General features: G+C 42.7%; 1 protein-coding gene across 2 annotated transcripts; it reads right to left on the reverse strand.

Annotated features, from left to right (window-relative positions):
* Window positions 1–20,341: 20,341 nt before the first annotated feature.
* LOC125510491 (protein YABBY 2) lies at window positions 20,342–27,632 on the reverse strand. Of its 2 annotated transcripts, none has more exons than XM_048675690.1 (6): window positions 27,392–27,632; window positions 24,139–24,261; window positions 23,288–23,414; window positions 21,571–21,619; window positions 21,401–21,476; window positions 20,342–20,702 (listed from the first exon to the last, which is right to left on the reverse strand). In XM_048675690.1, the coding sequence occupies exons 1-6, from the start codon at window positions 27,461–27,463 to the stop codon at window positions 20,592–20,594; spliced, it is 558 nt and encodes a 185-aa protein (XP_048531647.1). In that variant the 5' UTR covers window positions 27,464–27,632; the 3' UTR covers window positions 20,342–20,591. The 2 variants fall into 2 exon arrangements, with proteins under 2 accessions (XP_048531647.1, XP_048531646.1); XM_048675689.1 differs by having other exon boundaries at window positions 21,571–21,622.
* Window positions 27,633–72,089: the final 44,457 nt, after the last annotated feature.

Below are 72,089 nucleotides of genomic sequence, written 5' to 3' on the forward strand. Positions count from 1 at the left end.
ACAGCGGTCAAGAACATCCTGAAATACCTGAAAAGGACTAAGGATATGTTTCTCATATATGGAGGTGACAAAGAGCTCATCGTAAATGGTTATGTTGATGCAAGTTTTGACACTGATCCGGATGATTCTAAATCGCAAACCGGATACGTGTTTACATTAAACGGTGGAGCTGTCAGTTGGTGCAGTTCTAAACAAAGCATTGTGGCGGGATCTACATGTGAAGCGGAGTACATAGCTGCTTCGGAAGCAGCAAACGAAGGAGTCTGGATGAAGGAGTTCATATCCGATTTAGGTGCCATACCAAGTGCATCAGGCCCAATGAAAATCCTTTGTGACAATACTGGTGCAATTGCCTTAGCAAAGGAATCCAGATTTCACAAGAGAACCAAGCACATCAAGAGACGCTTCAATTCCATCCGGGGTCTAGTCCAGGTGGGAGACATAGAGATTTGCAAGATACATACGGATCTAAATGTTGCAGACCCGTTGACTAAGCCTCTTCCACGAGCAAAACATGATCAGCAGCAAAGCTCCATGGGTGTTAGAATCATTACTGTGTAATCTAGATTATTGACTCTAGTGCAAGTGCGAGACTGAAGGAAATATGCCCTAGAGGCAATAATAATGTTATTATTTTATTTCCTTATATCATGATAAATGTTTATTATTCATGCTAGAATTGTATTATCCGGAAACATAATACTTGTGTGAATACATAGACAAACTAAAACGTCACTAGTATGCCTCTACTTGACTAGCTTGTTAATCAAAGATGGTTATGTTTCCTAACCATAGACATGTGTTGTCATTTCATTAACGGGATCACATTATTAGGAGAATGATGTGATTGACATGACCCATTCCATTAGCTTAGCACCCGATCGTTTAGTATGTTGCTATTGCTTTCTTCATGACTTATACATGTTCCTATGACTATGAGATTATACAACTCCCGTTTGCTAGAGGAACACTTTGTGTGCTACCAAACGTCACAACGTAACTGGGTGATTATAAAGGAGCTCTACAGGTGTCTCCAAAGGTAAATGTTGGGTTGGCGTATTTCAAGATTAGGATTTGTCACTCCGATTGTCGGAGAGGTATCTATGGGCCCTCTCGGTAATGCACATCACATAAGCCTTGCAAGCATTGCAACTAATGAGTCAGTTGCGAGATGATGTATTACGAAACGAGTAAAGAGACTTGCCGGTAACGAAATTGAACTAGGTATTGAGATACCGACGATCGAATCTCGGGCAAGTAACATACCGATGACAAAGGGAACAACGTATGTTGTTATGCGGTCTGACCGATAAAGATCTTCGTAGAATATGTGGGAGCCAATATGAGCATCCAGGTTCCGCTATTGGTTATTGACCAGAGACATGTCTCGGTCATGTCTACATTGTTCTCAAACCCGTAGGGTCCGCACGCTTAAGGTTTCGATGACAGTTATATTATGAGTTTTGATGTACCGAAGTTAGTTCGGAGTCCAGGATGTGATCACGGACATAACGAGGAGTCTCGAAATGGTCGAGACATAAAGATTGATATATTGGACGGCTATATTCGGACACCGGAAGTGTTCCTGATGATTTCGGAGAAAACCGGAGTGCCGGAGGGTTACCGGAACCCCCCGGGAGAAGTAATGGGCCATATGGGCCTTAGTGGAGAGAGAGAAGGGCAGCCAGGGTGGGCCGTGCGCCTCCTCCCCCTTGGTCCGAATTGGACTAGGAGAGGGGGGCGGCGCCCCCCTTTCCTTCTCCCTCCCCACTTCCTTTCCCCCTCCTAGTAGGAGTCCTACTCCTACTAGGAGGAGGACTCCTTGGCGCGCCAATAGGGCCGGCCGGCCTCCTCCCCTTGCTCCTTTATATATGGGGGCAGGGGGCACCCCTAGACACACAAGTTGATCCACGTGATCGTTTTCTTAGCCGTGTGCGGTGCCCCCATAATCCTCGATAATATTGTAGTGGTGCTTAGGCGAAGCCCTGCGACGGTAGAACATCAAGATCGTCACCACGCCGTCGTGCTGACGGAACTCTTCCCCGACACTTTGCTGGATCGCAGTCCGGGGATCGTCATCGAGCTGAACGTGTGCTAAAACTCGGAGGTGCCGTAGTTTCGGTGCTTGATCGGTCGGGCCGTGAAGACGTACGACTACATCAACTGCGTTGTGCTAACGCTTCCGCTGTCGGTCTACAAGGGTACGTAGATCACACTCTCCCCTCTCGTTGCTATGCATCACCATGATCTTGTGTGTGCGTAGGAATTTTTTTTGAAATTACTACGTCCCCCAAAAATAGGTTTCACTAGTGGCTTCTCTCAAGAGCATAAGTATTCTACGGTGGGTGAACAAATTACTGTTGAGCAATTGACAGAATTGAGCATAGTTATGAGAATATCTAGGTATGATCATGTATATAGGCATCATGTCCGAGACAAGTAGACCGACTCCTGCCTGCATCTACTACTATTACTCCACTCATTGACCGATATCCAGCATGCATCTAGAGTATTAAGTTAGAAACAGAGTAACGCCTTAAGCAAGATGACATGATGTAGAGGGATAGACTCATGCAATATGAAGAAAACCCCATCTTGTTATCCTCGATGGCAACAACACAATACGTGCCTTGCTGCCCTTACTGTCACCGGGAAAGGACACCGCAAGATTGAACCCAAAGCTAAGCACTTCTCCTATTGCAAGAAAGATCAATCTAGTAGGCCAAACCAAACTGATAATTCGAAGAGACTTGCAAAGATAACCAATCATACATAAAAGAATTCAGAGAAGATTCAAATATTATTCATAGATAGACTTGATCATAAACCCACAATTCATCGGTCTCAACAAACACACCGCAAAAAGAAGATTACATCAAATAGATCTCCACAAGAGAGGGGGAGAACATTGTATTGAGACCCAAAAAGAGAGAAGAAGCCATCTAGCTACTAACTATGGACCCGTAGGTCTGAGGTGAACTACTCACACTTCATCGGAGGGGCTATGGTGTTGATGTAGAAGCCCTCCGTGATCGGTGCCCCCTCCGGCGGAGCTCCGGAACAGGCCCCAGGATGGGATCTCGTGGATACAGAAAGTTACAGCGGTGGAATTAGGGTTTTGGCTCCGTATCTGATCGTTTGGGGGTACGTGGATATATATAGGAGGAAGGAGTATGTCGGTGGAGCAACAGGGGGCCCACGAGGGTGGAGGGCGCGCCTGGTGGGGGTGGGCGCGCCCCCGTACCTCGTGGCCTCCTGTTTCCTTTCTTGACGTAGGGTCCAAGTCTCTCTGGTCTTATTCGTTGAGAATATTACGTTCCTGAAGGTTTCATTCCGTTTGGACTCCGTTTGATATTCCTTTTCTTCGAAACCCTAAAACAGGCAAAAAACAGCAATTCTGGGCTGGGCCTCCGGTTAATAGCTTAGTCCCAAAAATAATATAAAAGTGGATAATAGAGCCCAATAATGTCCAAAACTGTAGATAATATAGCATTGAGCAATCAAAAATTATAGATACGTTGGAGACGTATCAGGCGTGCCCCCTACCTCGTGGCATCCTCTTTTGTGTCTTGACGTAGGGTCCAAGTCTCCTGGGTCTTGTTCGTTGAGAAAATCACGTCCCCGAAGGTTTTATTCCGTTTGGACTCCGTTTGATATTCCTTTTCTTCGAAACCCTAAAATAGGCAAAAAACAGCAATTCTGGGCTGGGCCTCTGGTTAATAGGTTAGTCCCAAAAATAATATAAAAGTGGATAATAAAGCCAATAATGTCCAAAATAGTAGATAATATAGCATGGAGCAATCAAAAATTATAGATACGTTGGAGACGTATCAAGCATCCCCAAGCTTAATTCCTACTCGTCCTCGAGTAGGTAAATGATAAAAACAGAATTTTTGATGCGGAGTGCTACTTGGCATAATTTTAATGTAATTCTTCTTAATTGTGGCATGAATATTCGGAACCGAAAGATTCAAGACAAAAGTTCATATTGACATAAAAATAATAATACTTCAAGCATACTAACTAAGCAATTATGTCTTCTCAAAATAACATGGCTAAAGAAAGTTATCCCTACAAAATCATATAGTCTGGCTATGCTCTATCTTCACCACACAAAGTATTTAAATCATGCACAACCACGATGACAAGCCAAACAATTGTTTCATACTTTTGACATTCTCAAAACTTTTTCAATCTTCACGCAATACATGAGCATGAGCCATGGATATAGCACTATAGGTGGAATAGAATGGTGGTTGTGGAGAAGAAAAAAAGGGAGAAGATAGTCTCACATCAACGAGGCGTATCAACGGGCTATGGAGGTGCTCATCAATAGATATCAATGTGAGTGAGTAGGGATTGCCATGCAACGGATGCATTAGAGCTATAAGTATGTGAAAGCTCAAAAAGCAACTAAGTGGGTGTGCATCCAACTTGCTTGCTCATGAAGACCTAGGGCATTTTTAGGAAGCCCATCATTGGAATATACAAGCCAAGTTCTATAATGAAAAAAAATTCCCACTAGTATATGAAAGTGATAACATAGGAGACTCTCTAGCATGAATATCATGGTGCTACTTGATACGTCTCCAACGTATCTATAATTTTTGATTGCTCCATGCTATATTATCTACTGTTTTGGACTATATTGGGCTTTATTTTCCACTTTTATATTATTTTTGGGACTAAACTATTAACCGGAGGCCCAGCCCAGAATTGTTGTTTTTTTTGCCTATTTCAGTATTTCGGAGAAACAGAATATCAAACGGAGTCCAAATGGAATAAAACCTTCGGGAACGTGATTTTCTCACCGAACATGATCCAGGAGACTTGGACCCTACTCCAAGGAGTCAAACAGGCGGTCACGAGGGTCCGAATGTGATCCAGGAGACATGGACCCTACTCCAAGGAGTCAAAGAGGCGGTCACGAGGGTGGGGGCGCGCCCACCCCCCTAGGGCGCGCCCCTGCCTCGTGGGCCCCTTGGTGCTCCACCGACGTACTCCTTCCTCCTATATATACCTATGTACCCCCAAACGATCAGAACAGGAGCCAAAAACCTAATTCCACCGCTGCAACTTTCTGTAACCACGAGATCCCATCTTGGGGCCTGTTCCGGAGCTCCGCCGGAGAGGGTCGTCATCACGGAGGGCTTCTACATCATCATAGCCCCTCCGATGAAGTGTGAATAGTTTACCTCAGACCTTCGGGTCCATAGTTAGTAGCTAGATGGCTTCTTCTCTCTTTTTGGATCTCAATACAAAGTTCTCCCCCTCTCTTGCGGAGATCTATTCGATGTAATCTTCTTTTTGCGGTGTGTTTATTGAGACCGATGAATTGTGGGTTTATGATAAAGTCTATCTATGAATAATATTTGAATCTTCTCTGAATTCTTTTATGTATGATTGGTTATCTTTGCAAGTCTCTTTGAATTATTCGTTTGGTTTGGCCAACTAGATTGGTAGTTCTTGCCATGGGAGAAGTGCTTAGCTTTGGGTTCAATCTTGCGGTGTCCTTTCCCAGTGACAGAAGGGGCAACCTTATAGATTGGGATGAACACTTATAGATTTGAGATCCGCCGTTTCCTTACTAGAGGATTCACCCTTATTCTTAGGAACATACATAAGCTTGGAAATTTTAGCGGGAGGACCTGGAGTGTTCTTTACGGAAGAAAAAGCGGTTGCCAAGTTGGTAATAATATCCTCAAGTTTATCAATTCTAGTGGAATCGTGATTTATTTTCTCATTAACTATGGGTTCCTTCTCTTTAATATTTTTCAAAGTGACTCCTACTTTAGATCCATATTGAGAGATTCGGTTGTGGATCTTTTTATCCAAATTTTCAATTATCTCTACGGTAGCAACCTTATTTTCAATAATTTCAAGCCTTTGCATTACATGCTCCAAAGTTAATACAGTTCCATTAACCAAAAGAGGGGGTGAGCCAAACAAATCTATCATAGCATTATAAGAATCAAAAGTATGGCTACCTAAGACGTTCCCTCCGGTAATAGTATCAAGGATATATCTGTGCCAAGGAGTTATGCCTACATAAAAATTGCGAAGAAGAACGGAAATAGATTGCTTCCTGGTAGATCTATTTTGAGCATTACAATTTCTATACCAAGCATCTTTTAGATTTTCTCCCTCCCTTTGCTTAAAATTTAGAATTTCACTCTCGGGAGACAACGGAGAAGATAAGGGACTAGCCATAACGACAAGCAAACGAACTAACGCACAAGCAAAAAGCAAGCAGGCAAAAAGAGGTAACTAGAGAAAGAGATGGAGGGTAGAGAGAGGGCGAATAAAAAGGCAAGGGTGAAGTGGGGGAGAGGAAAACGAGAGGCAAATGGCAAATAATGTAATGCGGGAGATAAGGGTATGTGATGGGTACTTGGTATGTTGACTTTTGCGTAGACCTCCCCGGCAACGGCGCCAGAAATCCTTCTTGCTACCTCTTGAGCACTGCGTTGGTTTTCCCCGAAGAGGAAGGGATGATGCAGCAAAGTAGCGTAAGTATTTCCCTCAGTTTTTGAGAACCAAGGTATCAATCTAGTAGGAGGCTACGCGCGAGTCCCTCGTATCTCCACAAAACAAATAAATCCTCGCAACCAACGCGAATAGGGGTTGTCAATCCCTACACGGCCACTTACAAGAGTGAGATCTGATAGATATGATAAGATAATATTTTTGGTATTTTTGTGATAAAGATGCAAAGTAAAATAAAGGCAAAGTAAAAAAGCAAAGGAAATAACTAAGTAGTAGGAGATTAATATGACAAAGATAGACCGGGGGCCATAGGTTTCACTAGTGTCTTCTCTCGAGAGCATAAGTATTCTACGGTGGGTGAACAAATTACTATTGAGCAATTGACAGAATTGAGCATAGTTATGAGAATATCTAGGTATGATCATGTATATAGGCATCACGTCCAAGACAAGTAGACCAACTCCTGCCTGCATCTACTACTATTACTCCACTCATCGACCGCTATCCAGCATGCATCTAGAGTATTAAGTTAAAAACGGAGTAACACCTTAAGCAAGATGACATGATGTAGAGGGATAAACTCATGCAATATGATGAAAACCCCATCTTGTTATACTCGATGGCAACAATACAATACGTGCCTTGCTGCCCCTACTGTCACTGGGAAAGGACACCGCAAGATTGAACCCAAAGCTAAGCACTTCTCCCATTGCAAGAAATATCAATCTAGTAGGCCAAAACAAACTGATAATTCAAAGAGACTTGCAAAGATAACCAATCATACATAAAAGAATTCAGAGAAGATTCAAATATTATTCATAGATAGACTTGATCATAAACCCACAATTCATCGGTCTCAACAAACACACCGCAAAAAGAAGATTACATCGAATAGTTCTCCAAAAGAGAGGGGGGGACATTGTATTGAGATCCAAAAAGAGAGAATAAGCCATCTAGCTACTAACTATGGACCCATAGGTCTGAGGTAAACTACTCACACTTCATCGGAAGGGCTATGGTGTTGATGTAGAAGCCCTCCGTGATCGATGCCCCCTCCGGTGGAGCTCCGGAACAAGCCCCAAGATAGGATCTCGTGGATACAGAAAGTTGCGGTGGTGGAATTAGGTTTTTGGCTCCATATCTGATCGTTTGGGGGTACGTAGGTATATATAGGAGGAAGGAGTACGTTGGTGGAGCAACCGGGGGCCCACGAAAGTGGAGGGCGCGCCCCCTACCTCGTGGCCTCCTCTTTTGTGTCTTGATGTAGGGTCCAAGTCTCCTGGGTCTTGTTCGGTTAGAAAATCACGTTCCCGAAGGTTTTATTCCGTTTGGACTCCGTTTGATATTCCTTTTCGTCGAAACCCTAAAATAGGCAAAAACAACAACAATTCTGGGATGGGCCTCCGGTTAATAGGTTAGTCCCAAAAATAATATAAAAGTGGATAATAAAGCCCAATAATGTCCAAAACAGTAGATAATATAGCATGGAGCAATAAAAAATTATAGATACGTTGGAGACGTATCAATCCGCAAGGTGCAAGTTTAGAGAGCAATCATCAAAATCACGGAAACCTAACAAATCACACAAAGTCTTTGGAATCGTGGAATCACTAGTGCCCAAATCACACAAAGCATAGCATTCATGATTTTTACTTTTAATTTTAATAGTTGGTTCCCACTCATCATAAAGTTTTCTAGGGATAGAAACTTCCAACTCAAGTTTTTCTTCATAAGATTGCATCAAAGCATCAACGATATGTTTGGTAAAAGCTTTATTTTGGCTATAAACATGAGGAGAATTTAGTACGGATTACAACAAGGAAATATAATCTATCAAAGAGCAGCTAATATAATTAAATTCCTTGAAATCCAAAATAGTAGGTTCATTAACATCTAGAGTTTTGATCTCTTCAATACCACTTTTATCAATTTTAGCATCAAGATCTAAAAACTCCGAATTTTTGGAATGCCTTCTAGGTAAAGGTGGATCATATTCAGTCCCATCATTCTCAAGATTCATATTGCAAAACAAAGATTTAATAGGGGCCACATCAATAAATTTTAGATCTTCATCTTTATTATCATGGAAACTAGAATAACACGCTCTTATAAAGGAATCTTTCTAAGCACGTATCGTAGGGTTCTTTCTTTGCACTCATCAATGGAAATTCGCATGGCTTTGAGAGACTCATTGATATCATGCTTAGGAGGAATAGATCTAAGTTTTAAAGAATCAACATCAAGAGAAATTCTATCAACGTTCCTAGCCAACTCATCAATCTTAAGCATTTTTTCTTCAATCAAAGCATTGAAATTCTTTTGCGAAGTAATAAATTCTTTAATATTAGATTCAAAATCAGAGGGCGTCTTATTATAATTTCCATAAGAATTGTTGTAGGAATTACCATAATAATTAGAGGAATTACTAGGCTAAGGCCTAGGATTAAAGTTTCCTCTATACGCATTGTTACCAAAATTGTTCCTACCAACAAAATTCACATCCATAGATTCATTATTATTCTTAATCAAAGTAGACAAAGGCATATCATTAGGATCAGAAGAAACACTTTTATTAGCAAATAATTTCATAAGTTCATCCATCTTTCCACTCAAAACATTTAATTTCTTCTATCGCATGCACTTTTTTATTAGTAGATCTTTTAGTGTGCCATTGAGAATAATTAACCATAATATTATCTAGGAGTTTAGTAGCTTCTCCTAAAGTGATTTCCATAAAAGTGCCTTCCGCTGCCGAATCTAAAAGATTTCTAGAAGCAAAATTCAATCCGGCATAAAAAATTTGTATAATCATCCACAAATTCAAGCCATGTGTTGGGCAATTACGTATCATTAATTTCATCCTCTCCCAAGCTTGTGCAACATGTTCATGATCAAGTTGCTTAAAATTCATAATATCGTTTCTAAGAGAGATGATCTTAGCGGGAGGAAAATACTTAGAGATAAAAGCATCTTTGCACTTATTCCAAGAATCAATACTATTTTTAGGCAAAGACGAAAACCAAGCTTTAGCACGATCTCTAAGCAAAAAAGGAAATAGCTTCAATTTGAAAATATCATTGTCCACATCTTTCTTCTTTTGCATATCACACAAATCAATGAAGCTATTTATATGGGTAGCGGCATCTTCACTAGGAAGGCCGGAAAATGGATCTTTCATGACAAGATTCAGCAAGGCAGCATTAATTTCACAAGATTCAGCATCGGTAAGAGGAGCAATCGGAGTGCTAATAAAATCATTGTTGTTGGTATTGGTAAAGTCACACAATTTAGTGTTATCTTGAGCCATCGTGACAAGCAAGCAATCCAACACACAAGCAAACGAGAAATGGGCAAAAAGAGGCAAACGGGAAAGAGAGGGAGGATAGAGAGAGGGCGAATAAAATGGCAAGGGTGAAGTGGGGGAGAGGAAAACGAGAGGAAAATGGCAAATAATATAATGCGGGAGATAAGGGTTTGTGATGGGTACTTGGTATGTTGACTTCTGCGTAGACCTCCCCGACAACGGCGCCAGAAATCCTTCTTGCTACCTCTTGAGCACTTGCGTTGGTTTTCCCTTGAAGAGGAAAGGGTGGTGCAGCAAAGTAGCATAAGTATTTCCCTCAGTTTTTGAGAACCAAGGTATCAATCCAGAAGGAGGCTACGCGCGAGTCCCTCGCACCTACACAAAACAAATAAATCCTCGCAACCAACGTGATAAGGGGTTGTCAATCCCTACACGGTCACTTACGAGAGTGAGATCTGATAGATATGATTAGATAATATTTTTTGTATTTTTATGATAGAGATGCAAAGTAAAATAGAAGCAATGAAAATAACTAAGTATTGGAAGATTTAATATGATGAAGATAGACCTGGGGCCATAGGTTTCACTAGTGGCTTCTCTCAAGAGCATAGGTATTTTACGGTGGGTGAACAAATTACTGTTGAGCAATTGACAGAATTGAGCATAGTTATGAGAATATCTAGGTATGATCATGTATATAGGCATCACGTCCGAGACAAGTAGACTGACTCCTGCCTGCATCTACTACTATTACTCCACACATCGACTGCTATCCAGCATGCATCTAGAGTATTAAGTTCATAAGAACAGAGTAACGCCTTAAGCAAGATGACATGATGTAGAGGGATAAACTCATGCAATATGATGAAAACCCCATCTTGTTATCCTTGATGGCAACAATACAATACGTGCCTTGCTGCCCCTACTGTCACTGGGAAAGTACACCGCAAGATTGAACCCAAAGCTAAGCACTTCTCCCATTGCAAGAAAGATCAATCTAGTAGGCCAAACCAAACTGATAATTCGAAGAGACTTGCAAAGATAACCAATCATACATAAAAGAATTCAGAGAAGATTCAAATATTGTTCATAGATAAACTTGATCATAAACCCACAATTCATCGGTCTCAACAAACACACCGCAAAGAAAACACACCGCAAAAAGAAGATTACATCGAATAGATCTCCACAAGAGAGGGGGAGAACTTTGTATTGGGATCCAAAAAGAGAGAAGAAGCCATCTAGCTAATAACTATGGACCCGAAGGTCTGAGGTAAACTACTCACACTTCATCGGAGAGGCTATGGTGTTGATGTAGAAGCCCTCCGTGATCGATGCCCCCTCCGGCGGAGCTCCGGAACAGGCCCCGAGATGGGATCTCGTGGATACAGAAAGTTACGGCGGTGGAATTAGGGTTTTGGCTCTATATCTGATCGTTTGGGGTACGTAGGTATATATACGAAGAAGAAGTACGTCGGTGGAGCAACAGGGGGCCCACGAGGGTGGAGGGCATGCCTAGGAGGGGGGGGTAGGCGCGCCCCCTACCTCGTGGCCTCCCTGTTGATTGCTTGACGTAGGGTCCAAGTCTCCTGGATCTTGTTCGTTCCAAAAATCACGTTCCCGAAGGTTTCATTCCGTTTGGACTCCGTTTGATATTCCTTTTTCTTCGAAACCCTAAAATAGGCAAAAAAAAACAACAATTCTGGGATGGGCCTCCGGTTAATAGGTTAGTCCCAAAAATAATATAAAAGTGGAAAATAAAGCCCAATAATGTCCAAAACAGTAGATAATATAGCATGGAGCAATCAAAAATTATAGATATGTTGGAGACGTATCAGTACACGTCCAATTTCCCTTGGATCACCAAAATTATTGACAATGTATAGTATTAGAAATGCTATTGCACTCCCATTTATTTTATTCTAAACACAAGCCTCTTTGTTGTTCTTTGTGGTTTTTCTGGTGGTGTAAGTTGTGAAACAATTCCACGACTCTTCAGATGCTCACTAAACTCGTAACTCAAATACTATTGTAAAACACTAGGAAACACACATATTTGACGAAGATTTTTTGTTGCTGCCGGAATAAGAATAAGGCATGTGCTTCAATTTTTGCCTCGCCTCACTCTTTCCACACCATCAATTCTAACTGGCGTTGCTCTTCCCAAACACTACTTGCTCTAGATGGAAAAGAAGGACACATATTGCCTAGTTAAGCAAGGTGCAGAGCAATCTCTTTCTGAAATACATTCCCATCTCATCCCACAAGGAGTTACCTACGAAGAAGAAGAAAAGTGATGTGACACAAGAATAGATCACATCCGCCAGCCAGCAATGCCATTAGATATATTTGCTCTAAGTCTTCTGCATAATGAGATCTGCTTGATCTCGTGATATGGGAGTACAGATTATGCAGCGGGGTGCTATTTTCAGTGGGCATGAGGTAGAGGAAAGGGGAAGGAGAGGAGATGGGCCGCATGGGAGGCGGAGGAAGGAGGTGAAACTTCCCTCCCACGGGAGCGGTTGGCGGATGAAGTTCCAAACCAACGACCGCAACCTCTAGATATGGAGGCTCACGGGCTTGGTATGGAGCCCTCCATAAATTATGACAATATGGAACCGGATGGCGGCTTTGTTAGAGCAGCCTTTTCGGCTAAAATCACCATATTAGTGGTTATTATGTCGATCGGGCTGATTTGGCGACTCTGCTAGAATTGATCTAAGTTTTCCTATAGTGTAATATGTGGGGCCTACAAAAGAAACATCATGGTACGTACAGTCCTAGACAGACAAAGCTAACACAACACCCAAACATAAACTCTTCTTCATTCTTAATTCACACTAAATCCAGTTGACAAAAAATGAACAACCTTTTCTTCATCATCAAGTTTGGATTATTTACAAAGTGTGCCATAGTAAGAACATGCTTTTTTTGTTACAACATGGTTCCTTAAGTCTAACCAGTACGACCACTCATTATATATGTTCAACTCAACAATAATTTGTGTCGATCACAATCTACTGAATCTGGTCCTTTTCCCTTTAACAGTTACCACGAGCTAATTTTCCATACTTGCTTAGAATGGGACAGATAATGTGCATTGGAGGTCGGGCTCTAGGAGGCTCTTTATTTTTTTCCTGAAAAAATATTTCCACTTCACAAAAAAGTCTAAAAAAGTTTGCTTATACATAGACATGTATCATTCATACGTATCAACCATACAAATACATTTTTATGTTCCCGCAAAAATGTATATTTTCATGTATGGTGTACATAGAAGGTAATTACGTGTATAAAAATGAGCCTTTCGATTGCTGTTTTTGGGCCAAAATTTTGTCCCTTTTGTGTAGGTTAGAAACCAACGTATTACTAAATGAAACTTTACAAACGTGCAAGGAATATCTATGTTCGTGCTAAAAAATCAGGTATTTCTGAAACTTATAAATAGTACTTTCAAAAATTTCAAAAACAATTCTGAGCAATTTTTTCAAAATAACTGGAGCACGGTTATCAAACGCGTTAGAGGTCACGGTCATGGATAGGTTACCCCAAAGCCTATCTTTGAGCACACTTTATGGCAGCAAGGGCTCTCAGATTACCCATAGTGGGAGTAACTTCTAGAGTAATATAAGGTACAACTCAGCAAATTTGCTTATGTGAAAATAATAAAATGAGAAGAGATATGATTTAAGTAACATAGCTAATTACCCATACTATGAGTAACATAACACATACCAAGACAAAATAAGTATACAAGATAATAAATGAAGTGTTGAATGACACCACACATATCTTACTCCCCATTATAGAGGTAGTAAGATAGACTAGTAACATATGCATGTTACTAGTCTAAGTTACTCCCCACTATATAGTCTGAATGATTTACGTCAGGAGTTATGTTGCTATTAGGGATGGCTCTAATTCAGTGCTTCAAGTGCTAAATTTTTGCTAAAATGCACACTGGGACGCGCCCATTTAACACTTCATGTGCTGCACATTTTCATTTTTTTTGTAGGTTTTTCAGACTTTTGTTTTTGGTTGCTTTCTTATTTTAATCGGCTTTTTCATGAAATCCAGTATTTAAAAATGATATCATTTTTACAAATTGCCCTTGGATTTTCAAATTGTTCACTAATATAATAAAATTGTTTGGAAGTTTTTAAAAAATCATGAATTCTATTAAATGGCCTGTAATTAAAAATGTACATAATTTATTTTTGAATTTCAGAATGTTCACGTGAATTGTTTTCGTTAATTTTTTAATAAGTCCATGAATTTGCAAAATAGTTCATGAAATTGTAAAGAAGTGAATTTTTTTAAACCGTGCATAAACTTTTTGTGATAAAAATTGAAACAAACACAAAAAGGAAAAGGAACAAAAATAGAATAGAGCCATCAAAATACACAGAAAATGTTAAAATAAAAACTGTCAAATGCATCCCCAAACCTAAAACCGGGTGGAAGCATTTGATGCGTTTAGACGGTTGTCATTAGGAAATTCCATTATCAGGTTATCAGGCCGTGGATTAATTGTTTTGCTGTTGTCCCCAGCTGGATCTCTCCTTTGTTTGTTTTTTCTTGTGTTCTGGTGTGAGTTGGTTTTAGACTTGGACTGGCTGTTATGTTGTGGACCTTGTGGTGGTTGTTTGCTTTTGTATATAAATCGGGGTGAAAAACCTTTTTCGGTCATGTGCCATCAACGGTGTGGCCTGATAGTGCCTCATCTACCTGCGTGAAGCTTAATGGGCCAGCAATAGTGTGGCCGTTAATGAACTACATTTTATGTACATTGAATATAAAACATTTATGTATTTACTTTCGTTTAGAATTTATTTATATATTTTAAAAAGTAATCACAAACTTTTAGGAACACCCATTAAATTTTTGAAATTATTTCTGATATTAAGTTTTTCACACTTTTGTAAAATATTGCTCATTTAACAAATGTTCATCATATTTAGAAATGTACTCAAGTTTTTTTCTAAATATTCTCATTTTTTTAAAATTTTCGTGAATTATTATTTTTTTTACATATTTTTAGAAAACTTTAGGTATTTCAAAAAAAGTGTGTATTCCTGTATTTACAAAAAAATGCTTATGCATTTAACAAAGGTTGGTGTAATTAACTTTTTCTAAAAATAATATTAATTAAAAAAATTATATCATAAAAAAGGGAAAACTTTGCGGTTTTGGGACGGTTCTGGAAAGTTCCAGCCTGGCTTTTTACCGGTTTTGGGAACTGTCTTGAATGTTCCTGGATCTTTTTATTTCTTGTTGTTTTGTTTATTGTTTTTTCTGATTTTCTTCTAATTTTGTTTTTCATTTCTTTTAGCTTTATTTCTTTTCAAAATATTTACGATTTTTTGAAAATGTTTGTGATTTCGTAAAAAATGGTCATATGTTTGAAAAAATGTTTCAGCTTTTTCAAATTTTATTCGGAGTTTAAAAAATGTTCTGATTTACAAAAGTGTACTCGTAAATTTTCGTAAATAAGTTTTTTCAAAACATTTCCAGATTTGTCAATATTAGTCTCAGGTTTCAAAAATAATTTATGTCTTGAATTTTCAAAAACATTAAAAAAAAGTTAATATTCAAAATATATTGGCAGTTTCAAAGAATGTGCGAGTTTGTAAAAGATTTTTAGAATTTTTAAGATGTTGACGTTTTAAAACTAAACACTTTTCTCAAAACTAATCTTGTTCGAAATTATTAAATATAGTTAGATCTATCGCTTATGATAATTCTTATATTCCGCACTGTATATTTAAACACCAAAAAACCTAATCTACTGGCTAGGCATGAGCGTTCACAAGCGGAGGTCCCGTTTTCATAGCACTCGGTGCAAGGCAGGTGCAGTCGGAAGAGCCTCTGGCGCGCATCTGTCGGAACTCGGACGCAATGCGTGTCATGTAGGAGGTCCCGGTTGAAAATACAAAGTGGACTCAAACCGCTGCGGACGGAGTAAGGAAAATCTCAACTCGAGGTGTATTCAGGTATAATGTTAATGGAGGCGAATGATTGAGGAGGAGTTGGTGGAGCAATCCTTTTGCTGCCCCACCAATATGAACCAGGGACCATCTCAGCTTCACTCCATTAACTGGTGGTGTCGCGTATCTCCCGACTGGAGCCGACCAGACTGTATATATAACCAGACTGTCATGTATGTAAAACCAGACTGTATAAAATCCCAGTACGTACGCGTACTCGCATTGGCTTGTCCATCGTCCATCATCTCAGCTGAGGTGAGGCTAGGTCTGACCACGCGTCGACGCAGGTGTCGGACGCTTTATTTGACATCGATCCAGCTCCATCAATCGATCGGTATAGATGACAGTGCACATGCGGATTGAGGTGTACCTATACCGCTATACGTAGCCTGCTGTACATACGCACGTAGGAGTAGTATGTATGTTGGCGGGACATCCTAAAACTCGTACGATAACACGCAAGATAGATCGAGAGGAGTAGATCCTAGGTGGATGCATGCATGGGAATCTCGGAGCAAATCAGACGGCGACCACCTGAAAGATTGAGATGGATGGGTGCATCTTTCCTTTCTCCTGGGGAAGGAAACGCGTGCCTTCTCGCTCCTTTAGCATGCATTTCTCCCCTTCTGATCTTGCAACAAGCCAACAACGGTGGTACTGAAGCACATTCAATTTCACTGGCTCAAGCACATTCAATTTCAGTGCAGATATCAGCCACTGCCATGGTCTACCTCTGTCCATGAGTGGTGGAAAACAATACAAACAATCATTAAAAGCGAAATAACACACACGGTCAGGCGGTCAGCGATCACTGAGCGAGAGCTGAGCACTGAGCACTGAGCTAGATAGAGATTCCATTGATTAATTTCTCCAGAATACAGGCGGGAGTGGGAGCACGGGCCAGCAGCTCCTCTGTGCACGGGGGGGCGGGCGTGTGTAGGGGCCATGCATGCATGCCATGACAGAACGCATGCATGCGATCATACACGCGCGCGCGGGGCACTCGTAGCCGGCCGACGACGATGCCATTGCACCAGTCCACCGTGACTGGCCACGGCCAGCGTAGGTGAACTTTTATGGGTGAATCAAATGGATTATATGGCCCGCCAGATCACAACAGATTTTTTAAGAGAGACGGACTTCGAGCTAGCAGATGTAGCTATCTTTTGGTTTTGGAGTACAACAGATTTTGTTTTTCAAGTTCTTGGGCGGCAGCTATATCGGGCCTGTTTTTTTGCATAGTAATACGTGTTTTATTAATAAAATAAAAATCCACTTACAAGGCATGTAAACATCGACCTTACAGGACTGAAAAGATAGGATAATCCTATGAAAAAACCAACGCTTGTCCCTCTCCACTAAAGAAAAGAAGACAGATTATCTCTTCATCCGAGCTCGACGCGGCTCCATCACTGATCAGCAACTTTACGGACCTCCAAAGTAGTTTGCCTGAAGCAAAACTATTGCCGTTGAAAGAATCATACCAGGGCAACGTGTCCTTGGACACGCCATCGAACTTCAGAACTGACACCCACGCATGACTACGACGTCGGAGGAGGAAACCAGAACTGTCAGCCTACAACCACAAACCAAGCACAAGATGCACTATCTTCCAGCTGTCACTTGCATAGACAACCGTCTGCGCGTACTCCTAAATGAGAAAACCTCCCTGCTCCACCATGACGTCGGAGACAACGCCGCAGCAACGGGGACAGAGCAGAAGGAGAGACACACCTGATGGAGTCGCTGCCGCCGCCTTGCCGACACGATGCCATCAACTCTGAGACGCCCCCATGAAGGGCACCGCCAGTGTGGGAGTGAAGTTAAGACATATTTATTCGTCTGGACGCCGCTCCCACCATCCGAACGGCGCTCCACGACCTACAAATCCAAACCTCAACTACAGAGCAGAGGAACGGGGTCCCCCCTCCCTCCTGCCGCCGGAGCAGTAGCCAGAGGGAGAGCGGGCCAGTGCCCTCGCCGATGGATATCGGTGGAAGGAGATTGCCTCCCTAGTCGCCTGGCTCCTGGTGGCGGCTAGGGTAGGAAACCGAATCTGTTCCACGGGTTAGCTATATCGGGCCTAGCTAGACTAATAATGCATGCATCCTCTTAGTTTTACATAAAGGAACTTCGGGTATACAAAAAATATAGTAATTTTTTTCCAGAATGCCAGAATATATACTACTGCAACGCACGTGATTTTGGTACCACCTGGTCTATTTACCATAAGTTACACAAACTTGCATACATGTTTCTTGTCACCCGAATACAAAGAATATACTTGGTGTTAACTATTTTACATGAAGAATATTTGGGCTAAAAATGCATGTCCCCCAAAGGTAGCTGGGCTGTTGACATATATATACTCCCCCTTCCGGTTTATAAGACACAAACACATTTTTAGGTCGCCGGGAGGTTGAGAGGGGTTCACTTCCAACACATTGAGGATAAAGTTCCAAAAGAAAATTATTTCCTTGGACGGGCAAACATTTCACTGAGGCGGGCCGCACTGCCTTTGGTCAAGGCAGTCCTCACCTCAATCATGGTCTATCACCTAAGCTCAATTGACATCCCGAATGAGGACTTGCAACATTTACATGATAAGAAGGGCTTTCCTTTGGGCGGATTCCGATAAATTCTCCACTGGCAAATTCAAAATAAATTGGGAGACGGTTTGCCGCCTCACCACTCTTGGAGGGCTCAGGGTCGTAAACCTTGAGAAATTTGCGCTTGTTCTGGGGGGTTCCATTGGCCATGGGTTGAATGGACCACCCGAGGCAGTACTTGGGTGGGCACCAGTAGCCCGTGCAATACCGAGGACATGGGCCTATTCTACACTTTCACTGCTATCGCTATTGAGGACGACAACATAACGAGCTTTGGCAAGCCGCTTGGGCGCAGCATGCCATTGGAGTAAGGACATGGGTCCCTCTATCTTCGACATTTCAAAAAAGAAGAATCGATGCATTATGGATGCTCTCCATAACAATGCTTGGGTCTACCACATCAACTTGGAGAACGGGCTCACATTACAACACATACTTGAATTCATCGAACTTTGGCGGGTCACGTCCCAAGTTCAATTCCAAGCCAACAAAGTCTGACACCATTTCATGGACCGTCCTCTGGGCATTACTCCAGGGCCTCTTCTTATCTTGCCCAATTCATCGAGGCCACATCCACTAGTTTCGAGGCTATTGTTTAGAAAAATTGGGCTCCTCATAAGTGTAAGTTATTCACGTGGATCATCATTCAGAGTCAAGTTTGGGCGGTGGATGAACTCACCAAGCGTGGATGACCTAATTGTGGGCTTTGCCCATGTGCAAGAGAACTCCAGAGATGGCAGCGATATTGCTCTTTCAATGACGTCTCTCCATCTGAATATGGACTATGGTGAGGAATTGGTTCGATCTCCCCGGCTTCACACAAAATCTTGGCATGGCTTCAACAATGTCAAAACTTGGTGGATTGACATGGGCGGCGAAAGGTGTTGGTTTCCCTCATAGGGCTTGTCACTTGGAGCTTTGGACCGAGCCCAATTCAAGAGTCTTCCACAACATTTCTACACCGCCTCACATCATCATATCCAAATTCCGTAACGAGGCGCGAAATTGGGCATTAGCCGGAGCAAAACACTTGCGTAATTTTATGCCAGGATAAAAAACATTTGTTTTGGCCTTCAGGCTTGTAAACCTTGTTAAACTTCTCCGTATTTAATGTATGGGGTTTATCTTTTGCCCTTTTCAAAAAAATCTTGATCATAAATTTAACCAAGAAAATGTGAGTTATATGTCAAAAATCAACCGTTATGATGTGTAACTCATATTTCGTTGATCAAATTGAATATCTACAGAGTACGTTCATGGTTTATGAATAGTAAAGCAGTGAGTATTTTACATAAGGTATTAGTACTCCCTCCGTTTCATAATTATTGTCATGGTTTTAGTTCCACGGCAAGAATTATGGAACAGAAATAGTAAATCAAACTCTGTAGCGCAAACCACGTGTTCCTGTGACCCTAGCGGCATACTGTAAGAATACAAAATACGGGTACACATTGGAAATTTGTAACTAGATGTTGACTAGAATATTCTAGTGATAAATCATCTTCCTGTACTACTTGCCCTCCAAGTTTGTACCTCTATATGCACTCGCCCCTCGAGGCTCAGTAGTCATACAAGGACGCATGTATGAGCTAGGGATTATCCCTGTGAAAGGCGGTAACTTAACGAGAGAGTAGACCATAATGTTGTGCCATTAATATTAAATTTGCCACTTTACCTTGAATGACATTTGGATATAAAATCTTTGTTGATCCATCATATAACATCCATCAGTTTCACGTTTTACATTAAGGACATGGGTGCTACATATAAACGTCCATTTAGTCTTTATGGGAGGCTTAGCTTTTTGCACCCCATGATGCTGCATTCTTATATGGTTCAGTATATAACCGAATGCAAATCAACTGGGTAATAAATGTATTGCATTTTCTAGGTAAGGTTATTGAGGATGGTTGAAGTGACCTGCACTAGCCAAACCAAATCCTAATACAGACATGTTCAAGCAAGGTGATTGTTTTCAAGCAATTAAATAACAAACTAGCGATCAAGGGGTTTATTCAGACGCCTTTTATATGCATGGACGTTAGCTAGCTAGCTGCATACACTTCCCATATGCCTCTTTCTCACTTCATGCATATCACTCGCTCATGATCTATGTACTCACTCACAAACTGATTCAGAAATTAACTTAGGTTTTCCTTAGGTTACTCACAATATGAAAGTATCATGCATATAGGAATATATGTCTCAGTAGAGACCTTGAACTTTCTGGGGGATAGGCGCCGTGATGGCCTCGTCCAGCTTCTTGCTGCTCTCATTGGAGCCTAGCCCGAAATGAATGTTTGGGAAATGCGCCCACTGAAATAGAAATAGGCAGAGTTATATAAATTCACAGTAGTTTTTCATATCAATTGTTTCTGGAGAGATTCAGCATAGATATGGATTTTAGTAATAAATACTAGGATCCGGACCCCTCTGAAAGTATTTGAATATTTTTAAACATAGATAATCTGAATTATGCCATAATTTTCCGTGTGTGTTCAAACATGCCCTAGAAATGGCGCAGTTATATGCTGTAGTGTATGATATGGCAAAAGCAAATGGTAGAGCACCATGTAATATCTAGCAATTAATATGTTGTTTCTTTAATCAGCTGTAACGTGTAATTCTTACACCAGAAGGATTCTAATGCCAGTAACACTATGGGTAAATTTTTTGTGGTCGATCTTAGCACCCCTAAAAGTTTTTTTATACTTTTCATAGCTGGTTTATTCTCTCTGTTACTCTATGTGTAGATCAAATTTGAATTTGAAATTCTGTAGGATTATAGACACCTATCACATTTTTTTAAAATCGCAACTTTTTATGGATGCTACCGTGCAGTGGTAGCATGGTACCGCCCCAAAACTAGAACATTTCTCTACACAAGACATACATTGAAACTCCTATAAGATCAATATGCATAAATGATCAACTGTGAAGTATTATGACATGCACATGTGTGAAACAGTGGTAGTAAAATAATAGCCTATGTGTTATGCAAAAAATGTACTAACATTCTTTGCTGCGGTGCTGAAGGCTTCTCTGTGGCTTATGTCAGGGTTGTTTGTTTTTATCCTTCGTATCTCCTCCCTGCAATTGATGTGCCAAAATCGAATTATTAGTACAACGCAGCGCAGCTTAATTGTTGTCAGTGCAAGCTTGGAATTGATTGATTAAAGCTTACTTAATAAATCGGTTATACGCTGAAGGAACCCGCTGCCTCTTCTCAGGAGCTGCTGTATGCATGTAAAGGTTCACCAATATAAACTTAATCAGGAGCTAACACTTTACATGTATATTACTCTCAAATCCATCACTGAATATTATGCAAATACGAAGTTATTTACTTTCCCTTTCATGAATATATAGTTACATTCTGCGGTACAATGTTATTTGGTTCTGAATGACAAAGCTATGAACTCCTATACGAGGTATATATAGAGTTATTTTCCACAGAGGTATGCCCATCATACATCTTGAATGGCAATGCCAAGTTTCTTAAATAAATTAAGTAATGCTGTATGGGATATCTAAATTTCATTTCTCTATTCCTTTTCCATATAGAGCTGCGTTCCTGTTTTGTTTCTAAATATCAAGCACGTGAGATGTTTCAATACAATATTGTAGTTTTCACAACAACAAAAATACAATATAGTAGTTAACCAACACCGACCTACCATGCATTAAGTTTTTTATTTTCTGAATTAGTATCACTGTAGAACAGAAAGGCGCGCATATCTCATCGTAAATATGTAATATCTCCAACTTCCTAAAACTGTAGAAGGAACACCTATCTTAGTTTTGAAGTCGGTTTTTGCCACACCGCGGGACAATGTGGGTGTTGGAACTTGCCCTCAGGATCAATCACATCAAATCACGACGAACACGCACATGAAAAACTCTGGCCAAAATCACGACGGTGTTACAACTTGATAGAACAAAGCATAGCCGGCTGGTGCGTATACACACACACACACAGCCAACACCACCGTAAACTAAGTCCTAATCAGACCCAAACTACTAAACCTACTCAGACACAACCAGGATACAATTCCTAACCGGACTCTCTAATCACCGGTTACCTTGAATACTATTGCACTGCCTATAGGAGACGTAGGAACTAGTCCTACACAACACACTAGCTAATCCTAACACGGACACAGCCTAACACAACACGCTAGTCCTACACGGTGAATCAAATAGATTTGATTCGCGTTATAAGAGTAAAAATTCTGCGGGTCCTTTCCGCTCTAATCAGATAAAGGGGGATTTCTCTAGTCAACCAGGAAGATCATGAAAAATAGACCAATTTGATTTCATTGTCATTCCATTTCCCTAATATGTGGTTCTGAATGCATTAGGCGGAGCCCTTTTTTCTATTAAAATTCGTTCAAAACAAGGACTTTGAGCCTTCTTATGGACTATATCTTACCTCGTACAGGACCAAGGCATGTACTACATGCGTGTTGCCCAATACTAGCATAGTCCAAACTAAAACTAACTAATTAACCTGCTAGAGAAGATTATTGCTAACAGTAGGTTAGTTTATCGTAGGTTGCATGAACAATTTAAGCCGATATATCACCAGCTCTGTCTCTCACATTCGGTCTAACTAGGGGCGACAATCTTCACTTTTCGATGCTCTTCTGGAGATCAACTGCCGAGTGCCGACACATGACCAATGAAACCATTATATCCATGCGGCAAAAACACTCTCTAAAACCAGTCAAAGAATATATATTTTTGCACTGGTTTCACAAGTTAGCTTCAGAGTCCATCATGGTGTAATCTTCAGACCATAGTAATTCATCTATTTATGTTGGTCAAGAGGGCAAAAAACAAAGTTTTGGTTCACAAACTAAAACGTACAAATAGAACATATATATATGCATTGGTCTTACGTCTCATGTGGAGCATATGCTCTTGGTCACTTTTTGTTGAGAACATCATTGGCATCCGGTATTTAGAAGATGTGCCATAGTCCGGGTAATTTCCACGAAAGCTGATATTGTGGGCCTTGAAATTCTCCTGTCACCAAGTCAAGTAATTAAGTTAATTCATTAAGTTGAAGCATCATTATGGAGATGAAACCCAGAAGAACATTAGGCTAAAGCATCATTTTTGTTGTTGTAAAAATGGATTCATACTTCATAGTATATTTAACTTTCAGTATAGCACACCATATAATACAAAGTAACATATGTTAACAGTACAAACTGTGCAAGACTCTTGCTCAAAATCAGTAAAACTAGAACGACGAACCGTGCATGCACGACACTAAAGATGTGCCATTCTTCCATGTGAGCTTTAATACTCTTTCCTGTGAGCAAACAGTGTGCATGCTGTAGTTTGTCTTTACTGTATAAAGTGTTGAAGCATGACATGACCCATGCATGCACGCTGGCTTTTCTCTCCTACAAAGCTAGAGTATCAGTTAGGGTAAGCTATGCTAGGAGTTTCGTTTGGCATCTACTACATGCCTCTCCCTTCCAGTAGGAGTACTTACCATTCTTTCTACCCCCTATGGTAACACAGATACAAGCAATGCAGTAGTAATTAATTATACGGGTAACATGTGAAATGAGGAATTTCTGAAAAATTTGTACACACTAGGCATGATAATTTTATCTGCAAGACTAGCATATCTATATCATTTTTGTATAAGAGTGATCTAATTAACGATGCCAACCATTACAACTGCTTTGAAAAGTACGCGTAAAGTTCATGAAATATTAGTACTATTCATGTCAACCTGGGAATGATCTTGCACAGGTGGCGACTGGATTAATCCCCTCAAGTTCACCGACAGCAGGCTCGTGCAGTGCCCGCAACGGACGGTGACGATGTTCAGCATGCTATTACTTGGAACACTGACCTGCAGATTGATCATATGTAAGGGGACACAGTTGTTGGGTTTCCTGAGTTAACTAAAGCTGTAAAGAATATGGGCAACTGAAGAAAATTACTAGTTGAAACCAAACAGCAAAACAAGACAAACAAAAAGGAAGAAACATAAGAACAAAATGACCAGCTCTCTCTGTGGATGAAGTAACAAATGCTAAATTCCAAAGAAACATTTTCAAAAGGCTGGAGCAGATCTACACACTCATATATGTTGATATGCACACAGCCATAGCTTTTTGCTCTCTGAACATAACCAGGATTTCTCTCTCTCTCTCTCTCTCTCTCTCTCTCTCTCTCTCTCCCTCTTTAATTAACTCCTGCCTGCTGTAAAACAGTCGCTCTCCATGACTTTTATCAGGGCTCTGCAACCTGCAAGCAGCTGGACCAAATCAGAACTAGGGCATCCTTTTCCAATGCCTGCCAATTGGTTGCCACCTTGCCCTTTCCATTTTCTTTTCAGATTTCCTTGTTGAGTGCCCTGGCCTGCAACCAAACCACAACCTGAAGAAGGACCATGTCCTAGCCGTGCTCACTTTGTTTGATTCCTCACAGCCTTCTTTTCTGGGGGCACTCACTCCCATAAGAATGACTAGTATAACCAAGTGAGCCAAATGCATCTGCAAATGATTGTGTTTGCTGTTGCTCGCATGAAGGGAGTTGGCTCAAATCACACTCCATATCTTGAGGTGCTTTTTTCGAGAAAAATGTGTGCACCTGCAAATCACACCCCATCTCATGCTCTCTCTCTCCCCCATTATTGTAGAGAAGCACAAATACTATACATCCTGAGGGCGTTTCCTTAGAAAAAAAACTGATAATGAGTTAAAATTGTCACACATGCATGCATGCTCTTCTAGTACCATCATTTCTGCTCCATGCTCAGTTCAGTGCAAAAAGGATTAAAGATCACAGCAAGAAACACTGTACTGTAGGAAAGAGAGGAAGATGACAGCGACGGTTCATGCAGAAGGCACTTCACGCGCGCTAGCTAGCCTTAGCTCACGCTCAAGCATACACTGTGCATGGTACAGCTCGTAGTGGGGCATGCAGGTGTGTGAATGTCTGTCAACAAGCTAGATCCATCTCTCCTTTTGAGCTAGCTCTCAAGGGGAGGGGGGAGAGAGAGAGAGAGACGATGATCGAAGACGGCATGCACCTGGAGAGGCGGATAAAGGCAACATCTTGTGGAATTATTTCAGGATGAACATCAAATGATCAGTTTAACGTTCAGATTTGGTGGGTGGGAGATTTATCAGCTGACCGGATCTCTTTTTCATCCTGATTGCTAGAGACCAAGACGGCATTACTTCAATGTCGAAGTTCATATTGATAGTACTTGTACCAAGCATCTGCACATATGGACGAACCACACACTGAAGAGATATTGATAGCACTTGTCGCCTATGCAGAAGCTGAGTGGAATAGGTACAAACACACTAATGATCGATGGCAAGGACAAACTAAATCCCAAAATAAGGGAGGGGGGAATCTGAGGTCTCAAGCTCCTCTGTCAGTAGTAGTACTAGTTGCAGTAAATTTTGACAAGTTTCATGCATCACTGCAAGGTGCAAACAGAAAAACAAAAGGACATGGAGAGTGAGAGAGGCAGGTCTTCCAATAAGTCCTTCGAATCAAGCTCGGATTTATAACCATCAATTTTCCAATTTAGATTCGCTTTTATTTACTTCTACTTCCACTTCGACATCTGATAAACTCTTCCACACAAAACCAAGGAACAAAGCACTTTGTAAACATGACAGAAGAAAAACCAAGGAAATCAACCGAGACAAAGCACAGCTGCACAGGAGCATGGAGAAGAGGAAAATAAATATGAGGACAGGAAGCATCCCTTGCTTGGAATTTCTTGCTGGCAACTGGCAACTCACTAGCTAGCACAGTATGCCACTGTTCCTCTATTCCAATAAATAAGTGAATACAAGGTGTCTTGATGTTGCGAAGGCATTAATTCTAGCGTAAACTAATACTCCCGCGGAAAAACGTGACTTGGTTCAGATGAATAAAAAATACCCAAACAAGTGATTAAATTGAGATCAATAACTTGATCCCAGCAACATTACCCCAACATTGAATTGCTACTGAGATCATTAACTAATTAAACTTGCTAGCTTTTACAAATTATATTGACACAAATATTGTAATTTCGCAGGTCTTTGTGTGCTTTGTGTTTAAGGTGAGGAGGGAGACATGAGATGGTTGAGCAAATTTTAAATAACAAATACATCAGTTAATAATACGCCGAAACTACGTTGTTATTGCATGCTCCGTCTTGCAAATTCAAGTAGAAGAAAAGTATACGCACAAAACCCATAAATTGCTTTAGATAGTTAGTTAGAATCAAAACCATTAGAAGACATTAGAAGCGATGGTGCTCTATAAGCCATGTAGTGCTTGTTCTTGGAAAAGAAAACAACTAATATGCACAGTAGTACACAGCTGCAGCACAATAGGTCATGAAAGCTAGCAAGAAATCCACAAGTTCGAGAGACAATGAAAGCTAGCCATATCTTGACTAATCTTCCCATTATCCGTCGCAAAAAAATAATAATCTTCCCAGTAAAAAGAAGAGACCATGAGGGGATACGTATCGGAGAAAATTAAGAAGCAACAATTGGATGATGCCCTAATTAACGCAGATTCAGGATTGACTCAGCGATATCAAATCAGACACACCCATGTACAGGGTGGACTAACTCAACTCAAGAGAGCCATGCGTATGTGCAGATGTCCATAGATTCGATGAGAAGATTGCAAGAAGAGAAGCGGTTCGATCTGTTCTGACGATTATGTGTTGGCCTTGGCTCTCTTTTCAAAATCCTAACGAATTAACAAACAGAAAGTAGGGAAAGCAAGAAAACTCTTGAGCTGCATGCGGGCGGCGAGCAGAACAAAAGCAGCCCCCCGGCCGGCGAAAGGAAGGAGAAACAAATCATAAATCTCTCTCTGAAGCCTTTTCCAGCAAATCTTTGAAAAAGGACAAAATCCAGCAAGAAACTCGATAGATCGTATAGAGTTACTAGTTGCACGCATCTCTCCTGCTTGTAGATCTGCGCATGAAAGAGATGGAGGGAAGGGGAGATTACCGCGAGAATTGTGTTGCAGAAGTTGCAGTGCACGTAGCAGACATGCTCCGGCGGAGCGATCTGTGCCGACATTATTTCCCTTGCGGACGTAGCAAGATACCTCCGCGAATAAAAGAAGGGGAGGGGGGAGAGGATGAGGAAGACGAAAGAAGGAAGATGGAGAGAAGAAGAAGGAGAAGTGAAGGACCACGTACTAGTGGCCACAGTGCCGTCTGATATTTATATCAGTACAACGTGTAAATACAGAAATGTAGAGAGAGAGAGAGAGGGAGGGAGAGAGAGAGAGAGGGAGAGAGAGAGAGAGGAGCTTGCTAGTGGTGCAAGCAGGAGCGGGAGGTGTGCGTGTGGGGGACGCTTTTTGCTGGTGTCGCCCTCCATCGCAAGGACAGTTGATGACGGTGGAAATGCAAATATCACTATTAATTATTTTAGCAAGAAAATAACACTAGTATTGAAGTTGGGAACTCCCTCTTTGTGCCCATGGAAGGACGGGCTAGGTAAATTTCGTACCGTCTTCCATTTTGCAACACAAATCTTCACCGGCTAAATCCGACGACATTGTTTTGCAGCAGTTTTTTTTTTTTTAAAAAAGAGGGGGCTCCCCGGCCTCTGCATCAGAGTGATGCATACGGTCTTCTTATTAACCAAATAAAGCAGTGCCAACATTGTTTCAAGGTCTCCAAAAGTAATAAAAAAGCAGAGAAGGCTCACACAGAGCCCAGCAAGGCTAGAAACACCAACTAGGCACGAAAAGACGCCACAACCGGCTGGCTAAAAATAAATAGATAAACTAGTTGCCTATCATATTACATGACCGCCATTCAAACCGGTTGAAGATATCCCGAGCTACCATCTCCCAACGGAAAGATCGAGTAACCAAAAGCTTTCTGGCCTCCATCGGAGTGAGTAGCGACCACGAACGGATCAGTGCCGTGGTTCGGAAGATAACCTGCAAAAAACGGATACGTGATATTCTGTTAAAAACCAAATCATTTCTGCAAGTCCAGATAGTCCACAGCAAAGCGCAAACTCCAACCCGAATGTGTCTCGCTAAGTCAGGCTCAATCCCATTAAGCCATGTCCCAAATAATGCGTTGACAGAATTCGGTGGATTGATATTAAAAGCAATGTGGACCGTCCGCCAAAGGACTTTGGCCAACGGGCAATCAAAAAAGAGGTGTCTGATTGTCTCATCCCGATCACAGAAACTACACCTTGTAGGTCCTGTCCAATTACGCTTTATCAAGTTGTCTTTGGTTAAAATCACTTGTTTATGAACAAACCACATAAACACTTTTATTTTCAAAGGAACTTTGACAATCCAAACATGCTTGGATGTAGGAATGGAGTTCGAATTAATAACATCAATATACATTGATTTAACTGTGAATACTCCAGACTTAGTCAGTTTCCAGCGTAATTCATCGGGTTGTTGAGAAAGCTGAACGTCCATCAGTCTCAAAACTAGACGGAGCCATTCTTCTCAATGATTGCCTGCTAGCGACCGTCGAAACTGAATATTAAGGGGGATAGGTTGAAATACCGATGCGACGAACACCTCACGTCGTCGGACAATACGGTACAAAGACGGATATTGGATGGCCAAGGGTGTATCGCCGAGCCAAGTATCCTCCCAGAAACGTGTACTAGCACCGTTTCCAACAACAAACTTCATCCTATTAAGCAAAGATTGTTTGACTTTCATCAGTCCTTTCCAAAAAGGTGAATCAGTCGGCCTGACTGTGGCCTGGGACAAAGTTTTTGTCTGGAGGTAGTTGCTTCGAAGGATTTGAGCCCACATAGCATCATTCTCCGATGAGAGCTTCCACAGCCACTTGCTAAGAAGGCATCTGTTCTTGACTTTTAGATTCTCAATACCAAGACCCCCTTGGTCTTTCAGTCTACAAATGATATCCCATTTAGCAAGCCGATATTTTCTTTTAAACTCATCACCCTGCCAAAAGAAACGCGATCGATAAAAGTCCAGTCTTTTCCTAACACCAACTGGGACCTCAAAGAACGATAGGAGAAACATAGGCATACTCGTGAGCACCGAATTTATCAGGATTAATCGGCCTCCGTATGACATGAGCTTACCCTTCCAGCAACTCAGTTTCTTCTCAAATCGGTCCTCTATGCACTTCCATTCTCTGTTTGTCAGCCTACGATGGTGTATTGGAATACCTAGGTAAGAGAAGGGTAACTCTCCCAACTCGCACCCAAACAATTGCCTATAAGCCTCCTGTTCTTCTTTGGCTCTACCAAAACAGAACAGCTCGCTCTTATGAAAGTTAATCTTTAACCCAGTCAATTGTTCAAATAGGCATAACACAAGCTTCATATTTCTCGCCTTGGTCAAGTCATGCTCCATAAAGATAATTGTATCATCGGCGTACTGAAGGATGGATACACCTCCATCAACAAGATGAGGTACCAATCCACCTACTTGACCATTTTCCTTAGCCCTTCCTATCAAAATTGCTAACATATCCACCACAATGTTAAACAGGATAGGGGACATCGAATCTCCTTGTCTTAGGCCCTTATGTGTTTGGAAGTAATGACCTATATCATCATTTACTTTAATTCCCACACTACTTTTTTGCGTAAATGATTCAACCTGTCGGCGCCAGGCTTCATCAAAACCTTTCATACGCAATGACTGTTGGAGGAATGGCCATTTGACCTTATCGTACGCTTTCTCGAAATCCACCTTAAAAATTACTCCATCTAATTTTTTGGAGTGGATTTCATGGAGCGTTTCATGCAGGACGACCACCCCTTCAAGGATATTTCTGTCGGGCATGAAAGCAGTTTGGGATTGTTGCACCACACAATGCGCAATCTGTGTGAGCCTATTAGTCCCGACCTTGGTGAAGATTTTGAAACTAACATTGAGGAGGAAGATCGGCCTGAACTGCTCAATTCTCACAGCATCCGTTTTCTTAGGAAGCAGTGTGATAGTTCCAAAATTCAAGTGAAATAAGTGAAGCTGTCCAGAGAACAGATCGTGGAACATAGGTAGTAAATCCCCCTTAATAATGTGCCAGCACTTTTTATAGAACTCGACCGGGAATCCATCCGGTCCGGGCGCCTTATTGTTTTTCATCTGTGCAATAGCATCAAACACCTCCTTCTCTGAAAACGGGGCAACCAGAATATCATTGTCGGCAGCCGATAGTTGAGGCACATCCTCAGTCCTGGACTCATCGAGGGACACACAATTATCCCCCGGAGGTCCAAATAACTGCCTATAATACTCGGTAATATATGTTTTTAGGTTATCCTGTCCTAAAATCGTGCCCTCATCTTGTTCAAGTTGGAAAATACGCTTCTTTCTGTGCTTACCATTAGCAATCAAATGAAAGAATTGAGTATTAGCGTCCCCTTGGACCACTTTGCGGACTTTAGCTCGCAAAGCTCACTTCAATTCTTCTTCACGGAGAAGTTCTTTCAACCTCTTCTCCGCCTCAGTTTTAACCTGGAGCTCAGCTGGCAGCAAAATCGTGGATTCGGCCTTTATGTCTAGGGCCTGTATAAGAGAGAGGAGTCTATCCTTTTCAATCTTATACACACCACTGAGGTGTTTAGCCCAACCTCGTAAGAAGCTTCTCAAATGCCTAATCTTATTATGCCAACGCTCGACTGCAGCCGTACCTCATGCACCCCTAGCCCATTCGCTGGCAATCAGGTCCAAAAAGCCCTCGCGTTCGAACCATGACATCTCGAAAGAGAAGGTGTTCTTGTTACCCACGTGGTTCGGCTCCCCTGAGTCCAGGAACAAGGGTGTGTGATCGGATATTCCCCGCGAGAGAGCTTGCACCGTAACTAGAGGGAACTTTTGTTCCCACTCCACGCTCGTGAGAACTCGATCAAGTTTTTCGTAGGTTGGGTTTGGCAGAGCATTAGCCCAGGTAAACTTTCTACCCGAAAGCTATGTCTCCCTCAGATCTAAGCTTTCAATAATGGTATTGAACATAAACGACCACCTGCCGTCAAAGTTATCATTATTCTTCTCCTCTCTCCTCCTAATGATATTGAAATCACCCGCAATTAAAATTGGGAGCTGTTCTGACCCACAGATTTGAACAAGGTCCGCCAGAAACTCCGGTTTAAGCTCGGGCTGTGCGGCACCATAAACCGCCACCAAAGCCCAGTTGAAACCATCTACTTTAGACCTGACTCAAAACTTAACCGCGAAGTCGCCCATTACTACACTTCGGACTTCAAGCGAATCGCATCTCACACCTAGCAAGATACCACCTGATCTTCCTCGCGGAGGGAGGCAATGCCAATCGAAATCAATACCACCTGCAAGAGAGGATAGGAACTGGGGCGCAAAGTTTTCTCTACCAGTCTCCGATAGAGCAATGAAGTCTAAACACTTCTCTAGAGATGCCTCAGCAAGAAACCTTCTTTTAGCCAAGTCCTTTAGACCTCTGCTATTCCAAAAGATTCCTTTCATATTTCGTCGTGGAATTTTTTAGTAGTCCGAATCCTAGCACTCCTACGAACTGCAGAATCGGGATAGATCTTCCGTTTCCACTTGCGCTTTTGTTTACTAGGCTCTGACGCCCGGTCCTCATAACCGGGTTGAACGATACTTCCATCGGCAGTCTCTAGGGGCACATCATCGTCCTCAGACTCATGATTGGGGGGTGCTAGATCCGCACACAAAGTATTGAGCACTCTAACCCCTAACGCATCAATCTCATCATCATTCATCGGTTTAACCGCTGCAAGATTACGAATAGTCTCTAAGGCACGCTCCGCCTCCAAATCTAACAGGTCATTCACCGAATTGGAAATCTCACTATCATTAGCACCTAGTGAAACTCCTAATTGGTTTGCATTATTTATAATCTCCTCATTAGAAAAATACAATAAAGAATTAGATATGTTGACGGACATACCAGAAGAGATCGCAGCCTCCTGAAGCTTGGCCGCCCTCATAGCGCACCGCTGCTGCATATCATAAACCTCCGGGAGCTCGTGGAAACGAGCACTCATCCGTATCCCCGTCGATGCGGGGTCCGGGATCCCGCCAAAAGCAACGACCTCCTCCCTAGTGAAGCCTCATGCTGAGTCCCTCAAAGGGTCAACCGAGGTTACCGGAGGAGGCGGCTGCGGGCTCCCAAGCCCCTCAGACAAATACCCCACGCCGGGGTCCACCTCCACGGGTACGACAGGAGAGGGAATGGCGGGGGCCGCCTGCCCGCTGCCTCCCCCCCCCACCGGCGCAGAGTGGAGCGCCATCGGCGTCGGAGACGCGGTCCTCCTGACCGCCGAAGATGAAGGAGGAGCCAGGGCCACCTGCCCCAACCCCCCCTAGCGTTGCTGCTGGCGCGGGTATCGCCGCCACAACCGGAGTAGCAGGAGCCGAGGCCTCCTGCCTCGGGCTCCCTCCCCCAGCGCTGACCGACCCCAGCGTGACCGACGTCACCGGCATCGGGATATGGAGAGGAGAAGTCAAGGCCTCCTGCCCCGAACCCCCTCCCCCAGCAGCAACTCAGACGCAGCCATCTGCGCCGAAGCCTCGTCCACAGGAGGAGCGAGGGAAAGAGAAGCAATCTCCGGTTCCCCCACCCCAACTCCATCCACAGTCCTCGCCGATGAGGCCCTCACCAAGCGTCCAGGCACATATCCGCCAGCCCCCTCAAACTCCAACAGAGGAAGCATGCGCTCAAACATATCATCAGAGTCTACCCGGTCACTCCAGAGTCTGGGAGGCGCTGATGCTGGCTCAAAGGACCCAAACCGCAACAAAGTCATAGGCACCGGTGGCGATGCTGCCGGCTCAACCCCGGTCCCATCCTCGGGCGACTGAGCATCTGGACGAGATCCGAAAGACCCCTCACATGTCGACTCATCAGCTGGTGCCCCATTGGCTCCTGCACCGCCGTCACCCTCGTGCATATCAACATCATTCCCATTAACCACATCAGCAAACAGTTCAGTGTCCTCAAACTCGATCTCTAGCGGGAACACCTCTCCCCTATAAGTCCAGTTGACCACATCAGGCACGAACTCAATATCCAGGACACTCACTAAAATCCGGGCCACCCCATGAGCATGGGTAAAAGCCATGTCCACTCTCTCCGTCTTCCCAACCATAATACCCATACTGGCCATAACTCGAGCATCCTGCAAAGGCTTAGATGGAGCCCCTGAAAACCGCAACCAGACCTGCGTAAGCGGCTTTCCCTTAGGCTCCACCTTCTTCCACTCATGAAACTCTAGAATGCACTTCGTGCCAGGAACTCTACACAAGTCAAAGCTTAGCAATCTCTGCAAATCATCCACCGTGGGGAAATCAACCTTAAAAACATTGTTCTCGAGAAGAACCAACTCCCAATGAAAGTCCCTCGGAACCAGCTCCTGAAGCCTGCGCACAATCTGAGCCTCAGTCACCTCGCCCTGGGTAGCTTTCACAATCCCGGTGGTTAAGCTCAGGGTCTCCTCCGGAATCTCTCTCGCAGCCGGTGACTCAAAGAACATAAGCTCGGCACAATAGACTCCATACATAGTCAGCAACGGAGCCTGGTCACGCAATAACAGGCACTCCCCTGAGGCATGTGCTGGCTTGCCACACGACTCACACAGCTCTGCCATGCACTCAGCAATGAAGTGGTCCTTCTCACCACAACGGTAACAAAGCATCTTTTCCTTGTTACGCGCATACTTGGACGCCGCTCTGCATCAGACCTGTCGGCCACAGTTCCAGTCTCAGGAACCTCAACACTGGCCAAGGCTGTCACCACCTCCATCGCCTGGGTAGGAAGATCCGTGGAGGTATGGTCGGTCTGCACTGCTGACGCGGCATGTTCAACAACTTCCGGAGGCGGAGGCGGTCGGCGAAACCTCCCACAACCCCCACCCCGACCACCACGACGGCCACGAAGGCCTCCTCTCTGGCGGTGGTTCGGGCCAGATGCTCCCTCGACAAATCCACCTAGAGGGCCGAGAAACGGTCTCTGGTCTCTCAGCAGACCCATCACTCTGCCAGGCGTAGCCACGACCTCCTCCCGTGGAAGAGGAACCACGATGCTGTCCATCACCATACGCATCAAACCCATCATTCCCCCACTGGTCCCGGGGCGGATCATTGCCTCATTTGTGCCGGACCCGTCCACGTCTGAGCCGGCCTCGCGACGTAGTGGGGCGGAGGTGCGACACGCGTCTGTCCGCCCGAAGGCGTCGGCGCAACCCCAAGGGCAGTACCACCGCGGCCAGCAGGAGCCACACCAGTCACGCCCGGCGCTAGAGACCAAGGTCCACCACGACCCGCGGCCTGTGGAGGGACAGGCGCCGCAGCCGGCGCTTGCGGCCTCGGCCCACCCCGGCCTGCAGCTACGGGCACTTGCCCCGGTGGCCGAACGCTCGAGTGGCCAGAGCCACGGCCCGGGTTACCCCGCGCCACACCCCTGCCTGCCGGCGGCCTCTGGCCAGGCGGCGCCAGGGATCCATGCCCGGCACCCGCCACCGGCGGCGGAACCGGCCCACCCCGTCCCGCGGTACCAGATGACTTAGCTGGCGGCGGTGCAGCCCTGCGCGGCGCGCAGCCCCACGCCCGGCCATATCCAAGAGTGGCTGGATCCTCCTCGCCCGCCGAGCTCCACAGACCGGGAAGCCTCTCGTCCCGTGCTTGCGAACCCTAGAACCAGGCAGCGACGGCGCACGAGAGATAGAACCACGATCACCCTCGTACGTGCATGGGATAACGATGTGGATAGGAGTATGGCCCGGTCCAGCATGGGCCTCATACCCATCTGACTTAGGCCCAACTCCGTGCGGACCCGGTTCAGTCCGAACCGGCCCACCATAAGTCATCAGCGATCTCGCGTTCGAGATCTCTGTCGCCGCCGCGGCCATCACGAGCGCCGTCGGTGTCTGTCTAGTGGCGAGCCGCCTCGCATTCTTCTTCTTCTTCACAGTAATCCATGACTCCGGCCTGACCATATCGAATAACGTAAGGTTCGGAAGACTCACCTTAGGTAGAGGGGGAATGTATCCGGTGCACCCGCACTTGTGGTGCTACCGGTGCACCGGATGGCATAGAATGTTTTAAAAAATGTGAAAACAAATCTAGCATGTTAACACAGCATCAATGTATGATGTCATAAAAATTCGTACAAAAATTTTAAATATTTTTTGAGCTACAAAAATGACAAATTTGACATCAGTGTGATAATGGGCCAAACCTAAAGCCCAAGTTATGTTATGTACTATTTAGTGTTGAATTTGTCATTTTTGTTTTTCAAGTTATATTTTGAATTTTAACTTGATTTTTTGTGACAACCTACAATGATGTTGTATGAGTGTGCTAAATTTATTTCAGATTTTTTGAATATTTTAAAAGCATAATGTGAGTTCGGTGCACCGGTAGCACCACAAGCTCCGGTGCACCAGATATTTTCCCAGGTAGAGGACCCTTCCAAGGTTTGAGCACCGCCGTTTTCCGATGAACAACGCGTCGGATCATCTCATTTTTCTCGCCCGCGTGAAGACCGATACGCGTCGGATCGTCCGGTGGCAGGACCTGATCGATCGTCATGGCCACTTCATCTTCGCTATAGCCTGCATGGAATAGATCGCAAATGAGACCCGGAGGTGTCGGTGAGGACGGCGACCCTGCCGTGGATGCATCCCCATCGTTGTCGGCGTCTTCCTCGTCGGACTCAGCGAGAGCCCAGAACCGCCCTCCGACGCACCGGCGATCTCCGGCTGCGGACTGCGCCGTCGCGATCGGGCGCATGGTTTTGCAGCAGTTAAAAAGGCATGGTAAAGGTCAATACTTACTATAAGAGTGAAAATCACTGATTTAACCTCGCACACTGGTTGGAGCCGCCGACAACGATGTGGGTCGTATCCCTTGTTGGAGGTGTCGTTGTCTAAACTAGACCTTGTATCATTTTTCTTACATCGCGGACACGTTTCTTATGTAGACAACATGCTAGTAACCACAACATATGAGATATGTTGGCGTTCACATAGGATGTGACAGGCGTTTACCTTCCTCTCTCTAGACACGATCTTCTTTATTTGTTGCTTTTGACAACTTTGTGATAAATTTGTGGATGCGTGTATATCCTTAGTCACAGAATTGGAACATGTTACAATATGTGCACCAAGTATACTACACACAACTTTCTCTCAATATTGTCGACCGCGAAAAATGTATAGATGATGTGCAAAGCATAAAATCCTAAGTTATTTCCCAGAGAGGATATATATTCCCTAAGGAGCCTAGAGAACTACATATGTGAATAGTGTGGTGCTTTGATAGTTGACACCATAATGCTTGATCAAGGAAATAACATTAATGTCTACTAGAAATCCCAATCTAGGGATCCGGATTTCGGGCCTTTTGCAATTCAGCACATCTTAGAAGGTGTCACCTTGAATACATACCTTTGGGAGCGACTAGAGATAGTTAGTGATCAACTCGAGGTATGAACCATCCACATTATCGAGAACCCATGGGAACAGGAGGCGAGGGGTGAGAAGTATAAAAACTCAAGAAGAAGTAGGAGATTCTGAAGAGCACTATGTACCAGGACACATGTCCATTATACTCTAATGACCAAATCTCTAGGGAAACCAGTAGTAAAACCATGAAAAGTAATAAAATGGAGAGACAATATAAATATAGTCACCTTGTTGACTCTTTTAACCCTTCCATGCCACTTAAAGTCCCATGAACCAGGGAGATGAGCTTTTCTGTTCCAGGGAGAGAAGGGGGGCAGTGATACGTCTCCGTCGTATCTACTTTTCCAAACACTTTTGCCCTTGTTTTGGACTCTAACTTGTATGATTTGAATGGAACTAACCCGGACTGACGCTGTTTTCAGCAGAATTGCCATGGTGTTGTTTTATGTGCAGAAAACAAATATTCTCGGAATGACCTGAAACTCCACGGAATATCTTAGAAAAAACAATAAAAAATCCTCGCCAAAGATGAAGACCAGGGGGCCCACACCCTTCTCACGAGGGTGGGGGCGCCCCCCCCTAGGGCGCGCCCCTACCTCGTGGGCCCCCTGGAAACCCTCCGACGCCAACTCCAACTCTATATATTTGCTTTTGGAGAGAGAAAATCAAAGAGAAGAAATCATCGCGTTTTACGGTACGGAGCCGCCGCCAAGCCCTAAAACCTCTCGGGAGGGCTGATCTGGAGTCCGTTCGGGGCTCCGGAGAGGGGGATTCGTCACCGTCGTCATCATCAACTATCCTCCATCACCAATTTCATGATGCTCACCGCCGTGCGTGAGTAATTCCATCGTAGGCTTGCTGGACGGTGATGGGTTGGATGAGATTTATCATGTAATCGAGTTAGTTTTGTTAGGGTTTGATCCCTAGTATCCATTATGTTCTGAGATTGATGTTGCTATGACTTTGCTATGCTTAATGCTTGTCACTAGGGCCCGAGTGCCATGATTTCAGATCTGAACCTATTATGTTTTCATGAATATATGTGAGTTCTTGATCCTATCTTGCAAGTCTATAGTCACCTACTATGTGTTATGATCCGGCAACCCCGAAATGACAATAATCGGGACCACTCCCGGTGATGACCATAGTTTGAGGAGTTCATGTATTCACTATGTGCTAATGCTTTGTTCCGGTTCTCTATTAAAAGGAGGCCTTAATATCCCTTAGTTTCCAATAGGACCCCACTGCCACGGGAGGGTAGGACAAAAGATGTCATGCAAGCTCTTTTCCATAAGCACGTATGACTATATACGGAATACATGGCTACATTACATTGATGAATTGGAGCTAGTTCTGTGTCACCCTATGTTATGACTGTTACATGATGAACCGCATCCGGCATAATTATCCATCACTGATCCAGTGCCTACGAGTTTTCCATATACTGGTTTACGCTTATTTATTTTCCCGTTGCTATTGTTACAATCACTACAAAATACCAAAAACATTACTTTTGCTGTCTTTACTTTTGTTGCTGCTACCACCACTATCATATTACTTTGCTACTAAACACTTTGCTGCAGATACTAAGTTTTCAGGTGTGGTTGAATTGACAACTCAGCTGCTAATACTTGTGAATATTCTTTGGCTCCCCTTGTGTCAAATCAATAAATTTGGGTTGAATACTCTACCCTCGAAAGCTGTTGCGATCCCCTATACTTGTGGGTTATCAAGACTAATTTCTGGCGCCGTTGCCGGGGAGCATAGCTCTATTCTTTGAGTCACTTGGGATTTATATCTGCTTATCACTATGAAGAACTTGAGAGATCCAAAAACCAAGATCAATCCCTCAACTACGAGGGGAGGTAAGGAACTGCCATCTAGCTCTGCACTTGATTCACCTTCTGTTATGAGTAAGTTTGCGACACCTACACCTGCTTCTGCTATTCGTTCTGATATGTCACATGTTATTGATGATGCCACTTCTGCTATGCATGATACTTATGATGAAACTGCTTCTATGCCTGATACTACTGTGCCCCTTAGTGAGTTTCTTGATGAACAAATTGCTAGGGCTAGAGAAAAAGAAATTATTGAATCTGAATACGATGATGATAGTGATGATGAAAATATGTCTGTTATTCCTGAGGGTTATCTTTTTGATGTGGAATCTTCTGCCGCTATTTTAGCTTGCAAAGATAGATATGAGCTTAAGAGGTTATTAATTAAATGGAACAAAGAATCACTTAGAGATAAAATGAGGCCCGACCCTGCTTTTACTACTTCACCTATATGTGTTCCTGATAAGGATTATGAATTCTCTGTTGATCCTGATATAATTACTTTGGTTGAATCTGATCTGTTTTATGGCTATGAATCTGAAACTGTTGTGGCACATCTTACTAAGTTCAATGATATAGCTGCCCTGTTCACTAATGATGAGAGATCGCGTTACCTTTATATACTTAAAATATTTCCGTTCTCATTAAAGGGTGATGCTAAGATATGGTTTAATTCTCTTGATCCTGGTTGTGTGCGTAGTCCCCAGGATATGATTTATTACTTCTCTGCTAAATATTTCCCTGCTCATAAGAAACAAGCTGCTTTGAGGGAAATATACAACTTCGTGCAAATTAAAGAAGAGAGTCTCCCACAAGCTTGGGGGAGGCTTCTCAAGTTATTAATGCTTTGCCTGATCATCCTCTTAAGAAACCTGAAATACTTGATATCTTTTATAATGGACTAACCGATGCTTCCAGAGATTACCTGGATAGTTGTGCTGATTCTCTTTTCAGGGAAAGAACACCGGATGAAGCTGAAATTCTATTGAATAATATGTTGACAAATGAAAATAATTGGGCACCTCCTGAGCCAACTCCTGCTCCAATTACTGAGCCTATTCTTAAACCAACTCCGAAGAAGAGAGGTATTCTATTTCTCAGTCCCGAAGATATGCAAGAGGCAAAGAAATCTATGAAAGAAAAAGGTATTAAAGCTGAAGACGTTAAGAATTTACCTCCTATTGAAGAAATACATGGTCTTAATTCACCGCCTGTTGAAGAAACATATGATCTCAATTCTTTATTTACTGAAGAACCTCCTGATCCCGATATCCCGACACAGGTAGTAAAGGTAAATTCTCTCTATAGATATGATAAAGCTGAGATCCCTCCTACTAAAATTGTTAGTCAGTGCTTGGATGAGTTTGATAACTTTATGTTTAAGCAAGACGACTTCAATGCTTATTTTGGTAGAAAATTAAAAGAAAATGCTTATATGATTAGACGCTTGGGTGATTATATGGCTAATATTAAAGGTGAACTTAAACTTGTTAGCAAACATGCTTCTATGGTTACCACTCAAGTATAATAAGAACTTAAGGCTCAAAAAGAAGTGCTTGATGAAATGAATAGTAAGAAAATTTATTATGTTGTTAGATTGGCTACTAGAACTGGTAGAATGACTCAGGAACCTTTGTATCCTGAAGGCCACCCTAAGAGAATCGAGCAAGATTCTCAGAGAAATAATATTGATGTTCCTAGTTCTTCTAAAAAGAAGAAGAAGAAAAATGATAGAACTGTGCAAACTTCTAGTGAACCTATTGCTGAACCACCTGATAATCCAAATGATATTTCTATGTCTGATGCTGAAACACAATCTGGTAATGAACATGAACCTAGTAAAAATATTAATGATGATGCTCAACCTAGTAATGATAATGATGTAGAAATTGAACTTGCTGTTGATCTTGATAACCCACAATCAAAGAATCAACGTTATGATAAAAGAGACTTTGTTGCTAGGAAACATGGTAAAGAAAGGGAACCTTGGGTTCAGAAACCCATGCCTTTTCCTCCAAAACCATCCAAGAAAAAGGATGATGAGGATTTTGAGCGCTTTGCTGAAATGATTAGGCCTATCTTTTTGCGTATGCGATTAACTGATGTGCTCAAAACAAATCCTTATGCTAAATATATGAAGGATATCATTACTAATAAAAGAAAGATACCGAAAGCTGAAATTTCCACCATCCTTGCTAATTATACTTTTAAGGGTGGAATACCAAAGACACTTGGAGACCCCGGAGTACCTACTATACCTTGCTCCATTAAAAGAAATTATATTAAAACTGATTTATGTGATCTTGGAGCCGGTGTTAGTGTTATGCCTCTCTCTTTATATCGTAGACTTGACTTGAATAAGTTGACACCTACTAAAATATCTTTGCAAATGGCTGATAAATCAACTGCTATACCTGTCGGTATCTGTGAGGATGTGCCTGTTGTGGTTGCAAACGTTACTATTTTAACGGACTTTGTTATACTTGATATTCCCGAGGATGATAGTATGTCTATTATTCTTGGAAGACCTTTTCTTAATAATGGAGGGGCTGTTATTGATTGCAACAAAGGCAATGTCACTTTTCATGTTAATGGTAATGAGCATACGGTACACTTTCCGAGGAAACAACCTCAAGTTCACAGTATCAACTTTATTGGGAAAATGCCATCGATTATATTTGGAGGTTTTGAACTTCCTCTTCCTACTATCAAAAAGAAATATGATATCCTTATTATTGGGGATGTGCATATCCCCATTGAGGTAACTTAGTGTTATTCGAAATTTCTCTGGTTTCATGATTATCGGAATGAGTTTGTTAACAAGACTTGATCAACCTTGTTAATGGATTCTTTTTGATGGGCATGAGATGGATGAAACTAGAAGCACAACCTTCTGTACCCCACTTTTACTTTCTGTTATTTATATTAAATAAAGTAAAAATAGTATTTTATGTCTGTTTCCTGGCTTATCTGTGCAATATAAAAATATCCCGAAAATAAAAGTCCTCAGAATGACATGCCAATTTAATATGATTTTTTCGGGAATATTTGAGGATTTACTGTGCAAAAATTACCGCGGGAGGAGCTGCCACCTGGTCACGAGGGTGGTGGGCGCCCCCCCTATAGGGCGCGCCCCCCTGCCTCGTGGGCCCATGGTGGCCCTCCTCCACTTATCCCAGCACCCATCTTCTTCCTCTATCTCACACTAACCCTAAAAACCAACTCAAGCACGAGTTCCAGCCACTTTTGCTGTGATTTTCGATCTCCTTGCTCAAAGCACCTCTCGCAAAACTGCTTGGCGAGATTGTTCCTTGGTATGTGACTCCTCCATTGGTCCAATTAGTTTTTGTTCTAGTGCTTTATTCTTTGCAAATTTGTGCTGCATAGGTGACCATGTTCTTGAGCTTGCATGTCAAATTTATATGGTTCCAAGTAGTTCTAATGCTTGATATAGGCTCTAGGCACTTGTAGTTGCTATCAATATTATTGAAGCTGGTTCACTTTTATTTGAAGTTACTAAAAATTTCAGATTATTTCAGAAAAATAATGAGGAGATTTTTGACGGGCTCATCGAGCCAAAGCTCGAAGGAAAAGGCACCAAAGCCTAAGTATAATTTGCCGCGCACCGCAGAGATTCGGGCGTGTGAATGGCCTTCTGAAGATTTCTTGAGAGCAGCCGGTATCTATGAAGATTTTCATGAATTGGCTCACCATGCAGGCCTCACCGCTTTCCTCCACGACCAATGCGATCAGTATCTCTTACTCACAAATACTTTTGTGCAAAACTTTCATTTTCATTCTAGGAACTCACCACCTACGGTGGAGTTTCATTTATATGATGAGCATAAGGAGATGTCACTTTATGATTTATGTCGGATTTGTTTAATCCCTTTTGAGGGCAAGACAGAAGAACCACATCATGATGATGTGGCTTGGTTTATTGATACTATCACTGTAGGAGAAACTAGAAAGGTTTCCGATGCACGAATCACTAGCATACATTTTCCTATTTTACGTTACTTTGCATTATTTGCTAGTCGTTGTTTAATTGGACGTGGAAACAGTGGAAACCTTAGTATCCCTGATATAATTATTCTGCACCACGGTTTATACAGTGATAACACTTTTAGTATGGGCGGTATTATTGCTAGACGGTTAAGTATGAACCGTACTAAGGGTCCCATCTTTGGAGGCGTCTATGCCACACGCCTAGCTGCACATTTTTGTTGGGTAACGTAGCATAAATTCAAAATTTTCCTACGTGTCACCAAGATCAATCTATGGAGTCATCTAGCAACGAGGGAGGAGTGGATCTACATACCCTTGTAGATCGCACGCGGAAGCGTTCAAGAGAACGGGGTTGATGGAGTCGTACTCGTCGTGATCCAAATCACCGATGATCCTAGCGCCGAACGGACGGCACCTCCGTGTTCAACACACGTACGGAGCAGCGACGTCTCCTCCTTCTTGATCCAGCAAGGGGGGAGGAGAGGTTGACGGAATATGGCTCCAGCAGCAGCACGACGGCGTGGTGGTGGTGAAGCTGCAGTACTCCGGCAGGGCTTCGCTAAGCACTATGGAGGAGGAGGAGGTGTTGGAGAGGGAGAGGGAGGCACCAAAGGCCAAGGTAAGAAGTCCTCCATCTCCCCCACTATATATAGGGGGGCCTAAGGGGGGGCGTCGGCCCTAGGAGATCCAATCTCCTAGGGGGCGGCGGCCAAGGGAGGAATCCCTCCTCCCCAAGGCACCTAGGAGGTGCCTTCCCCTCCTAGGACTCTTCCTTAGGGTTTCCCCACCCTTAGGCGCATGGGCCCTAGGGGGAAGTGGCGCACCAGCCCACTTTGGGCTGGATCCCTTCCCACTTCAGCCCATGGGGCCCTCCGGGATAGGTGGCCCCACCCGGTGGACCCCCGGGACCCTTCCGGTGGTCCCAGTACAATACCGGTGACCCCGAAACTTGTCCCGATGGCCGAAATAGCACTTCCTATATATAATTCTTTACCTCCGGACCATTCCGGAACTCCTCGTGACATTCGGGTTACTGCATATACATATCCCTACAACCCTAGCATCACCGAACCTTAAGTGTGTAGACCCTACGGGTTCGGGAGACATGTAGACATGACCGAGATGACTCTCCGGTCAATAACCAACAGCGGGATCTGGATACCCATGTTGGCTCCCACATGTTCCACGATGATCTCATCGGATGAACCACGATGTCAAGGACTTAATCAATCCCGTATACAATTCCCTTTGTCTAGCGGTACGATACTTGCCCGAGATTCGATCGTCGGTATCCCGATACCTTGCTCAATCTCGTTACCGGCAAGTCTCTTTACTCGTTCCGTAACACATCATCCCGTGATAAACTCCTTGATCACATTGTGCACATTATGATGATGTCCTACCGAGTGGGCCCAGAGATACCTCTCCGTTTACACGAAGTGACAAATCCCAGTCTCGATTCGTGCCAACCCAACAGACACTTTCGGAGATACCCGTAGTGTACCTTTATAACCACCCAGTTACGCTGTGACGTTTGGCACACCCAAAGCACTCCTACGGTATCCGGGAGTTGCACAATCTCATGGTCTAAGGAAATGATACTTGACATTAGAAAAGCTTTAGCATACGAACTACATGATCTTGTGCTAGGCTTAGGATTGGGTCTTGTCCATCACATCATTCTCCTAATGATGTGATCCCGTTATCAATGACATCAATGTCCATGGTTAGGAAATCGTAACCATCTACTAATCAACGAGCTAGTCAACTAGAGGCTTACTAGGGACATGGTGTTGTCTATGTATCCACACATGTATCTGAGTTTCCTATCAATACAATTATAGCATGGATAATAAACGATTATCATGAACAAGGAAATATAATAATAATCAATTTATTATTGCCTCTAGGGCATATTTCCAACAATTTTAACATGCCTATTAGGCATGCTGAGAAGGAAGAAAAGGTGCTGCCCCGTGTTTATCTAGATCATAAAAGTATGGTGGCACAGGATTTTATTGTTAAGAATAGGGCAGGAGAGCTTAAATATCAATTGTTCTTTAACAAACATCATCCTGAGACTATTATCCTGTCTGCTCCTTCTTTGTTTAATTTTGTAGGACCCTACCTCGTTACATGGGCTGCCGTCCAAGCTTACAAGAATCCTGCACCAACCCCGGAACAGGAGCCACAAGATGAGCCTCCACGACAATCCGTTTATTCTTGGGATCCAGAGATGACTGTCACCCAGTGGCAGTTAGAGTCTTCTTCTTCATCACAGTATGATCCCAACTATTCTTTCTCATCACAGTACGACCCCAACAACTATTATTATGGATATCCGCCAGGCCAGCCGTGGCCATAGACCAACTTAGGCCAAAAGCCTAAGCTTGGGGGAGTACATATTTCTCATCGACATTACATTTATGTTCACACACACTCATTGCTAGATGTCGGTGCTCATACTTTTTCACTGTAATATCCATGCTAGTTTATTTTCTTTTTCGTGCTTTCTTCTTATGTGTTTGTTAAACCTTAAGAAAAACCAAAAAAATTAGTAGTAGTTTATTTTTCTGCTATAGTAGTAATAATTAAAAAGAAAACCCAAAAATATTTCCCGTTCTTCTTTTGCTTGTTGGGAGCTTTCCCGTGTAAATAGTTTTATCTCTTTTCTTTGGGGGTCCGTAGGAGAAGACCATAATTAAATTGTTGAAGTGGCTCTTATATGCATTATTGTTGATTTAACCAAGAGCCCATATTGCCTTGTCTTCTCCTGTTTATTGAATGCTCGCAGATTCCAGCTTAGTCCAATGCATGTACACTCTTTTATTATTCACACCGTTCGGTCGTGCAAGTGAAAGGCAATTATGATGATATATGATGGACTGACTGAGATGAGAAAAGCTGGTATGAACTCGACCTCTTTTGTTTTTGTAAATATGATGAGTCCCTCGTTCTTGATTCAGCTTATTATGAATAAACATGTTTGCAATGACAATTAGAGATCATAGTTGCTTGTGCCATGCTTGATTAGCTATGAGTTATAATGATTTACCTTGTGTGCCAACATGCTATTGAGATGATTATGATGTGGTATGATGGGGTGGTATCCTCCTTTAAATGATTTAAGTGACTTAACTTGGCACATGTTCATGCATGTAGTTGAAACAAATCAACATAGCCTTCACGATATTTATGTTCATGGTGGATTATATCCTACTCATGCTTGCATCCAATGTTTATTAATTTTAATGCATGTACATGGCTATTGTCGCTCTCTAGTTGGTCGCTTCCCAGTCTTTTGCTAGCCTTCACTGAATACTGCTTGTGCATCCAATCCCTTAAACCCCAAAGTTATTCCAGATGAGTCCACTATACCTTCCTATATGCGGTATCTACCTGCCGTTCCAAGTAAATTTGTATGTGCCAAACTCTAAACCTTCAAATAAACATTCTGTTTTGTATGCTCGAATAGCTCATGTATCAACCAAGGCTATCCTTATCTTTCATGTTAGGCGGGTTATTCTCAAGAGGAGTGGACTCCGCTCCTCATTCATGAGAAAATGGTTGGTCACCGGGATGCCCAGTCCCATGCTTTATGCAAATTAAATCAAAATTAATTGCAAACAAAACTCCCCCTAGGACCTGATGTATGTTGGAGGCACTTGTTGCTTCGGGCAAGCCATGGATTGATGTTTGTTGGTGGAGGGGGAGTATAAACTTTACCATTCTGTTTGGGAACCGCCTATAATGTGTTTAGCATAGAAGATATCGCCATCTCTTAGTTGTTATGTTGACAATGAAAGTATACCGCTCAAAATACAATTTATCTCTATTTCAAAACCGAGCTCTGGCACCTCTACAAATCCCTGCTTCCCTTTGCGAAGGGCCTATCCATTTACTTTTATGTTGAGTCATCACCCTCTTATTAAAAAGCACTAGCTGGAGAGCACAGCCGTCATTTGCATTCATCACTGTTAATTTATATTGGGTATGACTATGATTGGATCTCTTTTACCATGAATTACAATGTCTAGTCAGTCCTTGAACTTTAAAGGTTCTCTGCATTCATCTTTTGCGGTCTCAGAAAGGGCTAGCGAGATACCATCTTGTTATATCATATTATGATTGTTTTGAGAAAGTGTTGTCATCCGAGATTTATTATTATGGCTTGCTAGTTGATTATGCTATTGATGCATCGTAGGCTTGCTGGACGGTGATGGGTTGGATGAGATTTATCATGTAATCGAGTTAGTTTTGTTAGGGTTTGATCCCTAGTATCCATTATGTTCTGAGATTGATGTTGCTATGACTTTGCTATGCTTAATGCTTGTCACTAGGGCCCGAGTGCCATGATTTCAGATCTGAACCTATTATGTTTTCATGAATATATGTGAGTTCTTGATCCTATCTTGCAAGTCTATAGTCACCTACTATGTGTTATGATCCGGCAACCCCGAAATGACAATAATCGGGACCACTCCCGGTGATGACCATAGTTTGAGGAGTTCATGTATTCACTATGTGCTAATGCTTTGTTCCGGTTCTCTATTAAAAGGAGGCCTTAATATCCCTTAGTTTCCAATAGGACCCCACTGCCACGGGAGGGTAGGACAAAAGATGTCATGCAAGCTCTTTTCCATAAGCACGTATGACTATATACGGAATACATGGCTACATTACATTGATGAATTGGAGCTAGTTCTGTGTCACCCTATGTTATGACTGTTACATGATGAACCGCATCCGGCATAATTATCCATCACTGATCCAGTGCCTACGAGTTTTCCATATACTGGTTTACGCTTATTTATTTTCCCGTTGCTATTGTTACAATCACTACAAAATACCAAAAACATTACTTTTGCTGTCTTTACTTTTGTTGCTGCTACCACCACTATCATATTACTTTGCTACTAAACACTTTGCTGCAGATACTAAGTTTTCAGGTGTGGTTGAATTGACAACTCAGCTGCTAATACTTGTGAATATTCTTTGGCTCCCCTTGTGTCAAATCAATAAATTTGGGTTGAATACTCTACCCTCGAAAGCTGTTGCGATCCCCTATACTTGTGGGTTATCAAGACTAATTTCTGGCGCCGTTGCCGGGGAGCATAGCTCTATTCTTTGAGTCACTTGGGATTTATATCTGCTTATCACTATGAAGAACTTGAGAGATCCAAAAACCAAGATCAATCCCTCAACTACGAGGGGAGGTAAGGAACTGCCATCTAGCTCTGCACTTGATTCACCTTCTGTTATGAGTAAGTTTGCGACACCTACACCTGCTTCTGCTATTCGTTCTGATATGTCACATGTTATTGATGATGCCACTTCTGCTATGCATGATACTTATGATGAAACTGCTTCTATGCCTGATACTACTGTGCCCCTTAGTGAGTTTCTTGATGAACAAATTGCTAGGGCTAGAGAAAAAGAAATTATTGAATCTGAATACGATGATGATAGTGATGATGAAAATATGTCTGTTATTCCTGAGGGTTATCTTTTTGATGTGGAATCTTCTGCCGCTATTTTAGCTTGCAAAGATAGATATGAGCTTAAGAGGTTATTAATTAAATGGAACAAAGAATCACTTAGAGATAAAATGAGGCCCGACCCTGCTTTTACTACTTCACCTATATGTGTTCCTGATAAGGATTATGAATTCTCTGTTGATCCTGATATAATTACTTTGGTTGAATCTGATCTGTTTTATGGCTATGAATCTGAAACTGTTGTGGCACATCTTACTAAGTTCAATGATATAGCTGCCCTGTTCACTAATGATGAGAGATCGCGTTACCTTTATATACTTAAAATATTTCCGTTCTCATTAAAGGGTGATGCTAAGATATGGTTTAATTCTCTTGATCCTGGTTGTGTGCGTAGTCCCCAGGATATGATTTATTACTTCTCTGCTAAATATTTCCCTGCTCATAAGAAACAAGCTGCTTTGAGGGAAATATACAACTTCGTGCAAATTAAAGAAGAGAGTCTCCCACAAGCTTGGGGGAGGCTTCTCAAGTTATTAATGCTTTGCCTGATCATCCTCTTAAGAAACCTGAAATACTTGATATCTTTTATAATGGACTAACCGATGCTTCCAGAGATTACCTGGATAGTTGTGCTGATTCTCTTTTCAGGGAAAGAACACCGGATGAAGCTGAAATTCTATTGAATAATATGTTGACAAATGAAAATAATTGGGCACCTCCTGAGCCAACTCCTGCTCCAATTACTGAGCCTATTCTTAAACCAACTCCGAAGAAGAGAGGTATTCTATTTCTCAGTCCCGAAGATATGCAAGAGGCAAAGAAATCTATGAAAGAAAAAGGTATTAAAGCTGAAGACGTTAAGAATTTACCTCCTATTGAAGAAATACATGGTCTTAATTCACCGCCTGTTGAAGAAACATATGATCTCAATTCTTTATTTACTGAAGAACCTCCTGATCCCGATATCCCGACACAGGTAGTAAAGGTAAATTCTCTCTATAGATATGATAAAGCTGAGATCCCTCCTACTAAAATTGTTAGTCAGTGCTTGGATGAGTTTGATAACTTTATGTTTAAGCAAGACGACTTCAATGCTTATTTTGGTAGAAAATTAAAAGAAAATGCTTATATGATTAGACGCTTGGGTGATTATATGGCTAATATTAAAGGTGAACTTAAACTTGTTAGCAAACATGCTTCTATGGTTACCACTCAAGTATAATAAGAACTTAAGGCTCAAAAAGAAGTGCTTGATGAAATGAATAGTAAGAAAATTTATTATGTTGTTAGATTGGCTACTAGAACTGGTAGAATGACTCAGGAACCTTTGTATCCTGAAGGCCACCCTAAGAGAATCGAGCAAGATTCTCAGAGAAATAATATTGATGTTCCTAGTTCTTCTAAAAAGAAGAAGAAGAAAAATGATAGAACTGTGCAAACTTCTAGTGAACCTATTGCTGAACCACCTGATAATCCAAATGATATTTCTATGTCTGATGCTGAAACACAATCTGGTAATGAACATGAACCTAGTAAAAATATTAATGATGATGCTCAACCTAGTAATGATAATGATGTAGAAATTGAACTTGCTGTTGATCTTGATAACCCACAATCAAAGAATCAACGTTATGATAAAAGAGACTTTGTTGCTAGGAAACATGGTAAAGAAAGGGAACCTTGGGTTCAGAAACCCATGCCTTTTCCTCCAAAACCATCCAAGAAAAAGGATGATGAGGATTTTGAGCGCTTTGCTGAAATGATTAGGCCTATCTTTTTGCGTATGCGATTAACTGATGTGCTCAAAACAAATCCTTATGCTAAATATATGAAGGATATCATTACTAATAAAAGAAAGATACCGAAAGCTGAAATTTCCACCATCCTTGCTAATTATACTTTTAAGGGTGGAATACCAAAGACACTTGGAGACCCCGGAGTACCTACTATACCTTGCTCCATTAAAAGAAATTATATTAAAACTGATTTATGTGATCTTGGAGCCGGTGTTAGTGTTATGCCTCTCTCTTTATATCGTAGACTTGACTTGAATAAGTTGACACCTACTAAAATATCTTTGCAAATGGCTGATAAATCAACTGCTATACCTGTCGGTATCTGTGAGGATGTGCCTGTTGTGGTTGCAAACGTTACTATTTTAACGGACTTTGTTATACTTGATATTCCCGAGGATGATAGTATGTCTATTATTCTTGGAAGACCTTTTCTTAATAATGGAGGGGCTGTTATTGATTGCAACAAAGGCAATGTCACTTTTCATGTTAATGGTAATGAGCATACGGTACACTTTCCGAGGAAACAACCTCAAGTTCACAGTATCAACTTTATTGGGAAAATGCCATCGATTATATTTGGAGGTTTTGAACTTCCTCTTCCTACTATCAAAAAGAAATATGATATCCTTATTATTGGGGATGTGCATATCCCCATTGAGGTAACTTAGTGTTATTCGAAATTTCTCTGGTTTCATGATTATCGGAATGAGTTTGTTAACAAGACTTGATCAACCTTGTTAATGGATTCTTTTTGATGGGCATGAGATGGATGAAACTAGAAGCACAACCTTCTGTACCCCACTTTTACTTTCTGTTATTTATATTAAATAAAGTAAAAATAGTATTTTATGTCTGTTTCCTGGCTTATCTGTGCAATATAAAAATATCCCGAAAATAAAAGTCCTCAGAATGACATGCCAATTTAATATGATTTTTTCGGGAATATTTGAGGATTTACTGTGCAAAAATTACCGCGGGAGGAGCTGCCACCTGGTCACGAGGGTGGTGGGCGCCCCCCCTATAGGGCGCGCCCCCCTGCCTCGTGGGCCCATGGTGGCCCTCCTCCACTTATCCCAGCACCCATCTTCTTCCTCTATCTCACACTAACCCTAAAAACCAACTCAAGCACGAGTTCCAGCCACTTTTGCTGTGATTTTCGATCTCCTTGCTCAAAGCACCTCTCGCAAAACTGCTTGGCGAGATTGTTCCTTGGTATGTGACTCCTCCATTGGTCCAATTAGTTTTTGTTCTAGTGCTTTATTCTTTGCAAATTTGTGCTGCATAGGTGACCATGTTCTTGAGCTTGCATGTCAAATTTATATGGTTCCAAGTAGTTCTAATGCTTGATATAGGCTCTAGGCACTTGTAGTTGCTATCAATATTATTGAAGCTGGTTCACTTTTATTTGAAGTTACTAAAAATTTCAGATTATTTCAGAAAAATAATGAGGAGATTTTTGACGGGCTCATCGAGCCAAAGCTCGAAGGAAAAGGCACCAAAGCCTAAGTATAATTTGCCGCGCACCGCAGAGATTCGGGCGTGTGAATGGCCTTCTGAAGATTTCTTGAGAGCAGCCGGTATCTATGAAGATTTTCATGAATTGGCTCACCATGCAGGCCTCACCGCTTTCCTCCACGACCAATGCGATCAGTATCTCTTACTCACAAATACTTTTGTGCAAAACTTTCATTTTCATTCTAGGAACTCACCACCTACGGTGGAGTTTCATTTATATGATGAGCATAAGGAGATGTCACTTTATGATTTATGTCGGATTTGTTTAATCCCTTTTGAGGGCAAGACAGAAGAACCACATCATGATGATGTGGCTTGGTTTATTGATACTATCACTGTAGGAGAAACTAGAAAGGTTTCCGATGCACGAATCACTAGCATACATTTTCCTATTTTACGTTACTTTGCATTATTTGCTAGTCGTTGTTTAATTGGACGTGGAAACAGTGGAAACCTTAGTATCCCTGATATAATTATTCTGCACCACGGTTTATACAGTGATAACACTTTTAGTATGGGCGGTATTATTGCTAGACGGTTAAGTATGAACCGTACTAAGGGTCCCATCTTTGGAGGCGTCTATGCCACACGCCTAGCTGCACATTTTTGTTGGGTAACGTAGCATAAATTCAAAATTTTCCTACGTGTCACCAAGATCAATCTATGGAGTCATCTAGCAACGAGGGAGGAGTGGATCTACATACCCTTGTAGATCGCACGCGGAAGCGTTCAAGAGAACGGGGTTGATGGAGTCGTACTCGTCGTGATCCAAATCACCGATGATCCTAGCGCCGAACGGACGGCACCTCCGTGTTCAACACACGTACGGAGCAGCGACGTCTCCTCCTTCTTGATCCAGCAAGGGGGGAGGAGAGGTTGACGGAATATGGCTCCAGCAGCAGCACGACGGCGTGGTGGTGGTGAAGCTGCAGTACTCCGGCAGGGCTTCGCTAAGCACTATGGAGGAGGAGGAGGTGTTGGAGAGGGAGAGGGAGGCACCAAAGGCCAAGGTAAGAAGTCCTCCATCTCCCCCACTATATATAGGGGGGCCTAAGGGGGGGCGTCGGCCCTAGGAGATCCAATCTCCTAGGGGGCGGCGGCCAAGGGAGGAATCCCTCCTCCCCAAGGCACCTAGGAGGTGCCTTCCCCTCCTAGGACTCTTCCTTAGGGTTTCCCCACCCTTAGGCGCATGGGCCCTAGGGGGAAGTGGCGCACCAGCCCACTTTGGGCTGGATCCCTTCCCACTTCAGCCCATGGGGCCCTCCGGGATAGGTGGCCCCACCCGGTGGACCCCCGGGACCCTTCCGGTGGTCCCAGTACAATACCGGTGACCCCGAAACTTGTCCCGATGGCCGAAATAGCACTTCCTATATATAATTCTTTACCTCCGGACCATTCCGGAACTCCTCGTGACATTCGGGTTACTGCATATACATATCCCTACAACCCTAGCATCACCGAACCTTAAGTGTGTAGACCCTACGGGTTCGGGAGACATGTAGACATGACCGAGATGACTCTCCGGTCAATAACCAACAGCGGGATCTGGATACCCATGTTGGCTCCCACATGTTCCACGATGATCTCATCGGATGAACCACGATGTCAAGGACTTAATCAATCCCGTATACAATTCCCTTTGTCTAGCGGTACGATACTTGCCCGAGATTCGATCGTCGGTATCCCGATACCTTGCTCAATCTCGTTACCGGCAAGTCTCTTTACTCGTTCCGTAACACATCATCCCGTGATAAACTCCTTGATCACATTGTGCACATTATGATGATGTCCTACCGAGTGGGCCCAGAGATACCTCTCCGTTTACACGAAGTGACAAATCCCAGTCTCGATTCGTGCCAACCCAACAGACACTTTCGGAGATACCCGTAGTGTACCTTTATAACCACCCAGTTACGCTGTGACGTTTGGCACACCCAAAGCACTCCTACGGTATCCGGGAGTTGCACAATCTCATGGTCTAAGGAAATGATACTTGACATTAGAAAAGCTTTAGCATACGAACTACATGATCTTGTGCTAGGCTTAGGATTGGGTCTTGTCCATCACATCATTCTCCTAATGATGTGATCCCGTTATCAATGACATCAATGTCCATGGTTAGGAAATCGTAACCATCTACTAATCAACGAGCTAGTCAACTAGAGGCTTACTAGGGACATGGTGTTGTCTATGTATCCACACATGTATCTGAGTTTCCTATCAATACAATTATAGCATGGATAATAAACGATTATCATGAACAAGGAAATATAATAATAATCAATTTATTATTGCCTCTAGGGCATATTTCCAACAATTTTAACATGCCTATTAGGCATGCTGAGAAGGAAGAAAAGGTGCTGCCCCGTGTTTATCTAGATCATAAAAGTATGGTGGCACAGGATTTTATTGTTAAGAATAGGGCAGGAGAGCTTAAATATCAATTGTTCTTTAACAAACATCATCCTGAGACTATTATCCTGTCTGCTCCTTCTTTGTTTAATTTTGTAGGACCCTACCTCGTTACATGGGCTGCCGTCCAAGCTTACAAGAATCCTGCACCAACCCCGGAACAGGAGCCACAAGATGAGCCTCCACGACAATCCGTTTATTCTTGGGATCCAGAGATGACTGTCACCCAGTGGCAGTTAGAGTCTTCTTCTTCATCACAGTATGATCCCAACTATTCTTTCTCATCACAGTACGACCCCAACAACTATTATTATGGATATCCGCCAGGCCAGCCGTGGCCATAGACCAACTTAGGCCAAAAGCCTAAGCTTGGGGGAGTACATATTTCTCATCGACATTACATTTATGTTCACACACACTCATTGCTAGATGTCGGTGCTCATACTTTTTCACTGTAATATCCATGCTAGTTTATTTTCTTTTTCGTGCTTTCTTCTTATGTGTTTGTTAAACCTTAAGAAAAACCAAAAAAATTAGTAGTAGTTTATTTTTCTGCTATAGTAGTAATAATTAAAAAGAAAACCCAAAAATATTTCCCGTTCTTCTTTTGCTTGTTGGGAGCTTTCCCGTGTAAATAGTTTTATCTCTTTTCTTTGGGGGTCCGTAGGAGAAGACCATAATTAAATTGTTGAAGTGGCTCTTATATGCATTATTGTTGATTTAACCAAGAGCCCATATTGCCTTGTCTTCTCCTGTTTATTGAATGCTCGCAGATTCCAGCTTAGTCCAATGCATGTACACTCTTTTATTATTCACACCGTTCGGTCGTGCAAGTGAAAGGCAATTATGATGATATATGATGGACTGACTGAGATGAGAAAAGCTGGTATGAACTCGACCTCTTTTGTTTTTGTAAATATGATGAGTCCCTCGTTCTTGATTCAGCTTATTATGAATAAACATGTTTGCAATGACAATTAGAGATCATAGTTGCTTGTGCCATGCTTGATTAGCTATGAGTTATAATGATTTACCTTGTGTGCCAACATGCTATTGAGATGATTATGATGTGGTATGATGGGGTGGTATCCTCCTTTAAATGATTTAAGTGACTTAACTTGGCACATGTTCATGCATGTAGTTGAAACAAATCAACATAGCCTTCACGATATTTATGTTCATGGTGGATTATATCCTACTCATGCTTGCATCCAATGTTTATTAATTTTAATGCATGTACATGGCTATTGTCGCTCTCTAGTTGGTCGCTTCCCAGTCTTTTGCTAGCCTTCACTGAATACTGCTTGTGCATCCAATCCCTTAAACCCCAAAGTTATTCCAGATGAGTCCACTATACCTTCCTATATGCGGTATCTACCTGCCGTTCCAAGTAAATTTGTATGTGCCAAACTCTAAACCTTCAAATAAACATTCTGTTTTGTATGCTCGAATAGCTCATGTATCAACCAAGGCTATCCTTATCTTTCATGTTAGGCGGGTTATTCTCAAGAGGAGTGGACTCCGCTCCTCATTCATGAGAAAATGGTTGGTCACCGGGATGCCCAGTCCCATGCTTTATGCAAATTAAATCAAAATTAATTGCAAACAAAACTCCCCCTAGGACCTGATGTATGTTGGAGGCACTTGTTGCTTCGGGCAAGCCATGGATTGATGTTTGTTGGTGGAGGGGGAGTATAAACTTTACCATTCTGTTTGGGAACCGCCTATAATGTGTTTAGCATAGAAGATATCGCCATCTCTTAGTTGTTATGTTGACAATGAAAGTATACCGCTCAAAATACAATTTATCTCTATTTCAAAACCGAGCTCTGGCACCTCTACAAATCCCTGCTTCCCTTTGCGAAGGGCCTATCCATTTACTTTTATGTTGAGTCATCACCCTCTTATTAAAAAGCACTAGCTGGAGAGCACAGCCGTCATTTGCATTCATCACTGTTAATTTATATTGGGTATGACTATGATTGGATCTCTTTTACCATGAATTACAATGTCTAGTCAGTCCTTGAACTTTAAAGGTTCTCTGCATTCATCTTTTGCGGTCTCAGAAAGGGCTAGCGAGATACCATCTTGTTATATCATATTATGATTGTTTTGAGAAAGTGTTGTCATCCGAGATTTATTATTATGGCTTGCTAGTTGATTATGCTATTGATGTGAGTAATTGTGAGACCTGAGAATTATTGCAAATGTGGTTAGTTATGATATATGCTAAAAACTTGAATTCTGGCTTGACATAGTTACAACAACTAGAGCAAACAGAGTTTGTAAAAAATTTTCTTTCTTTCTTTCAGTTTGTCAACTGAATTGCTTGAGGACAAGCAAGGGTTTAAGCTTAGGGGAGTTGATACGTCTCCGTCGTATCTACTTTTCCAAAGACTTTTGCCCTTGTTTTAGACTCTAACTTGTATGATTTGAATGGAACTAACCCGGACTGACGCTGTTTTCAGCAGAATTGCCATGGTGTTGTTTTATGTGCAGAAAACAAATATTCTCAGAATGACCTGAAACTCCACGGAACATCTTAGAAAAAACAATAAAAAATCCTCGCCAAAGATGAAGACCAGGGGGCCCACACCCTTCTCGCGAGGGTGGGGGGCGCCCCCCCCTAGGGCGCGCCCCCCTACCTCGTGGACCCCTGGAAACCCTCCGACGCCAACTCCAACTCTATATATTTGCTTTCGTAGAGAAAAAAATCAGAGAGAAAAAATCATCGTGTTTTACGATACGGAGCCGCCGCCAAGCCCTAAAACCTCTCGGGGGCTGATATGGAGTCCGTTCGGGGCTTCGGATAGGGGGATTCGTCGCCGTCGTCATCATCAACTATTCTCCATCACCAATTTCATGATGCTCACCGCCGTGCATGAGTAATTCCATCGTAGGCTTGCTGGACGGTGATGGGTTGGATGAGATTTATCATGTAATCGAGTTAGTTTTGTTAGGGTTTGATCCCCAGTATCCACTATGTTCTGAGATTGATGTTGCTATGACTTTGATATTCTTAATGCTTGTTACTAGGGCCCGAGTCCCCTGATTTCAGATCTGAACCTATTATGTTTTCATGAATATATGTGAGTTCCTGATCCTATCTTGCAAGTCTATAGTCACCTACTATGTGTTATGATCCGGCAACCCCGAAGTGACAATAATCGGGACCACTCCCGGTGATGATCATAGTTTTAGGAGTTCATGTATTCACTATGTGCTAATGCTTTGTTCCGGTTCTCTATTAAAAAGGAGGCCTTAATATCCCTTAGTTTCCAATAGGACCCCGCTGCCACGGGAGGGTAGGAAAAAAGATGTCATGCAAGTTTTTTTCCATAAGCACGTATGACTATATACGGAATACATGCCTACATTACATTGATGAATTGGAGCTAGTTCTGTGTCACCCTATGTTATGACTGTTACATGATGAACTGTATCCGGCATAATTATCCATCACTGATCCAGTGCCTACGAGTTTTCCATATACTGGTTTACGCTTATTTACTTTCCCGCTGCTACTGTTACAATCACTACAAAATACCAAAAACATTACTTTTGCTGTCCTTACTTTTGTTGCCGCTACCACCACTATCATATTACTTTGCTACTAAACACTTTGCTGCAGATACTAAGTTTCCAGGTGTGGTTGAATTGACAACTCATCTGCTAATACTTGAGAATATTCTTTGGCTCCCCTTGTGTCGAATCAATAAATTTGGATTGAATACTCTACCCCCGAAAGCTGTTGCGATCCCCTATACTTGTGGGTTATCAGGCAGCGATGCTATTTTATCTACAAATACACCCAAATTTAAGTGTTAATTTAGGGGATTTGGAGCCTCTCGTTTAATATTTTAGCTTCCACCATGTACCTTGTTCATCTCTGTAGTGGAAGATTGCTTGCTACCACTTGTGTTTTTTTCCTGCACGGGGTTTCCACGTAAATCCTTTTGTCTCCCCTTGAGTGGATGTTTCCTCTTGTTATATTTGTTTTTGATTAAGTTCTTGCTTGCTATTAGTATCTATTGCTCAAGTTTGGTACAATTTGATTGGGTTCACATTGGAAGCATGACATACATATGCTTCTTTGATTTGTTGATGTTTATGTTGGGGTATTGATGTTGTAGTAGGTTGCACTTATAAGTATATTTCTGGGGTTAAGTTTACGCAAGTCGGTGCTTCTGGATTTCCTAATATGGTTTTGATTTCTTACCTGCACACAAGGTGTTTGTTGAAATGCTCTGAAATAACTAAATTCTATTTTAGTCGCTTCCGCCCAAAATACACAAACAATATACACAGTCAAAGCAATGCCGACTCATCTCATAAATTCTTACTTAGAAAATTATATACATTAGTGATTCAACAGTAAAAAAGGTCTAAATTACCCTGTTAATTTAATGTTTTATTTTTGGTAATAGACACCCAAAGGTCTTATATCTCATAATTATCAAGGATAACAACGGCGGGTATAGTGGAATGACAATAGACACTAAATGAGCAGCAAAAATATTAAATTACAACTAAAGCCAAATTGGTGGTCTTCCTTTGATTTTACGACACCCGTTAGAGCTTAACAAGTAAACTAAATCGTCAATAAAGAAAAGGAACACCTGCAAACACCCTCACCATACTAGGCTTTGAAGATCGCAATTGTCACTCGCCTGTACAAATGAGATCTAGTTAACACCAACTGAACATCGGTTGGGGCATCACCCATGCAACGTAGACTTGCAATCCTTCAGCGCTAGTCCAGAGGGCTGGAGAAACTGAACCATGCCACAAAATAAATCGAAAAGAGTTCGAATAATCGCAAGAAAATGCATGCAATTCCTTCCCTCGATTAACACACCAACTGACAAAATATGAAAAGAGCCAACAGGTCTCGTAGCACCTATCCTCACAAGCCCTTCGTCAACGTCAGATTGGACATTGTCGAGGTAGGGAGATGTTGGAGAGACCTTATTCCAACTAACCATCGCCGCCGCCTTTGTCGTTACCACTAGGAAAACAGAACCTAATATAAACAAGGACCTAATAACTAAGGAGAACACAAAGGGATGGGTCTCCACTTTTCTGTCCACCAACGAGGTCGCCGGTGGGAGAGAGGGGAAGGGGCGGAGGTGGTGGCGTGGAGGAGACCTTGGGTGGTGGCTAGTGTAGGGAACATTTTAGGGAAGAGCCTTTTTATGCTGTTTAAGGGAGGGTCCTAAATGAACAATTTGATTTAAGTGGTACTTCGGTGCCTAAGGGATACCGGCATACCCTTCCCTCCGGTTAGTAGTTTAGGTTAGGGTTTTTTAGTACACACAGTTTCGGCACTAGGGTAGATGACGGCGCTTCTTCTTTGAGTTTGTCTTCCAGGATTTGATCCTCCTCAAGTTTGTCCATATGGACGTAGTCCTCGGAGCTCCGGCATAGATTCCCACTGTCTCCTTGGGGCGGTGAGGTTAGAGTTTCTCGTCATGTGGTGCGATTTGGTGTTAGGTGCATCAGATCTATGTAAGGGTTCAACGGCGATGACTATGGATCCACGGCGCTGGTCCTTAGGGGCATGTGCACGAAGACTGTCCGGTTGTCATCGACAAGGTCAAGCCGGCTTCGATTGAGGAGTGGCGACAACGGCACGTGATGACCCACAAGTATAGGGGATCTATCATGGTCCTTTCGATAAGTAAGAGTGTCGAACCCAATGAGGAGCAGAAGAAAATGACAAGTGGTGTTCAGCAAGGTATTCTCTGTAAGCACTGAAATTATTGGTAACATATAGTTTTGTGATAAGATAAATCATAACAGTAACAAGCAAATAAAATAAACAAGGTGCAGCAAGGTGGCCCAATCTTTTTTGTAGCAAAGGACAGGCCTGGACAAACTCTTATATAAAGCAAAGCGCTCCCGAGAACACATGGGAATTACTGTCAAGCTAGCTTTCATCATGCTTATATGATTCGCGTTCGTTACTTTGATAATTTGATATATGGGTGGACCGGTGCTTGGGTGCTGCCCTTCCTTGGACAAACCTCCCACTTATGATTAACCCCTCTCGCAAGCACCCGCAACTACGAAAGAACAATTAAGGTAAACCTAACCATAGTATGAAACATATGGATCCAAATCAGCCCCTTACGAAACAACCCATAAACTAGGGTTTAAGCTTCAGTCACTCTAGCAACCCATCATCTACTTATTACTTCCCAATGCCTTCCCCTAGGCCCAAATAATGGTGAAGTGTCATGTAGTCGATGTTCACATAACACCACTAGAGGAGAGACAACATACTTCTCATCAAAATATCAAATGAATACCAAATTCACATGATTACTTATAACAAGACTTCTCCCATGTCCTCAGGAACAAACATAACTACTCACAAAGCATATTCATAATCATAATCAGAGGAGTATTAATTATAATTAAGGATCTGAAAATATAATCTTCCACCGGATAAACCAACTAGCATCAACTACAAGGAGTAATCAACACTACTAGCAACCCACAGGTACCAATCTGAGGTTTTGGGACCAAGATCGAATACAAGAGATGAACTAGGGTTTGAGAGGAGATGATGTTGGTGAAGATATTGATGAAGATTGACCCCCTCTCGATGAGAGGATCGATGGTGATGACGATGACGATGATTTTCCCCTCCCGGAGGGATGTTTCCCCGGCAGAACAGCTCCGCCGGAGCCCTAGATTGGTTCTTCCCAAGTTCCGCCTCGAGACGGCAGCGCTTCGTCCCGAAAGCTTCCTCCTGATTTTTTTCAGGGTAAAAGGCACCATATAGCCAAAGATGGGCACCGGAGGCCTGCCAGGGGGCCCACAAGGTCAGGGGCGTGCCCAGGGGGTAGGGCGCGCCCTCCACCCTTGTGGCTAGCTGGTGGCCCCTCTCTGGTTCTTTCTTTGCCCAATATTTTTTATATATTCAAAAAATAATCTCCGTGAAGTTTTAGGACTTTTGGAGTTGTGCATAATAAGTCTTTAACATTTGCTCCTTTTTCAGTCCAGAATTCCAGCTGGCGGCATTCTCCCTCTTTTATGTAAACCTTGTAAAATAAGAGAGACTAGACATAAGTATTGTGATATAATGTGTAATAACAGCCCATAATGCATTAAATAACAATATAAAAGCATGATGCAAAATTGACGTATCAGCACGTCAACATCTCATTCTGGCAGTAGTAGTAGTTGTTGGGTGGTATTGAAATCTTGATGTAACTTGTATTAGATTTGAGATGCTTTGTACTTCCGATAAACTTTTATAATAGATCTCACCATTTTTGCAAAAAAAAAGATACCATCTTACCCTAAAAATTCTCCAAAAAACTATGTAGAGCAAAAAATATCCAAGGCCATATGCACTCACCACATCCTTGTAATTAAGCTTAGGTTGGTTTGACTGTTTAATGGTATCGCAGCCAATCAGAATTTGAGTTCTAAACTTGACATTGGTGCTCGTATTTTTTTTGATTCATTTTAGGCCTTTTGACGATGTGCGTTTAGTAAAAGAAGATGTTCTCGTCGATTACGAAGTCGTCTGTCGTCAATCTCAAGGTGATGTACCGTCTCTGTCTACCGAAAGTGCTAATAGGGATAGGGTACGCGTGTGTGCGTTCATATGAGTGAATTTATATGTGCGAGTACGAGTGTGTTTACAAAAAAAAATTAGACATGGTTTCCTAAAAACCAAACTTAGACAGATGATTTCCCTAAAAAAAACTTGGATAGATGATTGGCACCTTTTCCCTGTCTACATCGTGGATCTAATCCACTGTAGCACGGGGGCGACGAGAGGATGCGCACACACGCACGCACTGTCCCTGACGGAGTATTGAAATTTTGCTTTTCTTTTGGTTCCACTGACTGAATTAATCTGCGCCTGGCCATCTCCAGATTTCAGTGACGCGGACGACTCGGCCGTGAGGGGGCCGGATTAATGGGGCGACCGATGACAAGTCCAAATTGGCCACCACGGCGAACTGGTGAGCGAGACACCACGTTCGTGAACCGTACCGTGAGATGGATTTATTCAGTGAAACGTCCCGTTCCGCCGTGCCACTTTGGCCCTTTTCAACCGCCGTTGCAGTCGCCTCGCTTGGATTTCGTCGTCCCGTCGCGTATATGTGGCATTGATTGCGTGCGTACGGCCAGCCTCGACCTCTCACTTTCTACGTACTCCTGTGTAACGTATTTCTCTGGCATGAAAATTTACATACGGTACAGTACACGATAATGAACGGGGCAAAGCAAAGCGTAGAGATACTAGCCGGAGGGCGATCTCCACCTACCGATGGAAGGAAGAGGCCGGCCGGGTCGGGCGGGGGGCCCCGAGCGGGACCGGGAGCAGACCCATGTTGCGTCATTTCGACGGGACGCTTTTGATCCACCTTCTGTCACTCTGCACCTCACTGCACCCATGATCATCGGTCCAGCACGTACGTTGTATTATTATTATTATTATTATTATTATTATTATTATTATTATTATTATTATTATTATTATTATTATAGTACTAGTAAGTATACTTGTTATCAAAGTCTGGAATACAGCATACAGCGTGTTTATTAATGGCATGGGGGCGCTGTGGCAGCGACGGGATGCACGGCTGCGACCTGAGAGCGTGGTGACCATGCCAACGCCTCCGTGCGGCCATGCCGCCGCGCCTATACGCGACGCGGTATCAGACAGACAGACACGCACGTACGTACATAAGGGCCACGCGCGCGTGTGCTCCTGTGGTCGCTACTAGCTGGTGACCTGCTCCGTGAGCGTGAGGCTAGGATGAGGACCATACATGCACTAGGATGAGGGATGAACTCAGGCATGTACATGTCTACAAGATACGGAGCATCCAACCAAACGCTCCAGGGTTTTTTTTTCATGGTAATATGTATCTCATTCATATCATAAAAAACAAGATACAAATCACGTAAAGATCGACATGACAATACTGAAAAGATAATAGAATATCTCTGAGCTTAACACCAACGCTCGTCAACTGCTTCCGGCACCACCACAGCAGCCACCGAAAAAAAGAATGACGAATCACCACCTCACCCGGGCTCGACGCGGCTCCATCGCTGATATGCAGCTTTGCGGACCTCCAAAGTGGCTCACCAAAAGTGAAGCCCTTGTCGTTGAACGAATCAGACCATCGAACTCCAGACACGCCATCGAACTCCAGATCTGGCACTCCACCACGACTAAGACGCCGAAGGAGGAAACCATACCTTCCATCCACAAACCACGAACCCAGTAGATATTCCGTCTTCCAGATGTCGTCGATGCAGACCACAATCTGCATCCGCTCCTGGACTACCTCCCAAGCTCCGCGTCGACGCTGGAGCAAACGTCGTCGCAACGGCGAAGCCCGAGGACACATGTCCACCACAAGGATGCCGCCGCCGCCACACCATCCTTACTTGAACAGACTGGTTTCCAAATCTATCCCCAACCATAGGACCGATGGCCTCGTCAGGGAAGGATCCAAAGATTCATTATTCAGCGCCGCCATCGCCATCACCGAAGCAAAGACGATGAACAACCTAAAAACCTAAACTATAAAGGAGAAAAATCGATCCACACACGTGGATCCGGCGGCCCCCCTCACCACCGACGACCGAGGTCGCCGGCGGAGGGGAGCCACCGGAGAACGGCGTTGGGATTGGCCCTGGCGGCGGCTAGGGTTGCAGCCGCCAGGGAGAGAGGAAAACTGGCTCCTGTCCCCTCACGCGCGCACGACGCATCCCCCGATTAAACGCTCCAGGTTTATTTGGAGGCACTACAAGGGAATTGGTATACAATTGCAGCCAAGTGTGCAGGGACGGGTATGTATACGCCACAAAGCCAAAGGTGAAGGCCGAAGGGTGCCTAGGTAGGCTAGGGGCTGACGTGAGGTGGCTCACAGGGTAAACTTTCCTCTTTCGTCCCACGGTGGGCCTTTGTGTCTCCGTCGCCGGCCGCGGTCGTCCCGTTGTTACGCAAGGACACAAGGTAAAGTCCCCTAAAAAATGGTACTGGGGAGCCCATACGCCTGGCTAAAAACTTAAAACAATTTTTTTTCGTGTGGGGAAAGCAAAATATATTTTGACTAATATTTTGTTTAGGGTTACGTGACTAATAATTGTACATGTACACTTTAATACAGGTAAGGTGCAAAATATGGATTTTTGTGCCACGTGACCAGATAATATATATCCGGTGGATAAAAGGTGTCGTTCCGGCCACTATTTTCTTTGTCTTCTTATATGAGTAGCATGAACTGGTATACTATTTTTCATGCAAAATTGCATGTCTATAGTATACTACTCTATGTGAGCGACGTAATTTTTTAGCTTTCAAATATAATTTTTGACTTCTAAACTAAGGGTGCAAGCGCACCTGGGGCAAAAAATACATTCTCGCTTACTCCATTTTTTACTAGCAAATTCAGCTCTTTAGTCACAGCCATATCAGAATCCAGGAACACAACAATCGTTAGTTGTTTGCCTCAAGTGTGTGTTGTGAGGCGTCGGTGAGGAATCTCTTACGATGACGATTTGAGCTACAATTGACGATGCACGACGAAGGAGCTGAGGGGCGACACCCGCTTGACGATGATGCAGTGAGCAGAGCCACAACGGGCCGGGGTTGCGCATGAGGCAAAAGCAATATTGTTTTGTGATCTTCTTGTATTTACAAAAATTAAAACACGGACTCCGGTTACTACCTATGGATCCCTAGGTCCCGGGCCCATCCCTCGATGGGTGGCAAGAAGGGAGGAGAACACTAGATCCGTGCAAAAATGCCAAACCAAAGGGGGAGGGGGCTTACGAACAACATTACGAATGTATGTGTCCTCTTCCACACTACCCCTTCCCTCTCCCACCTATTTTCACGGTGTGCCTCCGAATTTTTATCGTGAGCCAACCAACTCATCCCATAAATCCAACCCGTAAAAACCTTTTCGTGGATGTAGCATTACTCGAGTGCGTACCATGATCACTTGTTGGTATCATAACTACTTGAGATGTGTTATTCTACTCAAAATGTCAAGGAATTGGAAGGAAGGGCCGGGATGGATGGCTTACTCGTTCTCAACCCGGCCGTAAAGGCCTTTCCGTGGATATAGCATTACTCGAGTGCGTATCATAATCACTTGTTGGTATCGTATCTACTTAATATGTGTTATTTTACTCAAAATGTCGACAAATTAGAAGGGCCAGCCGCACAACAACTGTTAGTTGTTTGCATGACGTGCATGCCGTGATGTGTCAGTGAGGAATCTCTCGCGATGATGATCTAAGCTACAACTAACGATGCACGACAAAGAAGGAGTAGAGGGGCGACGCCTGCTTGATGATGATGGGGTGAGCAGAGCCACAACGGGGCTGCACATCGGACAAAAGCAATTTTCTTTGAGATCTTCTTGTATTTAAAAAAATTGATTACAGACTCCAGTTTTACTACCTATGGGGCTAAAGCCAAATCCAAGAGGCGCGGGCACATCCCTTGATGGGTGGCAAAGCATTATAGACATATGCGTTCTCTTCCACACTACTCCCCCCCTCCTCTCTCTCTCTCTCTCTCTCTCTCTCTCTCTCTCTCTCTCTTTTATTTTGACGGTGTGCCTCTGATTTTTTTTTATCGTGAGCCAACCGCCTCATCCCATAAATCCAACTTGTAAAACCTTTCCGTGGATGTAGCATTACTCGAGAGCATACCATGATCACTTGTTGGTATCGTAACTACTCGAGACATGTTATTTTACTCAATATGTCGAGAAGGAAAACGTAGTTATGAAATGCCTAAGAAATGAGTATTAGTTACATGTGAATCAAGTACACTAAGATAAAGATAGTAGCATCGGTACGATCATACGTGCTAGATATTCACACGTGCATTCTGCCCGGAGAAGATACAACATCTAATGAACATGTTCTTGTGGTGCAACCGGGTTATAACTAGCCAAATACTGTATAAAAATAGGAATGGTTCCGTATGTATATACAGAAGTAGTCTCTCCGTCCGGAAATACTTGTTCTAGAAATGGTTGAATCTAGGCTTATTTTACTTATAGGTACGTCTATTTTCTCCATTTCTAGGGTAAATATTTCTGGACGGAGGGGGTACATTTATCATGCCAAAAATTTGCTAACATAAAAGTCGGACACACAACATTAGATAGAAAAGGAACACGTTATAATTACAGTTTTGCTAAAGCACATCTAAATGTGCCATAAGTATTGCACATCTAAATCATATGTCATTGATCTTACATTAAGATTCATGTGAATATTTTCTTTCTCTTTTTTATTTTATTTTTATACTTGATTCACTCACTTAGATGTGCAATAACTAGAGCACATCTAGATGTGCCCTAGACACACCCTTATAATTAAGCGGTAGTTAATTCAAACTGGACTCAAAGTGTGTGGCCGGGATTGATGTATCAGGATTTGCTACCTTTTGTATTTTTTGGAGGCGTGCACCCTCATTGTCCGGACTAGGTCTTTGATGTATTTTTGCAGAGGCCGGGTATATATAGTGGGTTGACAATATTATTGTACTTTGTCGAAAAAAACTGAAATGCGAGAGGGGTTGATGCATAATGCATCCCGTCCATCGGGGGATTTTTTTTCCTGAGAAGCAATCGGAATCTTCCGTATGCTCGATGCTTCCAAACAAACCCATTTGTTGAAAAGGCCCGGGTGCCTGTGGTAGTGCAGCTACTGTAGTAGGGCGCGCGCATGGGCTTTGCACATGCCATGATCCCAATCGCTAGCTAGCTAGCTAGCATATGCGATTCTCAAAAAACCAAAAAAGCGAGCTAGCACTGGGGTGAACAGTAAAATCAAAACTAAATCAAAAAAATTAAAAAAAATCCACATTTTTTTGGAAAAAACATTAACAAAAGTTCTAAGTGCTTGCAAAAATTCGCCATGAAATCACATTTCTAGAAGGCGTGGCAAAAAAAAACAAAATCAGTACTCTGAAAAAGCTACTTTCAAAAGCATTTTGGAGCACTGAATTTGTTTTTTTGCCACGCTTTACAAGAATGTGATTTCATGATGAATTTTTGCAAGCACTTAGAACTTTTGTCAATGTTTCTCCCAAAAAAATTTGGAATTTTTTGAATTTTTTTTGAATTTTTTTCGATTTTACTGTTCACCGAGCTCAAATGAGATCGGGAGCAGAAAGGCACTTTCGGCTAGCATATGCTTTATTCCTTCCTTCTTCCTTCTTCCTCCCTCCTTCATGTGCACGTCCCCTCTCCCTTCTCCACAACTTATGCCCTATCGATTTACCAAGGTTGGCATATGTGCATCAGCTTTGCTTGCACCGCTAGCTTAGCCAACTGCGGAAATCATCATAAGCCGAAATAATTACTGTTTTCCACACGTGATCTGACAGCAGTTGCCTGTAAAACACTACTGACACGATTTCGCCTGGAAAAACGGGAGCACTTGTGATCGATGCCTAACAATGGCATATGCTTGCAAGATCTAGCTAGCAAGACCGCCAATATATACGAATCCTAGCTACTAGCAGATCTCTTTATGCGTCCATCTCGATAGGCGCTTTGGGCCGATGTGACAATGGGAAGGAATGCATATGCACTGCTAGCTGACGCAGATCATAAGTAAGTAGTGCTGAACAGCTTGCAACGACGACGACGACGAAGACGATGCTTTTTCCCTTGGTGATCGCTAGCTAGAGGGAGAGGGAGAGGCAGAGGCTTTTTGGCTCCCTCCATATGTGTTTGGCAACGGGAACGGCCGTATGATGTCGCGGTCGAAAAGACGTGACCAAAGGCCAAACGGTGCACGTACGGGCGCGGAAAAAGCGAGCGAGTGATGGTGGTGGTACTACACGTTTGCGTTGCGTCCCGTTGCGGGTTTTCAACCTTGTGATCTAATCTTTCAGCTCAAGCTCACTCGGCAAGTGACCTGAAAAAAGTCGGATGGCGTCTAGCTCCGAGAAGATCTCCCTAGCTTTGCCTCAGCTCAGTAGTACGGGACCTCCTCGATCGGAGGTCATCTAGCTAGGCTTGTCACTAGCTGGTGTCTTTTGAACTTGGGAAATTTTGTTGCACTTGTCAGAAATACACCCAGCATATCGTGTACGTATCCCTGCTCAGGGTGAGTGAAGTGAAAAGAAAAAAAAACGGCAGCACCGTGAGAAGTACACGGCCGGCCAGCAGGCAGAGAAGAGAAGGATGCTTTTATGCTTGTTCCATTGACGGGTCATGTCAACCTCACCACGCATTGACGTCTCCACTGTACTCCTGTCGCCCATGTTTCCGGGATAACGATACCCGGGACCCACGCAACGAAGCCGGCCGGCACCCAATCAATAAGCCCGGCCCGTCTCCCCCCTCCGCCGGATCGCCATGCCAACGAGCCAAGTGCAGACCATGTGTCCATGTGGCGACCTGCACCATGCATGATTGACATGGGTCACGCCCGACAGGTTAGCACACGTACGGCGCAACCATTGCCGAGCAGTAGTATCTGTTTCTGCTTGGAAACGGATCCTCCCCCGTGGGCAGGGCAGGGTAGGGATGCATGCTACGTACCTCTCTCTGCTGTGGCGTGGTGTACGCGCTAGGGGCTGCATGAGCATGGTGTTTTTCTACACCTGTAAAACAGCACTACGATGTTTACTTCTCATTTTTAACCCTATTCTTTAGATTAATCCCATCACCGAACAAGCACTACTGCCGCTAGAACGAGCAATCGAGGCACCGCTATCTCTGTTCCTTAATCAGAGTCAACCTGACCTTATCGATGGCAACCACATGCTGGTGGTGATATTCTAGAGATTGTTCTTTCGGTTGTTCGGAATTTTGGTTTGGAAAACACGGTTAGTAATATTCCGGGAATTGGTATATATAAAGGCTAGTGATTGTCTCAGCACAAACTAAACTTAAGAAAACATGTATTCGTAAACTGCCTCTTTGGACAAAAAAAAAACAGAAAAATAGGGATTCCTATGAAGTATGATCCGTGGTGGAATGTGGTATAAGCACACTTTTGTTCATCCGACATACGTTAGTTCTCAATTTGAGCTTACAGTTAAGATTTCTACGAAGTTGTAGGCATAATAATACATGTCAAAGAAATTTAGCAGCTCGAGTGCTATGACTAAAGGGCACTTATAGAAAAATCTTGGAAACTACAATCCTTCAAATTTTGTATTAAAACCCAACGATACAAATATATCCCATATGGTGTGTTGATTTCATCAGTTTGAAATATAAAATCCTCAAGTTCATGGACAACAAGCAAAGGGACGCACACTACTCGTTATCGGGCATGAAATGCGCGACTACAGCTTTATAAATCTCTAGTGTTATTATTATTATTATTATTATTATTATTATTATTATTATTATTATTATTATTATTATTATTATTATTATTATTATTATTTTTGCGGAACTCTAGTGTTATTATTATGCAAGTAATCTCTTCAATGCAATAAATACAAAGGCCACATACTTTAGAAAATTTAACTTGGCCAACGATTAGTTCAGTGTGCTGATTATCAGATACAATATTATTTAAAAAGTATTTTTGATACAATTTCAGCATATTAATTTAACATAATTCCCATACTGTTATACAAGTCCTGTTCAAAATAATTTTTCGAAAACACACACGTTTTATATTTGTGGAGGAATAATATGCGTTAGCTAATTTGCGCATGTGAAATTTCCACGAGCTTGTGCGTTCTAGCTCGTAGAGTTACCCACTATACTTGAAATAGTTGACGTGTTTGCATCGAGGACCGGAAGATTTAACATCACACTCAGCACCCGTACTTGTACTGGTGCAGTTCATCAATGATCACATGGCCTCATGCGTCTCCAGTCTTTCACAAGACACAACTCACCTGTACTGACCGTCTTGAAGTCGTTGGTCTACTTAGCTCGTTTTTATCTCTACGAAAATATAAGAGATTAGTCGCTGGGCTTTGTTTTTCGTGAACTTTGTAATTCTAAACTATGTGTTGGGTAGTTGCAGCATCTTGATGTAAAGATCAAAGGATCAATAAAATCCTTCATTTAAAAATGAAAAGATTCACAAATTTATTGTTCGTTTAACACCCATATAGCCTAGAACCTAACTAGGACCAAACTCATAACTAAGGATATTTTAGCTATTGACCTACCAAATACCAATGGATCAATGACCTCTTGTCGTTGTCAACCACCCAAATGTTTTATAAGAAGCGAGACCTCCCTGCCCAGAAGATGGATGGCTTGCTCATTTTATTATTTGCCAAGTCTCTACACAACATGGATTTCAATTGATAGCCATAGGAATGGAAGGAGTCAGAAATTACAGATAGAAAGCAGGAATTACAACATTCTATGTGCCAAGTACAACTCTGTCTCTCGCTCCTACTATGTGCCACCATAGCTATTCTCATTCTACCACGTCATGTATGCCACACTCTCATCTCATCTCGGGCGACAGGTTGTGTGGCGTTTTATTGCTTGGCCATGATAGAATGGCGACCAGAGGAGATTGGTTTCCGTTGGTAAAATGGTGGAACAGACGAACAGGGTGCTGACGAGCCTAGTAGAAACGAAGAGCCTCCAGCCTCCAGCCTCCAGCCTCCAGCCTCAAAGAGCCTAGTAGAAACGAAGAGCCTACTGGCAGGGAAATGTAGGATAGAGATATGAGGACGCACGGTCGTAGAGAATGTAGAATTTTCAGAAGTAAAAGCCGTATACTATCTGAGAATGAAAAGTAATAGCCAATTTTCGTAAAGAATAACAACAGCCCATAAATGATAAGTATCATTCCACTTCGTGGCCCTGTAAACGCCCAATCTCATTCACTTATTGGCCCAACCAAAGTATTCATCTCAATAGAATGGCCTTTTGAACGTGGATTTGGCCCAGCAGATGTTATGAGTTCAATACTGAAATCTACACTAAAGCCGAAATCACTAGTTAAGGGGGAACACCTTGCAAAGGTCACTCCCACCTTCTCAAACTCTGACGAGTGGCGAACTACATGTGAGTACTTGTCGCAACTTGAGAGTTTTCTCCTTTTTTTTTGTAGATTTACTTTTCTAAATGTTTTATCTCTCAAACAGTGCGTCCAAATCCCGAAAAGGTTTCATCGTTGGATTTCTCACATCGAGATCTTTGAAATTTGATCACATGTTGACAAGTTTTAACAAACTTAAAAAAAATCCCAAAACCGGAAGCATGTCTTTTTTGCTTTTCGAGAAGCGCATATTTGTGCCTTCAGGACATCCAAATATGTGCTTCTCGTGGAAGCAAAAAAAATCACGCAAAAAAAAAATTCAATTTTTTTCCTTCCCGGGAAACACAACTGTGCTTCTCGCGGCGATAAAAATTGCGCCATCAAAAATGATATTTTTTTTCTCTTTTCAAGAAGCACAACTTTTCGCAGAAGCAAATTTGTGACTCCACGAGAAGCAAATTTGTGCTTCTCGTGAAGCAAAAAAATATTCATGAAAAAAAATCATGAGTTTTTCCCTTTTCCGAGAAGAAGAACCGTGCTCCTCGCAGAAGAAAAATATGTGCCACTTTTCTCTTGGAAGCAAAAAAAGATTCACACAAAAAATAAAATTCATGATTTTTCTCTCTTTTCGCAGAAGCACGCTATGCTTCTCTGTAAAGCAATTATGTGCCTCCACAAAAAGCAAATATGTGCTTCTCGTAGAAGCACAATTTTTTTTCCCACAACTTATTTTTTTCCCGAACTTTCATTCGCCAATTTTCCCCTTCCAAAACCTAGGAAAAGCAAGGTGTAAACCAAAAAATCTATCTAAAACCCGAAAACGCCTATAGAAAACAAATCTAGAGGGAGCGCCTAACATGACATGTAGCGACGACTGGATGCACCACTTGGCTAGCTATTAGCCCACAAAAATGACCCTTGCGGGGGCTCCTATTCGGCGCGCTCGGCGCCGGTTAGCACATTGGCCCTCGGACACTCCTTGCTCATGGGCCAGCGCTCTTTTGGTTTTTTGTTCACTCAGTTAACATTGTTGATCCGGTCGACCGTGGACCAGTCAACTTGGTTGACCGGTTTACTTTTTTTTAAAGCTTCACATGATTGAGAAAAAGTTCAAAATATTGATTTATCTTCCAAATTTTAAAAAAAGTTTAAAAAAGTTCACGAATCTTGAAATTTTAAAAAAACTTTATGAATTCAAAAATTTGTTCAT

Source organism: Triticum urartu, chromosome 5A (genome assembly GCF_056163025.1).
Source record: "Triticum urartu cultivar PI428250 chromosome 5A, HENAU_Tu73, whole genome shotgun sequence".
In the NCBI taxonomy this organism is placed as follows: Eukaryota; Viridiplantae; Streptophyta; class Magnoliopsida; order Poales; family Poaceae; genus Triticum; species Triticum urartu.

Bases quoted from the DNA above. Each gene is read 5' to 3' on its own strand.
- LOC125510491 (XM_048675689.1), bottom strand. From the start codon at position 27,463: ATGTCGGCACAGATCGCTCCGCCGGAGCATGTCTGCTACGTGCACTGC. The intron at 23,415-24,138 runs GTTGACATGAAT...ACTTGGTGACAG, and splicing joins CTGTGCAAGATCATTCCCAG to GAGAATTTCAAGGCCCACAA. The intron at 21,477-21,570 runs GTAAGCTTTAAT...CATCAATTGCAG, and splicing joins GCGTATAACCGATTTATTAA to GGAGGAGATACGAAGGATAA.